This window comes from Mesocricetus auratus, unplaced genomic scaffold, assembly GCF_017639785.1.
Source record: "Mesocricetus auratus isolate SY011 unplaced genomic scaffold, BCM_Maur_2.0 Super-Scaffold_100676, whole genome shotgun sequence".
Classification (NCBI taxonomy): Eukaryota; Metazoa; Chordata; class Mammalia; order Rodentia; family Cricetidae; genus Mesocricetus; species Mesocricetus auratus.
In genome coordinates, this window is record NW_024429266.1 from 177,677,004 (window position 1) to 177,749,092 (window position 72,089).

General features: G+C 43.0%; 1 long non-coding RNA gene across 1 annotated transcript; it reads left to right on the top strand.

Annotated features, from left to right (window-relative positions):
• Positions 1 to 33,627: 33,627 nt before the first annotated feature.
• LOC121137087 lies at positions 33,628 to 49,741 on the top strand. The gene is made up of 2 exons (XR_005874309.1): positions 33,628 to 33,918; positions 47,323 to 49,741. It is a non-coding gene; the product is annotated as an uncharacterized LOC121137087 (long non-coding RNA).
• The last annotated feature ends 22,348 nt before the right edge of the window (positions 49,742 to 72,089 follow it).

Below are 72,089 nucleotides of genomic sequence, written 5' to 3' on the forward strand. Positions count from 1 at the left end.
GTGCCTTTCTTTATCTCTCCTGACTAATGTTAGTTTGGAGTCTACCCTGTGAGTTATCAGGATAACTCCACTGGCTTGTTTCAGCCACCAACCACCAAAACCATAGAAATTGGCAAATGTGCTTGGATAACAAATTATGGATCCAGTCACCCGTGTTCTCAAAAACAAAAAAAACAAAACTACTTTACCACCAAGGATATCCACAATCAAAAGATGACAAAATAAACAGACTAAACACATAAAAGACCTTTTTAACATTGTGCATTGAAAATACTAGTAAAAATGTAGTTCTGAGAAAACAGAGGGGAGCAGGAGAGGGGCAAAAGAAAAGATGAATTCCTGAAACAGCAGCTCCTTTCTGGTACCCAGACGCTGGAGGCTGCCAGACATGTGCACAACCTGGAGAGCAGCTGTGGACCACATCCTCCAAGTGAAACAATCTTACCATTCTCAATCCCAATTATAGACAAAGTAATGACTCCACTGAACCCAAGCCCAGTGAAGACTCAACAAGCTTTCCAGGGTTGCTTACAGGAGCATGGTGAGAGGATTCTTACAGGACAGTGGTAACCCCAAAACATCCACACCATCAAAAAAAATCTCACCCCATCATGGATAATAACATCCCATATAGCTGCAACATAAGAGTCTCCTCTTCAGTAATCTTTCACCCTCTGTATATTCTAATATATTCTTATATATTCTAATATATTCTTTTTGTCTTGGTGTTTTGGTTTGGTTTGGTTTGGTTTGGTTTGGTTTGGTTTGGTTTTTTCAAGACAGACTTTCTCTGTGTAGCCCCAGCTGTCCAGGAAGTCCTGTAGACCAGGCTGGACTCAAACTCAGAAATCCACTGGCCTCTGCCTCCCAAATACTGGGATTAAAGGCATGAGCCACCACTGCCTGACTCATATATATTCTTATATTCCTAGAAGAAACCCCTGGCTCTTGCTCCTGTAAACATAAACCTGAGAAATTCCTTGGTTCACCAAGCCAGACTTGGATAGAATCATGACTTTGATCTGTACTGGTACCCTACCTGGGAAGAGTAGGTGTTTGTGTCTCCCTAGGAAAAGTTCACACAGCAGGAGGATGAGTTAAACTTTTGGGTTTGTATCTTTCCCGTTGCTTTTGCTATTGTGGGGACCTGTACTGGACAAGCATTTGTTGTCCACGAGAGATGTCACTGTTTGATATGCATATCTTCACATCAGGGTGTGTGTGTGTGTGTGTGTGTGTGTGTGTGTGTGTGTGTGTGTGTGTGTGTGTGTGTGTAGGACCTCTGCTGACCACGCTTAGTCTGGTCACCTTCTCCCGCTCTCTCACATTACCCAGATGGTATCCCTTGGGGTGGTAATGGTCTAGCTGGGGGAGGAGTGGGCATGTCTCTTGAGTGTGTTGGTAGTAGATGAAGTAACCACAGCAGTGAGATTTGGACAAGTGACACTGTCTTCATACTTCCCAAGCCCCTACACATGGATCCGCCACTGGGGGATGCAGCTGTGGATGTCAGGCACTCCACTATAGCTTCAGAGGTCTCAGATTCTACGTCAGTGAATACACTTGCATGGCTCCAGAGACTGGGCCTCTTGCTGACCTCAGTCTCTGGGCTATCAAATTCTACTGCTATTCACATCTGATTAGGCCTGATCCAGACGGCAGGCCTACCATTCTGTAAGTATGTCACTTCCTGAGCCAAGCCTCCAGAGATGCGTACTTCAATGCATCTTGTGTCTGGACTTTCCACTCTCCTGAACAGCATCCCAGGGCTGTCTTTCATGCTAGGGTTGTGGACGTTTAATTCCAGGCACCTGACTTGTAATTGTTCCCTGTTCTCCCCTGTCCCCCAGCACCAGTTTTAAAGAGATTTTCCTAAGAAGATGGTGCCTAGTTGCTGTCCTCTGAGTCCTATAGAGTAGCAAAAAAAAAAAAAAAAAAAAAAAAAAAAAGGACTCCTCTCAACTGCTGACCTGCCTGTGGGAGAACTCACTGTCACACCAAAATCTGTAACTAAGTTTAAGGCTCGTGATGGCTTTGGGATTGCCCTGGGGGAGAGACTGCCAGTGTTCACCACCAGGGATTCCTGGCTTCTCTTTGGATGAAGTTTCTGCTCCCCTTGCTCCAGGCCATGGAGCCTCCAAGCTGGAGCTGTGCTGGCTTCGCTCACTTCATTTTGGTGCCTCATCCATCTTTTTCTCAACACTTTCAGCTCCTCTGTTATTGCCTTTGTGATCCTGGACACTCTTCCTTGTTTAGCATTGGCACAGAGTCTATTCTTTCTGAAACCGATTCTTCTCAACCGGGTCACACCGAGGTGGTTTGCAATGTGTTGTCTTAGCTGGTCGCTAGGCTTTGAGTTCAGAAGCCCTTCTTTCACAGAGAATATAATTGGGAGCAGTGCCTGGGAACTGCTACAGAGTCTCCCCTCCCAGTGGGAGCCTATGCACCCCAGATTCCTGGTTTTCTTTTCCACCAATGGGACGATGTAAACCAGGCCCTGTATCCTGGCCTGCTTTCCAGTGCCTAGGTACTGCCTGAGGACTGCCACAGAGACTCCCCTCTGGGCGGGAGCCTATGCACCCCAGTTTTCTGGTCTTCTTCTCCACCCAGGTGACCAAAACTGGGACCAGAAAGAGGAAAACTACCAGGGTACTGGACTTGCTTGCACCCACCAAAAGGGAACTCTGGTCCCCTAACCACCAGGCCAGTAAGAGGCTCTTTCTGTACCTACTAGAAGAAAGGATGGGAAAAAGACAATATAAAAACACACTCAGCAACAGAAAAACATATGACACCGCCAGATTCTAGAGACTCCACACCAGCAAGACTTCAAGATTCCCATGCAAATGAAGCAGAAGAGAATGACCTTAAAAACAACTTCATGAAAATGATAGCTGCCCTCAAAGAAGATATAGGAAAATCCCTGAAAGAAATAGAAGAAAAACAAAACAAGAAATGCAAGAGATGAGAGAAAAAAACAAACAAAAAAATTCAAAAAATGCAACAAATGGAAGAAAAGACAAAGCAAAAATTGCAAGAAACAATTCAAACAGTGCAAGGGTTGAAAACTGAAATAGAGACAATTAAAAAAAAACACAATCTGAAGGAAGGCTGGAAATGGAAAAGCTGGGCAAATGGTCAGGTACTACAGATGCAAGCATAACCAACAGAATACAAGGAAGAGAGAATCTCAGGTGTTGAAGATACACTAGGAGAAATTGATTCATCGACCAAAGAAAATCTTAAGTCCAACAAATCCCTAACACAAAACATCCAGGAAATATGGGACACCATGAAAAGACCAAACCTATGAATAATAGGTATAGAAGAAGGTGAAGAAACCCACCTCAAAGTGGCAGAAAATATATTCAACAAAATCATAGAAGAAAACTTTCCCAACCTAAAAAAGACATGCCAATGAAGGTACAAGAAGCTTACAGAACACCAAATAGAGTGAACCACAAAAAAGTCCCCTCACCACATAATAATCAAGACCCAAAGCATACAGAATAAAGAAAAAATATTTAGAGCAGCTAAAGAAAAAGGTCAAAAGCAAAACTATAAGAATTACACCTGACTTCTCCATGGAAACTCTGAAAGCCAAAAGGTCCTGGATAGATATTCTACCAACACTAAGAGACCATGGATGCCAGCCCAGATTACTATACCCAGAAAAGCTTTCAGTCACTATAGATAGAGAAAACAAGACAGCCATGACAAAACTAAATTCAAGCAATACAAATCCACTAACCCAGCCCTACAGAAAGTTCTGGAAGGAAAACTCCAACCCAAGAAAGTTAAATACAACCAGAAAAACATAGGCATTAGATAATCCCACCTTACCAACAGCCAAAAGAAAAAAGGGGTGGAATTCCACACATAATTCCAACAACAGCAACCATTCCAAATCAAGGAAGAAAGAGCAATCAATGGTCATTAATATCCCTCAATATTAATGGTCTTACCTCACCCATAAAAAGACACAGGCTAGCAGAATGGATTCGAATACAGAACCCATCTTCTGCTGCATACAAGAAACACATCTTAGCCTCAAAGACAAGTATTATCTCAAAGTTAAAGGCTGGGAAAAGATTTTCCAATCAAATGGACCCAAGAAACAAGTGGAGGTAGCAATCCTAATATCTAACAAATTAGACTTTAAAATAAAATCAATCAAAAGAGATGAAGGCGGTCATTACATACTCATCACAGGAGAAATCCACCAAAATGAAGTTTCAATTCTGAACATCTATGCCCGAAACACAAAGGCAACTGTGTTCATAAAAGAAACATTACTAAAACTCAAATCACATATAAAACCCCACACACTTATAGTGGGAGACTTCAACACCCCACTTTCACCACCAGACAAGAATACCAGACAGAAACTTAACAAAGAAGCAAAGTTATGACCCAATTGGGATTAACAGCCATCTATAGAACATTCAATTCAAATAAAAAAGAATATACCTTCTTCTCAGCATCACATGGAACCTTCTCAAAAATTGACTGCATATTGGGCAACATATCAAACCTTAACATGTACAAAAATTGGAATAACTCCATGCATCTTATCAGACCACCATGTGAAAAATTAGAATTCAACAACAACACAAATTGCAGAAACCTTAAAAACTTATGGAAATTGAGTAATGCATAATTGTATCATTCCTGGGTCAAAGAAGAAATAAAAAAAGAAATTAAAGACTTCCTAGAATTCAATGAGAATGAAGAAACAACATACCCAAACCTATGGGACACTTTGAAAGCAGTGCTACGGGGGAAGTTCATAGCACTAAATGCCCACATGAAGAAACTGGAGAATAGTTACACTAGATAATTAACAGCACAGCTGAAAGCTCTAGAACACTAAGAAGCAAACTCACCCAGGAGGAGTAGATGCGAGGAAATAATCAAACTGAGGGCTGAAATCAATAAAGTAGAAACTAGGAAAACAATACAAAGAATCAATGCAACAAACAGTTGGTTCTTTGAGAAAATCAACAAGATAGACAAACCTTTGTCCAAACTTACCAAACAGCAGAGTATGAACATGCAAATTAACAAAATCAGAAACAGAAAGGGAGACATAACAACAGACACTGAGGAAATCGAGAGAATCTTCAGGTCATACTTTGAAAACCTCTACTCCACAAAAATCGAAAATTTAAAGGAAATGGACAATTTTCTGGATAGCTATAACTTGCCAAAATTAAATCAAGAACAGATAAGCAATTTAAATAGACCTATAACCCCTATGGAAGTAGAAGCAATCATCAAAAGCCTCCCAACCAAAAAAAAAAAAAACCCAGGACCAGATGGCCTCAGTGCAGAATTGTACCAGAAATTCAAAGAACAGCTTATACCAATTCTTCTCAAAGTATTCCATGCAATAGAAGCAGAAGGGTCTTTGCCAAACTCTTTCTACGAAGCTTCAATAACCTTGACACCCAAGCCACGCAAAGACACAACTAAGAAAGAGAACTTAGACCAATATCCCTCATGAACATTGATGCGAAAAATACTCAATAAAATACTGGATCCAAGAACACATCAAAACGATCATTCACCACAATCAAATAGGCTTTATCCCAGGGATGCAGGGATGCTTCAACATAAGAAAATCCATCAATGTAATCCACCATATAAACAAGCTAAGAAACAAAAACCACATGATCATCTCATTAGATGCAGAAAAAGCCTTTGACAAAATCCAACACCCCTTCATAATAAAGGTCTTGGAGAGATCCAGGATAACAGAAACATACCTAAACATACTAAAAGCTATATACAACAAACCAACAGCAAACATCAAACTAAATGGACAGAAACTCAACGCGATTCCACTAAAATCAGGAATAAGACAAGGCTGTCCACTCTCTCCATACCTTTTCAATATTGTACTTGAAGTTCTAGCTGGAACAATATGACAACAGAGATCAAGGTGATACGAATAGGAGAGGAAGAGGTCAAACTTTTATTATTTGCAGATGATATGATAGTTTACATAAGTGATCCAAAAAACTCTACCAGGGAACTCCTACAGCGGATAAATATTTTCAGCAATGTGGCAGGATACAAGATCAACTCACGAAAATCAGTAGCCTTACTATATACAGACAATAAAAGGGCTGAGAAAGAAATCACCCTTTACAATTGGCACAAACAATATAAAATACCTTGGGGTAGCACTAACCAAACAGATGAAAGACCAGTATCACAAGAACTTTGAGCCTTTAAAGAAATTAAAGAAGACATCAGAAAATGGAAAGATCTCCCATGCTCTTGGATAGGTAGGATCAACATAGTAAAAATGGCAATCCTGCCAAAAGCAACCTACAGATTCAATGCAATCCCCATTAAAATACCAGCACAATTCTTCACAGACCTTGAAAGAACAATAATCAACTTTGTATGGAAAAACAAAAGACCCAGGATAGCCAAAACAACCTTATTCAACAAAGCAACATTTGGAGGCATCACCATCCCTGACTTCAAGCTCTATTATAGAGCTGTAGTCCTGAAAACAGCTTGTTACTGGCACAAAAATAGACAGGTAGACCAATGGATATTAACCCATACATGTATGAACATCTAATCTTCGACAGAGAAGCTAAAAATATACAGTGGAAAAAATAAAGCATCTTTAACAAATGGTGCTGGCATAACTGGACGCTGGCATATAGAAGAATGCTGATAGATCCATGTCTATCGCCATGCACAAAACTTAAGTCCAAATAGATCAAAGACCTCAACATAAATCAAGCCACACTGAACCTCTTAGGGGAGAAAGTGGGTGGTACCCTTGAACGAATTGTTTACAGGAGACAGCTTCCTGAACATAACACCAGTAGGAAAGACACTGAAATCGACAATTAATACATGGGACCTCCTGAAACTGAGAAGCTTCTGTAAGGCAAAGGACATAGTCAATAATACAAAAAGGCAGCCCATAGAATGGGAAAAGATATTCGCTAACCCCACATCTGACAGAGGGCTGATCTCCAAAATTTACAAAGAACTCAAGAAGCAAGTGTCCAAAACACCAAAAGATCCAATTAAAAAGTGGGCTACAGAACTACATAGAGAATTCTCAATAGAGGAGTCTAAAATGGCTGAGAGGCACTTGAGAAAGTGGTTAACATCCTTAGCCATCTGGGAAATGCAAATCAAAACAACTCTTAGATACCATCTTATTCCTGTCAGAATGGTTAAAATTAAAAGCACCAATGACAGTTTATGCTGGAGAGGATGTGGAGAAAGGGGAACACTCCTCCATGACTGGTGGGAGGGCCAACTCATATAGCCACTATGGAAATCAGTATGGAGATTCCACAGGAAAATGGGAATAAACCTACCACAAGACCCAGCAACTCCACTCTTAGGCATATATCCAAAAGATGCACATCCATACAACAAGTCCACTATGTTCATAGCAACATTATTTGTGATAGCCAAAACCTGGAAGCAAACTACATGCCCCTCAACTGAAGAGTGGATACAGAAAATGTGGTACATTTACACAATGGAGTACTATTCAGCAGAAAAAAACAATGGAATCCTGAAATTTGCAGGCAAATGGATAGCACTAGAAGAAAACATCCTGAATGAGGTAACCCAGTCACAAACAGACAAACATGGTATTACTCATTCATATATGGATTTTAGACATAGATCTGGGGAGTGCCAGCCTACAATCCCATGGACAGAGAGTCTGGGAAACAGAACCTTCATCCAATGGCTGATGGCTAAACACTGAGCTGAACTCAAGGAATCCAGTGATAGAGAGGGAGGACTGATGAACAAAAGGGTTAAGATTGGGCTGGTTTAATCCCCAGAAACAGCTGATTTGACAAGGGGTAGCTCTTGAATCCCCGACTGATGGCTGGGAATCCGGAATGGGGCTGATCAAGACCCCCTACATGTGGGTGTCAGTGAGGAGGCCTAGGCAATCTATGGGGCCTTGGGTAGTAGATCAGTATTTATCCCTGGCATACAAATGGACTTTGGGTGCCCATCCCACAATGAGAAATGAACTCTCACCCTAGACTCTTGGCGGAGGGTCTAGGGCCTGCCCTGGATGAAATGACAGACTATGGACACCCCCATGGAGGGTCTCACCCTCCCTGGGGAAATGAGGTGTTATTGGGGGGGTTGGTGGGAGGGTGTGGGAGGAGGGAGGGAAAGGGAAAGGGACCCGAAGTTGACATATGAAGCAACCTTGTTTCTAATTTAAATCTAAATTTAAAATTTAAAAATTTAAAAATAAAATAAAAAGAATATAATTGGGATTTTAACATCTATTTTTTGTTTACTAATCAGGAATATCTTCAAAGGAAATGCACAGAATTTTGCCAGTCTCATGCAGTGACCTTTCCTAACTCTCTCTCTCTCTCTCTCTCTCTCTCTCTCTTTCTCTCTCTCGTGTGTGTATGTGTGTGTGTGTGTGTGTCCCTCCCCTGCCCCTCTCTCTCATTCCATTGAAAGTTGGACTCATAGAATTCCAAGGTTAATCCAAACACAAATGTGCAATCAGCCTGTAAGTCTTTAATGGTGGCTGACCAGCCGATGGAGTGCAGAAGCGTATCTATCTCTAAGGTGCCTTCTAGCCTACACTAAACAACTCCCATCACATGAGGTAAGCAGGAACTACACTGCAGTGAAATGGGAGTAACAGCACAGCTGGCATCAACAGCCTAAAGAAAGGGAATATCCTTTAATAACCATATAGGCAGTTCAAATAAAGGGACTAATAAAAAAACAACAAAAACAAGGGATTGTCTGTTATCACTTTTAAGGCACTTACAGTTAATGGGATAAAACTAAAGGACTCTAAATAATGCATTGTCAGTACAATTTTATTGAAAAGCTTGACTGCTAAGAGACAACTAGAGTTCCTGAAGGGAGACAGTGAAATGAACTGTGAAGAGGCAGGACAGAATAAAATGGGTAAATAAAATTTTACAACCAAATTGTACTTTTTATTTTTTCCATTTAAAAACTCCATTAATTCTTTAAAATTTTTTATCTTGATCATAGCCACCCCTCCCCAACTTCTCCCAAATCAATCCCACCCCTTCCCTACCCATTCAACTTCGTGTCTTCTTCTTTTCCCACACAGCAGGTCCAATTTGTGCTCCCCATATATTCTTGAACATGTGGCTTTTCATTGGCTTTGAATCTTCAGGTATAGTTTTATTTGGAATAAAACCTGACTCATAGAGGTCAGGAAATTAGTAAGTGGACATGTGACAAGGGGATCTTCCAAGGGTAGGTAGAATTCAGTAGTATAAAGGCTTAAGGGGAATAATGGGATAGGAACTGTTAGATTGTAGTGGGAGACAGAAGATGAGGTAGAGGAGTAAATAGAGTTATAAATAACACTAAAGGCCCTTCAAAAAGGTCATATGGAAACCTATCTATCACTATAGAAGCACGTGAGGGCATGCACATACACACCTGAGACAGACAGACAGACAGACAGACAGACAGACAGACAGACAGACAGACAGAGAGAGCATTAAAATGGAGATACCTTACAACAGGTTGACAATTATCATACTAGATACCACAGGGTAACAAATAAAAAGCCCAGTGCCAGGAATGGATTACCTCTTTTAGCATTGTTGACCAATGAAATACCATAGATCCCCCAAACATTACAGGTATTGCCAATTCTATTGGTTGTCCTCCAGAACATGGTGGTAAGATCTTATTGCTGATGACAGCATGTATGTGAGTCGTAGAACATGGACATACTTACTGGTTATGTAAGCTTCATCTCTACTGGTTAGCCTTCATAGTGCTAGATTGCTGTGCACACAACTGGAGGAGAAAAGAAATAATCAATTGTACCCAACTATGAACCCTGTGAGTTATAATGTTGAACAGCCTGGCAAGACACGCCCACTGGTGCAGTAGTGGCACCAACACAACAGGAGTAACAAATCGCTTCCTGATTGTATTTTAAGTCCTGATTCAAAATATGAATTCCATACCTAGCACCATTGTCTAGCCAAAAACTAGACTAGACAGAGATTAGAGGCATCATAGACCCTGGGGGAAAACTGACTACAATTATTCTGCTAAATGGACATAATATTAAACTGCCACCTAATGGCTTACCCTTTTACATATGGACCAATGTGTCTTTCAACCCTTATCTGAGTAGCTTCTATTTGTAGTCCATGGTGCTAACACAGACTCCTATAACCGATTAAGGTACCAAGAATAAGAAACTCTAGAATAGTCATCCCTAAAACATCTATAGCATAGTTTCATTGGTAATACCCCTGGAGGTCAGGAAATTGATAAGGAACCATGGGAGGAGGTATTTTTCCAAGGGAATATACATAGAAGTTAGTAGTATAAAGGCTTAAAGAGGAATAATAGAATAGGGAATGATCAAATTGGAGTGGAGTATAGAAGAGCCAGGTAGAAGAGAAAATAGAGGGATCATTGCAGAAGAGGGACCTGAAAGAATTTCAGAGCCAAAGGCAGTGAGTAGATGAATCCAAGAAACAGTACCTCCTATACACAACAGGAAAGCTGCACATATGAACTCACAGCGGTTATGACACCATGCACATGATCTGTGAGAGCTAAATTCAGACCAAATCCCCACGTGAAGACAGAAGGTGAATACACAGTTCCACTCCTAGCCAAGGAGTCAGTGGCAATTGGTAACTCCTGGGAGAGGGAGAGTCAATTTTCTTTAAGAGTGTAACCGCAAATTATACTTTTTAAAAAAGCACTCCTCCAAGAGACCTACAAATAACAAAATCTAACCCGAAAAAAGCAGTATCCCATAGCTTTCCATTGAGATGCTGTCCAGCCTGGAGCACAAAAGCCCACATGATTCCTCAGTAGGATTTTTATAAGAAGGATTCAGACAGCACAGGAAGAGCTTCACCTGCTCTCAGCATCTGGGGCAGAACTGGGATGTGATCCTTGAGTGTAGCGATATCACGTGTGGTTTTTTCAGTGTCCTGACAAGTGGAAGAGTCAAGACCATGGAACAGAATTTAGACATGTCTTCCAGCCAACTCTCTGGAGGAGCAGCATCCATAAAAATTATCCTCAATCACTTTACTTCCTTCCTGCCATTGAACCAGAAATGCCAATGCAGCAAGCACGAACTTCCATGGTTAGTGCTGCTTCCTCTACACACAGGTGTGCAGTCCCAGAGGAAAAGATACTGGGCAATTTTGGATTCTACTGTTGGTGACTCAGTAGTGGCTTGACTGATATGAAAGGCCATCAAAATTCACTCGTCTAGATTCTGTCATGGCTTTTCTTTTATTTATTTATTTATTTAAATTAGAAACAAGCTTGCTTCATATGTCAATCCCCAATCCGTCTCCCTCTCCTCCTCCCCTAACCCCACTAGTCCCCCATCCCATCTTCCCTCTGCTCACCAGGAAGGGTGAGGCACTCCATCGGGGATCCCCAAAGTCTCCCAATCATCCAGGACATGGCCCAGGCCCTCCCCCATGTATTCAGGCCAAGAGCACATCCTCCTGGTGGAATGGGCTCTCAAAGTCCATTCTTAGGCCAGGGACAAATGCTGATCCCATAGATTGCCAAGGCCTCCTCACTGCCATCCATATTCCGGGGTCTGGATTAGTCCCATGCTGGTCTCTCAGCCATCAGTCTGGGGTCCATGAGCTCCCCCTTGTTCAGGTCAGCTGCTTCTGTGGGCTTCATCAGCCTGTCTTGACCCCTGTGCCCATCACTCCTCCCTCTCTGCAACTGGGTTCCAGGAGTTCAGTTCAGTGTTTAGCTGTGGATGTCTGCCTCTTCCATCAGCCACTGGATGAAGGCTCTAGTATGGCATATAAGGTAGTCATCCATCTCATTATAGGGGGAGAGCATTTAAGGTAGCCTGTCTACTATTGCTTAGATTGCCAGTTGGTGTCATTCTTGTAGATCTCTGGAAATCTCCATAGTGCCATATCTCTCCTCAAACCTATAGTGGCTCCCTCTATTATGGTATCCGTTGTCCTGCTCTCCTCTATTCTTCCCCTGACTCAAAGTTCCCGCTCCCCCATTTCCTCCTTTCCCCTCCTCCCTCTCTCCTTCTTCCAGTTCCCTCTCCCCTCCCCCATACTCTGCTCGGGATATCCTGTCCTTCCCCTTCTCTGGGGTGCCATGTATGTCTCTCTTAGGGACCTCACTGTTTCCCAGCCTATCTGGAGGTGTGGATTGTAGGCTGGCAATCCGTCAGGGCTTTTCTTATCTTCTTGGCTTTCACCATGAACCTCTTCATCCTAAAGGCAGACCTCTAGCTGGGATTGGCTTCTGCTAGAGAGATAAAAGATCTCCTCTTCCCTTCTAGGTGGATTTGAATTCATTCATGTCTACAACCAAATTGATGTGGAATATTAATTTAAGATGTGCTACATTTGTTTATGCTGTGGAACATTTGTTTAATGATGCAAAGATGTGTTACATTTGTTTGATTAAATAAAATTGACCTGGGGTCAGGAGGCTGTCAGCAGCTAGCTAATAGGAGGTGGTAGGGAGGAAACATGTGGGGCTAGGGTTCTTAAGTGGGGGTTAAGCAAAGGATGCCCTGTTTGGGGGGAGATGTGAGCTAGGAGAGATTAGCTACTTGCTATTCAGCCTCTCTGAGTGAGCAGAATTTCACCTCGACCTTTGAATCCAGGGTTCTATAGATGGATAGAAATTAGGTAATGTTCCCTTTAGCGGCCATGGAACCTGGGGGAATAGAATTCCAGCCTGGCTACGGACAGTGCAGCAGAACTTCTACAGGTAGCTGCAGAGTTGTAATTGCCAATTAGGACAGCAGTTGCTTAAGGGACTGTAACATGAATAATAAAAAACCCAGGGTCTCTGATATTGGGATTCAAGCTTCAAAATGAAGATCAGAGAAGCAACGCAGTCAAGCCAGTAGATCTTACCTCTACCCAGCTGAAATAGCAATCCTGTCTCCATTAATCCTCAGAGGCAAACGCTCTTGAGTTCCTGTCTCCCCCTCCTAATATTCCTTTCTCTGCCCAGCCATATCACTCCTGTCTCCACCTCCCTAGTGCTGGGATTAAAGACGTGTGATCCCTGTTACTCTTTACTCTTGTGTAGGACTGAGTGGCCCTGAACTCAGAGAGATCCATCTGCCTATCTCCTGTGTCCTTGGATTAAAGATGTGTGTCACCACTGCCTGAATCTATGGTTTGCTAGTATGGCTGCTGGGGTTAAAGGTGTGTATCACCATTGCCTGACCTCTATGGCTTGTGGCTACCTTTGCTTTCTGTACTCTCAGGAAAGCTTTAATAAATCATAAATAATATATCACCAAATGGGGCAGCTACTGAATGAAAAGCAACACAAATCTGAACTGATATCATCCAATTCATTCTAATTCTTTGAAGACCAGTGGAGAAGTGTTTCACACGACCATCAGATCGTCTGTTAAGAGAGACAAAAACACTCAAGAGTGTAGAAGTGGCTTCATACCTCTAGTTCCAGACCATACGTGTCTTCCTGTGGATGGGCTGTTGATTTGCTATAGTTCTGAGGACCAAGTAATGACACTATTTATAGTGCCAATACTGCCTGCCTTGGTCATCACTGCTCATTATATAACAAATATCTCCAGGAGACTGACCCATCATGACATCATGCATTCACTAAGTCTGTAGTCTACTAGTTGTTGTTTTTCAGGGACCCAGGACACAGATAAAATGTTCCTGAATGGTGAGTTTGCTTCCTGCCAACTGAGCCTTGGAGAGCACAGCATGATAACTACTCTCACAGTCACCATTGCCTGGGGGCTCACAGCCTTCTTTTCCTGTAACTTTTCTTGCTTCTAGAGAACAACCTCCAAAGATATATAATAGTCTTTCCCTAATATACCACCTGACACCAGGCTACCTTTTCCTAATGGAACAGTAGCTCCTCCCAATAGACATGCTTAAGCATGGAAACTTGTCTCTCCACAAGGAACTGTGTTTCTAAATGCATCAACTCCTTTGTCCCCAGTGCCTCTGGGCAGCGATGGCTGGTGACAGACAGCAAACCAAGGAAACCTGGTGTCTGAGAAGGGAACAAGTTGGTGTACCATGTGAAGGTAGAACTGGTCTTTTGGGACTCTCCAGAGCTGCAGGTAGTCGAAGTTTCTGCAATGCTGACAGGACTTAAAGCTCTTGCTACTGCAGTAACATAAAAGAACACACAGAGAAACCAAAAGTGTGAAAGTCATCCATTCAAAACAATGGCCAAAAGAAACACCACACATGGTAATGTCCTTGGCTTCAGTGGGACATATGCTGAGACCAAGTATTCCAACGGGGTTGGAAATGGAGGACAGGACATGTCCAGGTCAGGGGCTGCTTTCCTGGTGCATATGTCTGCTCCACTCTTCAGCATGTTCCAAGCTTTCGATCAAACCTCCAAGCTGCAGCACAGACTTTGCACCTCAGACTACTCCAAGCGGCCAGTGCAGAGAGGCAGATGGGGCCATCCACCAGCACACACTTTCCATTACTGCTGAGCAAGTGCATGCTGAAAGCTGTGACCTTGTCAGGGCTCACCTAGCATTGTTTCCTGTCCCATTTTCATCCAGTTCTCACAAACAGGGGAAGCTGTCCACCTCTGAAAGGGAGATAATTGGCTGTGAGAAACACTCCCAGCCCGTCTCTAGAAATGAATGTGAGGCTGCTGTCATTAACCTTGGGATCCTGATACTGTTTTGCCATCTCCAATAGACCATTAGAGAAACAGATCATTCTGGGAGCAGGGCAGGACTAGCCAAGTAAGCATAGGTCATAGGATGATTTCCACAGGTCATCATTGCCTAAGATTTCAATGCACATGTTTGTCGTGGGCTGGTGGGTACCGGCAGCATTAAAGGAAATGTCAGTGTCAGTTTCTCAGATACTCAGTTGGTCATCGCTGTCTTGCTGCACCCTGGACCAGGCAACTTGGACAAGCTGGTAACAGTATGCCTGATGGAGCTTCCTTTTACTTTGCTGGCTACAGAGGGGAATAAGCCAGTGGGACAATTATAAATTCTGGTGTGGTTAGAGCAATCTTTCCATTGTATTTTTAATTTACTGTATTTCTTTCTTTCTCTTTGCTGTTCTAATTCTCTCTCTTCCTATCCTTGCCCTCTCTCTTTTAAACCCAGAAGTAGGTGTAGGGTGGAGGGGTGGACCAGGCTTCACACACAGTCAAGTACACTCTGCCCTTCCCTTTCTGCTTTTCTGATTGTCAGTGTAAGTACCCGAGCATCATTCACTTTCTTCCTTGCTTGGGACTAGTTCGGAATTATCTTCTCTTTTCTCTTGTTTTTATTAGCTACCATTACATTTTAATGTGCACACTAGATTCTACCAAGTTACAAAGTTAATATTGTAACTTCCTTCCAAACAATAAAAGAACTTCAGAATGCTTTTCATCCCGGCATATCTCCTCCTCTCATCGGCCAATTTAGAGGGCTGACTTGGATTTCAGTTTTACCTTATTTTGGCTTTTTTTCCCATTCTTTAATCTTTGTCATTAATAAAATGACTGGAAGATTTGCTCTCTCCTCCCACAAAAAAGAAAAGAAAAAGAATTACAGTCTTGCTTTCTTATGCAACTGATAAGTGCTATGAAGAAGTCACACAAGTGGACAACAGACACACAGAGCCCCAGCTCCAGCCAGGACCAGGAAAGGGTGCCTCGCACCATTAGATGAGGGCTATTAAAACCAGCATGCCAAGTGCAGCAAGATGCAGGCCAACTGCAACCCCAGGGCAGTTTTAAAATGTAAAGCACTGGAGCTGTGCGGGCACTTCAATAAAACTAAAAGAGATTCCTATGCTCTCTCTCAGCCCTGCTTCTTTTATTTTACCTTGGTGCCCATGCTGCATCTCTATTCACAACAGGAAGCCGTGGAGCCAGCCTGGGCGCTCTCCCACTGGTGAGCACATAAAGGAGACAGAATTGTGCCACACACTGGAAAATGGACAGTAACTCCACATCTACATTATACCCGGAGAAACCAAAATCGGGGAGCTCAAGAGATGCTTGTATATTCATGCTTGTAGAATAATTACTCACCGCAGCCAACCTGAGGGCACTGTAAGTCCCAGCAACAAATGAACAGATAAAGAAAATGTTCCATGTCCATGCAATCGTGTCCAACCTCAGAGGAAATGGAATTCTGACACAGGAGTCTAGAGGATATACACTCACAAAATAAGACTAGTATTCTGTCTCCACACTTCTCTAAACAAACTGGTGAAAATCCACAGGTATGAAGTAGAATGGTGATCCCACAGGCCAGGAGGAAAGATACAGAATTTCTTTTTTTTTTATTCAAAGAGTTCCGGTGATTAATGGTAGTTCCAGTTGGACATCTGTGGAATTGGGGTTCATGCCATTCAGCTGCATTCCTTAAAATGAGTGAGATGGTGGAGCCCAGAATGATGCACATGTCTGTAACCCTGGCCCTTGAGAGGTGGAGGCAGGGGAACCACCTGTTTAAGGCCAGTCTTGGATACCCAGCAAGAGCCCATCTCAAAAAAAAAAAAAAAACCTAAACTGAAAAATCAATGATAAAGATGGTAAATTTCATGTTTTATATGCATTACCACCAAAAAGAATGTATGGAGGTAAAGTCAAGGCCCTGTGACCTGAGCAATGTCTATCTGAGTCAGTCAGCATCCCGACTCCACTCTCTGCGCTGATGCTGAAGTCTGTGGCCAGGCAGGCTGTAATCTCAAAGGAATGCTAGCATCCTTTGTACTCTTGTGTGCTACCATTCCGAGAAGCTTTGTCTGTCCTGGACCCTGGTTGTTACTCAGGGGGAAATGGCTGTCTCTTTAGGCCCCTCTGAGAAATGTGAGCCCTGGACAGGAAGGCTAATCATTGGAGCCACTAAATTGGGTGCCAGATCCTCTTCAAGCCTGAGTCACCTTTGCCTGGAAATATCTAAAATTGTTAAGTATGTATTTATTTATCCAAGGAATATTTACTCAATGACTGCTGCTCATTGTCTATCTTTCCAACCGTAAGTGCTATGATCCAGGATATTAAGCTTTGTCTGTGCTGGTTGCCATGTTACTTGACAATCTGAGGAAATCCGTGTGGTAAGGATACTTCTGTGTACAGGGACATTTGGATAGGTGGGCTTGGTTTCCAGAAAACATTGAGATCCATCTACACATCTGAAGCAATTAGGCACAGACAACAAGAGGTGGCTGGGGTTATCTGCCGACATTTCAGACAGTACAATGGAGGCGCACAAAGAAGCTTGGGCAGTGGTTAGGAACTATGCCTCTCCTATGCCACCTACCCATAGAAAGCTGTGTCCATGGGTGCTCACAGGCTCTGCTCTCCCTCCATGGCTCACACACTCCTGGACAACAGACTCAGCAGCATTCACCCTCTGCTGATCGTGCCTATACTTTAGCCATTGTCTCTGGGTCTCTGTTGAATATTTTACGGTACACAGACCCATACGTTCCTGGTTCTGTATCAGCATCAAATATCGGCAGCGTCCCATGCTGCTATTTTTCAAACTCTTCATGCAATTATAAAGGGCTCCCAAATATTTGGAAACTGAGGCCAACCAAAGTCTAAGCTTCTCCATGCCTTGTGTAACACTCAGGGCTGAAATGGGAGCTGGACCTGACCTCCCAGGGCTGCACTGTGGCCTTTAGATGGAGCAGGTGTCCCCTTAGCATTCTGCAATGTTACTTCAGCAAGAACAAGGGACAAGTCTTCCTGGCTGCCCCACCCTCTCAGGATGGAGCAGGATGAAGCTCCCAGAAGTTCCCACCTGATTGTCACAGCTTCTAGACCAAGAATGCCTTACCATCAAGTCATCTGTTGGCCCTTCAGAGAACATCCACCTGGGGCACCTCCAGAGATACTGATAGGTCTCAGATGAGGACAATACGGGATTGGCTACATTATGTGCAGGGCCCTGCACAAAATTAAAATAAGTTCCTTGTTCAAAACAGTATTAAGACCCTAGGAGAGATAGGCATGGTATCCCAGAGACAAGGAATGGTACAGGATGTCCTGAGCGGATTGGGAGCATGTGGCGGAGGAGAGAGGAAGCTGGGAAAAAGAGAGGGGGAAGAGAGGAGGGGAGAGGAGAACATGGGGGAACAGGAGAGTTGAGTCGGGGGAAGAATAGAGGAGAGCAGGATGAGAGATACCATAATAGAGGGAGTCATTATAAGTTTGAGGAGAGATCTGGCACTAGGGAGATTTCTAGAGATTTACAAAGATTACACCAACTGGCAAACTAAGCAATGGTGGAGAGGCTGCCTTAAATTCCCTTCCCGGATAATGAGATTGACAACTACCTTGTGTGCCATCCTAGAGCCTTCATCCAGTGGCTGATGGAAGCAGAGGCAGACACCCACAGTTAAACACTGAACTGAACTCCTGGAACCTGGTTGCAGAGAGGGAGGAATGATGAGCAAAGGGGTCAAGACCAGGCTGGTGAAAACAACAGAAATAGCTGACCTGAACAAGGGGGAGCTCATGGACCCCAGACTGATGGCTGAAAGGACAGCATGAGACTGATCCAGATCCCCTAAATTTGGGTGTCAGTGAGGAGGCCTTGGCAATCTATAGGGCCTGGGATAGTAGATCTGTATTCATCCCTGGTTTACAAATGGACTTGGGGAGCCCATTTCACATAGAGGGATGCTCTCTCAGCCTGGACACATGGGGGAGGGCCTAGGCCCTGCCTCTGATGATATGACAGACTTTGGAGATCCCCTATGGAAGACCTCACCCTCCCGGGAGTGTGGAGTGGGGTTTGGGTAGGCGGTGGGGAGGGGGATTTGGTGGGGGGCAGGGGAGGAGGGAGGGTGAGGGATCTGGGACTGACATGTGAAGCAAGCTTATTTCTAATTTAAAATTTAAAAAATGACACAGTAAAACCGGGGCTGGATTCAGTGGTATTGCTATACCCCAGGTTGAGTCCCTAGCATCATATAAAAGATAATAATAAAGAATATTTTAACTGAAAAAAAAACTATTAAAACTCCCAAGATGACAGAATTTTAAACCAATCTCACGCCCCTGAGTACAAACCCAGAAAGCTGGCCTCAGGTTGTCTTATCCATAGTGGAAGGTGTGGCCCCAGAAACACAAATACTAAACGCGGATGCTCAAAACCGTGGACGAATGGCATGAATCTCCTGCACAGCCAGGAGTGTGGAGCCCCGAGAGCAAGGGTCCACATTCCCAGTGCCGCTGTGTCACTATACTGCTTGGACCAGATGTCAAAGAGGTTTTTGAGGTTGGGGACATAACTCAGTAATTAGCACTTACCAAGCATGCACAGGGCCCTAATTCAATCCCAATAGCAACCCAAAAGCAAACAATTTTAAAACTAGTTTTTTTCCTTTAAAAAAAGTATTAATTCCTTGAGCATTTCACGTGTTTTGATTACATCCATTCCCCATCCCCTAACTCTTCCCATGTCCCCCTCCTCTTCCCTCCCCACCCATTGTTGTTTCTTTAAAAAAAATAACCCTTTCAAGACCAATGTGTGCTGCCCAGATTGCTCAGATTTGTGGAGCATGGCTGACTTGCCAGGGGCTAAACTCTGAGAGAAAACTGTTATACCTGCTCCCAGCAGCCGACAACTGCCAAGAGTTCAGAGATTCCTGACATGAATTCCTTCTAGAACTGCGTTTTAGGTGCTTTTCGGCACTGCGACCAAGGTCCCTGACAGAAGCAAGCTGAGGAAGGAAAGGTTGGCTTAGGGTTTCAGAGAGTTTTAGTTTATCAGAGCAGAGAAGGTGTGGTGACATGTGGTCTGTGGTGCTGAGTGTGCGGTGGTGGCCATTCATCTGATTGGACCAAGAAGCAAAAAGCAGCTACAAGAACCAAGCTACATCATTCAAGGTCCAGCCCAGTGACCCAGCTGCCACCAGCCAGGTCACAGCTCCCAAAGGATCCACAGAACCTCCACCCTGAAGCCTGTCAGGAACATGTCAAATTTAAGCCATAAGAAGCTGTTTCCAAGCCCCCAATAATTGTGACCATTTCATGATGCCCTATTGCAGCAGGAATTCTAGTTGGTATTAATAATAAAAACCCAGAGGCATCTATTGGGGTTAAAGATGAAGATCAGAGAAGCAAAACAGCTGATCACTTGAGAATTCTGACCTGTCAGTGCTCAGACGAAGGGGTGATCCTGTCCTCAGACTGCATCTCCAGATCACACTGCTCTCCACCAAACAGACTGCACTGAGCTCCCGTCTCCTCCTGCCTTCTGTTCCTTGCTTGTGCTGGAATTAAAGGCATGGGAAGCCAACTGCTGAGATTACCTTTGTGTGAGTTCTGTTTTTCTTTTAGACTGGATCAATTTTGTGTATCCCAGGGCGGCCTTTAGCTAATAGAGATCCATCTACCTCTGTCTTCCAAGTGCTGGGATTAACGTTGTGTACCACCCCTGCATGGTCTCCATGGCTGACTAGTGTGGCTAGATTTGCACTCTGATATTCAGGAAGGCTTTATTTGTTAGATCATAAACAAAGTATCATCACATTTCCCCTTTCTGTCTAAAATAAAAAGGTTATAACTAATATAAGAAAAACTATATGTACCCGGGCGGTGGTGGCGCACGCCTTTAATCCCAGCACTCGGGAGGCAGAGGCAGGCGGATCTCTGTGAGTTCGAGGCTGGGCTGGACCGATAGCCTCCAAAACAATACAGAGAAACCCTGTCTCGAAAAACCAAAAAAATAAAAAATAAAAAAATAAAGAAAAACTATATGTAAGTACAATAACTATATACAATGTGTACAGGTAATAAATATATCAACAATGTCTAGTCCATTTGCATTTTACAAATTCAGAGAAAATACTCCATATGCTATCTTGGTGAGTCCAAAGTCTTATAGCTAATTTACTTTCTTTCATAATTTGCATTACCATCTAAAACTATCTTTTGATATCTCTCAACCCCATATACTTTACTCCTCTTTAGTTATCTGGTAAACAAAGAAAACTGTAACTATCTAGTCTTCAACTCCCTCAGGGACACAAGGAGGAAAAAATATTAACTGAGTAAGAGGGAATTGTGTGAGCAAGCAATTTCCAAAAAATGTGAGAAATGACAGAAACAGTTGGCTGCCTGGAGGGTAACTCAAGGTTCCTCTGCAATGTTGGGTCATCCATCTTAGGTCTATAGAACTAGCATATCTGTGAAGCATAAATTTTTTTGCAATAAAAGAGTCAATGAAATTTTTAATAGTCACCTTCATAAGTATGTTTCAAATGTAAAATTTTCCATTTAACAATTCGTTCTGTTACCAATGATATGTTAACATTAAAACCCAAGTAAGTACAATATAAGGATTGAGAGCCTCATATAAAACACAGCATGGAAGTTATTTTCTATTGAAACAGAAGCTCTGTTGTCATTCTTGTTGATGTCTTATTACTTTCCACTATTACACTGCCCTGTTAAATATTACCTCATTTCTATCTTTACTCACCTGGCTGGTCCATCTCTTTCCATGTCCCACTCAAGGAAGTACTTAATTTTTTTCCTGCTAGCTCATTTACGGTGAAGCAGGATTTTTGAAGGATTGATCCCCCTTGTCTTGGCAAGGTTTGGTAGTCACTCTCTTCTGTGTCCTGTTTGTCTGATTTGGACATCATGCTGTCAGCAGTTGAGGCAAAGGCACTTTCTTGCCTAGTGTCTTACTTTTCCCACAGAGAAAGTAAACTCCATTTGTAGTTTCTTTGATGCCCATTTTCTCTGAAGTAGATTGGTGCTGCCAGGAGCAAACATGTCTCATTGTCATAAAAAAAGAACTTATGTTATTAAAACATCTTAAATGTCATATTCTGCAGATTTTTGAAGTGTTTAAAGATGACCTGTCTATTTAAAATATACCTCTGTTTGACCTTTGTAAACATACCTATTATTACTACAAGTTTAATTGTAATAGGTGACTAATTACTAACTGCATTTCCTTATTATTATTCTGTATAGCTAGTTGGTATAACATCTTTCAGGGACTAGAAATTTGCATTACAGTGTTAAAAGAGCTGTACAATACATTGAACAAGATTTTTTAACAAATTAATCTCAAATTTGCATCAATTTACAAAATTCAAATACAATGTAAAACATTTAAAACTTTTTAGAAGTAGATTCAATAATCTACCCTTTAACTTCTCATATCTATATCCTCCCTTTTTTCTTTTCAGAGTAGATATAATAATCTACCTTTTTATGCTATCATGTCTGTATTCCCCTTTTTTCTTTTCAAAACAAGAACCCTGAATTTAATATCCTTTGTTTAGCTTTTTTCCTGATCATTACCAATAACAACTTGTAACCAGTCCCCCTAAACAATGACAAATATTCATAACATATTGAATGACCAAAAACTACCCACACCACCTCTGGGGAATGGGGGTGTTATGTTCTTAAATTTACTTCCTGCTGTCTGGGGGAAATGGCATCTTTAGGAGATCCTGAAAAGAAAATTTGGGGTTAATTGTCAAGTCCTGGGAGAGGTAGCCATATCATTTGGGAAAGTGCAAGGCTTGTCTGAAGTCTTGGTTAAAGTAGTCTGTGAAGCTGTATCATCTCAGTTAGCCACCTCAGGATTTTTCTGAGCAATTTGTTGTCCAAAGCCAATCTTGAGTTGGCATTTTTCAGTTTAGTAGTGTTATCATGGTCCTGGTGGAATTGTCATTATGGGATTCCATCTTCTTTTTGGAGACTTCAGAGATGGCATTAGGTCAGATTATTTCTTTCTTGGTAATTTTTCCAGGTTGTTCTCCCTTTGCCTTTGGATGCTTATTTGTCCAAAAATCTTTAAGTTCCTCAAGAAGGTTGTTTTATTTTCCTGAAAAGACAAAAACAAAACCCTGCTTCATCCCTAACTTTCGGGAGGTTCCCAATCTAATCTTTATCAATTTTGATTTATGGTTTCTCCTAAAAATTGTGTTTTATCTTCTAAAGTCCTTCTATCATCCAGAGCAGTATGGTTTCTTACAATAGGCTTTAGGTTCTTTAACTGCTCTGGGAAGGAATTTCCTCCATGATGACAGGAAACAACTGAACTGAATTTGGCATGGGGGCCTTTGAGAGCCCCTCAAGGAGTTTCCTGATGGCAAAGGCTTACCTTGAATGACCCTTGTTGTCTACATTCAATAGTCCAATGCCTGCCTTTGCCATACCTTCTTCATAATCCAGAAAGGAGTGGTATTCTGTTTGGATTATGCTCAGAAAAAAAAAACATTGTTTTGAGGAATTCCCTGTTTATAATCCCTTTTAAAGTGACCTTGTTTGCCACAATTGAAACACTTGACATTCTGATTTTTCTTCAAACTTCTTGAAATCACCTCTCCTATACATACATCATGGTCAAGAGATTCAGTATTGATTGTATCTTGGGTCCATTCCTCCAAGAGTACCAATCTTGCCTTTAAAGGCCTAATTATAATTTTGCATTGAGAATAAGCATTTTTAAATACAGAGATCCAATTATTATTTTTCTAACTTCTGAATTTGGTATCATTCTATTTACTGCTGATGTCAGTCTTTGAAAGAAATTCATGAAGGCTTCCTTTGGGCCCTGTATAACTTTAGTAAATGATTTGATTTTCTTTCCTACTTCTCCAATTCTGCCCCAAGAATTCAAAGCTGTCACACGGCATAAAGCAAAGGTGTGTTCATCACATAGAGATTGCCTTTCTATAGTAGTATAATCTCCTTCTCCAAGAAGATGATCATGGGAGATTTCCATACCTCTAGCTTTACTCCTTTGTTCAATAGTCTTAGCCTCTTCTCTGAACCAGGTATTCCTTTGAAATTGTGTACCAGGCTCTAAAAAGTTTTAACCAAGTTTCTGCAGTCATTAGGGATAAGTGTATTACAAATTGTCAATGAGTTTATCATCTGCTTCACAAATGGTGAATGCATGCCATATGAGACTTCCTTGAATCTCCTTAAATATAGCAATGTCACAGGAGTCCAATTAGCCCTTACAGAGCCTCTATCATTTGGCAATTCCTATAAGACTACTGTATATAGTAAGACTGGTTGTTTGAAAACCTTAGGCTGTTCCTCTCTAACTTTATAATGCAATGTTGAAATTGGTTTCCCTTTAAATTCCTCTGTCTAGTTCTGAATATCTCTATGATCTGCTTTAATAAGTTTTTCTAAGGTCTGTATTTGGTATTCACATCAACCAACTTTTTTAGAGATAAACCAAGAACTATCAAACTGACACCAAAGATTATCAAAAGGATAATTAACAGTATGTCAATCCCAGCTGATTATTCCTTCATTTAATTGTTCCAATTTTAAACCATCCATTGTGTAATCATACAGAGACCTAACTCTCTCCATTGTAATAGTGTTTCCCATTTTTTAATGTGGGAAAATCTCTCTTTTTCAACGAATTCCTTCCTTTAAGAATTCCCAATTGTCTTATGGCATCTGCCGCCAGTGTCAGTGAATTGTGAGGCATAGCATGTCTGATCGGAGAAGTAGTATGTGGACCTGAGCACTGAGAGTGGCAGCCCAAGGAGAGGGGTTGTAGGGAAAGCCCATGGGGAAGGAGAGAGGGAGAGAGGGAGGGAGAGAGAGACAGAGAGGGAGGGAGAGAGAGAGAGAGAGAGAGAGAGAGAGAGAGAGAGAGAGAGAGAGAGAGAGAGAGAGAGAGAGAGAGAGGTTTGAAACACTGCACATGGGATTGTATGGAAAACACAGGTGGTGGGAGTGGCCGGAAGGCAAAGCCAGTCAGTCTGGGGTGGGTAAGTCCTGTGGTGTTTGGAGCCCAGGTACTTCTGGAATTTGGGTAGCAGCTGGAAACTGTTTTAGAGAGGCTACAACAGGAAAATCCCAAACTCTCTCAGAGGCTTGGGAAAAAAAAGAAAGGAAAACCTAGCCTGCTTGACAGGGACTCCAGTGGGAGCCTTCTGTGTGCTCTGACCTGGGCCAGCAGCTGCAAAGTCACAGGCAAGCAGCTTTTTCACGAATTCCTACCTTTACATTGGGTGCCAGTGTATAGCACAAATAATAAGAATGTAGAGAAGGATATTGGGGTTCAAGCTGAAGATCAGAGAAGCAAAACAGTCAACCACTAGAGAGTTGTACCAAGGCTGGGCGACCCTCAGTGTGACTGCAGACTGACTGGCTCCTGTCTCCTTCAGTCTTATATTCTAGTGCTGGGATTAAAGGCGTGCACCACCACCACCTGGTATCTGTGGCTAACCAGTGTGGCTTCTGGGATTAAGGGTATCTGCCACCACTGTCTGAACTGTATAGCAGATTAGTATGGCTAGCTTTGCACTCCTATCTTCAGGCAAATTACCACAACCCTGGGAAATACAGGACATATAAAAGTTCACCAAAAGGCAGGGGCATGATCCTGCGACCTAGAAAAGTATGTTCACAGCGGAGTTTCTAACATCTATACCTAGTGCTGTGTTTAGCCTAACTCCCTACTGCCATCAATGAGAAGCAAGCAGAAGTGATGGGAAGGGGTCTGTGGTAGACTACACAGCTCTGCCAAGTCTCCCCAGAAGTACTGACACCAGTTCTCTTGCTACCCCCAAAGAACTATAGCAGGGGCCTCCCAGTCTGGAGCTGAGACCGCACATCCCAAGGCTGATGCTCTGGGCATGGACCCTGGATGCTGCACGCCTGCTCAGGTGTCAGGTCCCCAGAGGATGACATCAGCAGGAAGACAGAAGGAGTCAGACTGGGCCCAGAACCTGCCCTCATTTCAGTCCCAGGAAGACTCCTAGGCTGAGGTTGAAACTTTCCCACTTAGGGAAACATGCTCAGACACTAACGGTCATGTCAAGATTCAGAGGAAGCAGTTGTTTTGGTTTCTGAAAGAGAACTAAACAGATGAGACCCTTCCCTGAGTCATGTGAGAGGGTTTTGTCCTCTTGCCACTCATGGTGCCAGAAATACCTGAGCAATGGCCCGGGCTGATCTCCAAATGGCCCAGAGCTGGTCTAACAAGGGCATGGTGCTTACCACCCTGGATGGAGGGATCCAGATCAATTTCTGCCAGTGCTACTCCAAGAGCCCGTCCTGGTCCCTCGTGGCTGCCAATCACTCTGCTGCCGCCACCATGTTTCCTGCATGCTGTCTTACCAGACACAGGTCTCCCATACACATCATTCTCATGGAATGTGCGTATAGAATCGAATTTTTAAATTTTCCACTTACTCTTGGAAACAGTACCTTTTTTTGTCTTAGCAGTTTACATTTTCAAGTTTATGTCCACTCATGACTCTGATTGCCATTTCATACGTGGCTTCATAGTTTAAGAGACCCTTCAAGTGCAGGACCTTTTGCCCCCATGCTTCCTGGCTGACGTTGATCTGGGACGAATAAACAATGCCAGTGGTTCCACTCAACCTTTGGGTGAACATATTAAAGACTCTGCGGAGATCCACTAGACACTGCCTTAGCTGAGAAAGCCCACATTTGCACCCTTACATCAGTTGTCTTCTCACCAGCCGCAGGTAAACGAAAAACCCAGTAAGGAGGACGGAGCATTTCACTGTTTCAGAGCACCAGATCCATAGGTCTCTGCCTCCTTTCTGGTGTTTCCATCCATGGTACAGAGTTCCTGCTTTCCCATCCTTAGGCTTGCAACTCACTGCCCAAGCCAGCCCTCACCCTGCTGATCTGAAGCTGGGCACCAACTCTCAGCACAGCCTGTAAGCCCAGATCCCTAGGCCTTGATGGTGCCTCAACAGTCACCGCTTCCTGAAGCAGCCATCGTTGTTACTGCTATTGTTATTCATCTTGCTATAAGGTACACACAAGGTCTTGCAGGTTACACCTGGAAAACTCTTTGGGGAAAATCAATCTATGATGTTTACTGAAAACAATTCAGTGCTAAAGCTCTTGATACTCTGTATCTGTCTCTGTCTCTCTGTCTCTGTGAGTGTTTCTTCTCTCTCTCTCATTCCTTTGTGCCTGTCTCTTTCATGTTCCCCCATTCTCTCTTGTTCTCCTTTTCTCTCTGTCTCTCTGTCTCTGTCTCTATCTGTTTCTCCGTCTCTCTCTCTCTCTCCTGTGTGTGTTTGTGTGTGTGTGTGTGTGTGTGTGCGTGCGTGCATGTGAGTACACACACATGGGAGAGTGCTTGCACACGCACAAGCCCATGCTGTGCATGTGTGGCTAAAATGTGTGAAGCCAGAGAGAGGCTTGAATTCTCTCACCGACCTGGGCCGCTCCCATCCTTCTTTTCAGAGCTAATTTAGTTAATCGTTTAAACAATGTAAACCTGGCAGTTCCCTTCTATTGAAGCTGAGATTGAGGACAGCTGCCGCCAGCCCCAACCCACAGTGCAGCCTGGGCTGCAGCGTCCATTGGCTTTCCTGAAATAGCTCAGCTTGCTTCCTTCCAGGCTTCCCCTGGAAGAACCCCGGGAGGGGCCTGCATTTCCTATGCCCAGGCCACTTGACTCATGACCACCCAGTGAGTCCATATTTGGAGAGAAAAATTTCACTGCTGTGTGGAATGAAATCATATGTTTGCAAATAGCTGAGACAGATTTAAATTAAAAGGAGACAACAATGAGATTGTGGCATATGTAAACAGATATGTTACTCTCCAGTGGAGAGACGTTATTGAGCTCACTCTCTACCACAGGTGACAAGCGGAGCTCAGACAACCACAGGGACCTTTCACCCCCATTCTTCCTGGTCAGTCCAGTTTGTAAAGTAGGCTCTCTTTAAATTATCCACTTATCAAAAGAAGTTAGTGGTCCTGTCATTTTTTTTAGTACACCTCATGCCTCAAGTTTTGTCAACTTACACTCAGCTTGCTGCTGAGTTTATTTTTTTTCCTCATAATTGTGTACCCACTACCCTGAATTTTTTTTAAAAAATGCATTCTAGCAAAGCAATGTAAAAACTAAATCCATGTTTGGTCTTTAAGTTCCTTTGGGCTCATTTGTGCCATCAGAGATTTCTTTACAAACTGCTCGCTGCCAGCAGTGTCTCTCAAAGCAAAGTGTGCCCACCTAGATTACAGGTGTGTGTTTGCAGGCCATTGAGGACAATCCATTTGTGCCATTTAGATCCCTTCATCTAAACATGGACCTGTGAGAGTAGCACTCCCCTCCATGGCGGCAGCATTCAGAAGCATACCGGCAGGCCTGAAACCCAAGAGGGAGTGAGAGTCTACGGAAGTCACCGTTCTGCTCAAAATGGAGAACGTACCTACATTTTGGTTGCATCAGTGCCGGGACAGAGGATAGCCACCAGCTGCCGAAGAACCGGTGAGGGGAAGGGGGGGGTTGAGTTAGACCCATGAGAGAGCCGACTTCTCTGCTTCTCTTCTGAGTTCATGCTGATGGCCTTCCTAATCTCATGTGACAAGCTCATCACAGACTCTATTAATATCCTGTGACAACAGCCCTCACCCTTAGGACCAACAGCACTGGATATTCTATGTGACCCAAAGCTAGGCACTGGCGAGAGTGTAATTGGAGGATTCAAGATGACCTGAAGACATGGTTCTGAAAATACTTGGAAAAGCTTTGCATTCTCCATCTGGGCTACACAGGCGGATGATGCTGTTGGAGCCCACTGTTTCTCTCCAGGTGATCTTCCACTCTCACCCAGTAACACTCCTCTGTTTCCTTCTCACCCTTCTAAAACTCTGATAACTAAGCTGGATACCTTATACTCACCATGTGAGAGTGAGAAGTTGTTACAGTTTCTTTGGGGCTCTTTTTGTTTAGCTAAATAAATTAACACAGTTACCATACTGACTGTGTCAGTCATGGGTCCCATCTTGCTCCCCTTTCAGGTTCCCATGGTTGCTCTCCTAGTGTTTGAATTCACTCACTATGTCGTCTCCTATTGCCTTCTTTTAATATTATTAATTGACTGGGTAAAATAATGCAATATTTAGATTTCTAACCTAACATAAAATCTCTTATTCAAGATGAAAGTTCATCATAATCATTTTCTTAATGAGATTCATATAATTGATTTCATTTCTGCTATTTTATTTTTCTTCTTAATAAAACTTTTCATATGCAGACTATTTTTGTTTTGATCTTTCCTTCCTGATTTTGGGAATCATATCTACTTTGTAATTCTTTTATTAATTGTGCTTAATCAATATGCACTCAAATCCATTTCACCTAATTTTTATTGTCAAAATGAAGTGATGTCAATAGACTCTTTTCTCTAAACTATGAGGGATAGTCTTGTCTTCTGACCACTCATTTCTCAGCTTTTGCTGGTGGTAGTCATTTGAAGTATAATATTATCATTAGCTGGACGACTTTTAAGCATGTGACTCTCTCTCAAAAATTGCTTTTGGCATTTTATTATGTTTTAGTATAATATTGAGAATTAATTTTGTTTTATGAGTTTTTGTTTCCTTTAGAGGAAAGGAGTTGTTTATTTTTCATTAGACTCTTATACCATGAATCCTCCACTCAAGTTTGATATTTTGATTCCTCACTCAATTGGCTTATCTGACTCAACTAAGGTTATTTTTTCCAGGCCCTCATGTAGGGTACATGGATTTGAGTTTATGTATTCAAAGACTACTGCCTACTGCAATAGGACCAACAGGAATCTAGGCAGGTGCAGGAGCGGGACACATTTTCATTTTGAACATCAGCTTTTATAGAATAACACACCCCCAAGATTGCCTGGGCACCTCCTCTTTAACCTGACCCAGGCGCCTCCCCCTTTAACCTGAACTTGGCCCGGGCACCTCCCCTTTGTCCTGGCCTGGGCGCTTCTCCTTTATCCTGGCAGCCTCACTTGGCTTACAGGCCTTTGCTTCATCTTGATTCTGCAGAGACTGGTCAATGTCATCTTCTTGTTCCAAAGGCAAAGTTGGAGCCCAGGGTACTGCTTTGCTTCTCAGTGAATTTGTTTATTTGGTCTTGAAATCAAAGCAACTTAGAGTATAAGCCTAGATATTAAAATCTCTCATTAATTCTGTTATTCAGAAAACTCAAGTCTTTCGTTAGCTTAAGAAAGTTCTCCCTAAATGGCTATTTGATAATAACTGTATTGCTGGCTCTCTTCCTGAAAGTCTTTATATGTGTAATATATACAAATTAAACATTTATGTCCTGGATGCCGTTCACTGGTTGACTATCATTTGTCTCCTCTGAGCTCTGGGATGTCAGAGTTGACTCTGCTCCATCAAGTCTAGTTTCTGAATGTCCTTTTGCCCTCTTCTGTTTCAGTTTTGAAGTAAACATTAGTTTTCATTTCCTTCTGCTGTCCCTAAACTGCTTGCTTGACTCTACTCAACTTTCCTGAAGCCAAGCTCATTTGAAGCAGACCAGAAACGACCATCAGGGTGTTCTCCAGATTCTGGGTCTCCTGCAGAAACTTGATTTCTTAGGGAAATATCTGCTCCAACTCATCAGTGGCTTTCCTTGAGTCACACGTCCTCTTATTTGGTGGTCCTCTCTATGGCCATCACCATGGAGAAGGTATGATGTTCCCAGAACTCAGTGTTTTCCAGCCTGACCCAATCTTCTCCAGAGTCAGGGAAGGAAGAGAGAGTATGGTTCTATGAGAGAGGTCTCCTAAGGGGAGCAGTCTGAGGGGAACAGCCTGGGAGGAGCAGCCTAAAGGGAGCAGTCTGAGGGGAGCAGCCTGGGAGACACTTAGATCCCAGCAGCCTGACTCTGACAGGCATGTGTGGGCATGGTGGGGCTGCTCTGGCTTCTTTTCACAGCCCCAACAATGTCTTTGCTCTTTGTAGAGCCCATCTTAGGACAATTACCGTTTCTGAACTGGCCTCATAGTTATGATAAGTGTCAGCAAGGATACAGCATCACTGTGAGCCTGTGCAGGGCAGCAGGTCTGTTCCTTCTGCAAGGCACATGTGCCAAACAAAACCAGAGGGTTCTCAAAGGTTAGCTCCCCATACTTCCCAAGGACCTATACACCACCCCAAGCGGGCTAATTTGAAGGAAGGCCTGGTGTTTTGGTCATGTTCATGTCACCCCTCCGCACACCTTCCACCCACACATCTTTCTCTGTATAATGAACGTATCAGCAGGAAAGTCATTGGGCACTGTTTCTCATGTGTCACAGTAAAAATATTTTGTTGAATTTTTTTCCTCCGACTGGAGTCCATTTTTCTCCTGACTTTGGAACAAATGTTGTATAAACTCCTTTTGCATTTGGGAACTGTTCTGTTGAATATATAGTCCAATTTAACAATAGGGTCCATTGTCAACTTTATTCTCAATACAAAGTCCAGTCATAAATTATCAAAGCCCACAGGCTGCTCAGCCTTCTATAGGTTTCTGGCAAGATGTTGTATGGATAACATTTTGTATAGGAAGCAATTGTGGCTTCATTCTGTGATAGGCAAGGTGCCAGGAAACACTAAATCAAGTGGCAATAGAGTTGCTTAAGAAAGTTGTTCCTGACCTGCAATGATAGTTCGAACAATGCTGCTGACCTTGGTTGTGCAGGGGAATGATCATTTAGTTATGTCTTATTCTGTCAAGTACCAGCCAGGCTGCCAAGCCCAGCATCACAGCTGAGACACAGAACAGCTCCATCATGCCAGCTCCCAATGTCTGGGAAACGCAATTCATTATTATCACAATATAGCTATGCGTTTCTTTCTCTCAGCATGCCTCACCTCACACACCCAAGCCTCTGAGGTCACTGGACAAAGTGGGAAAACAGCATGCTGTGGGTTTGAGGAGAGGACAAGAATGGAGGGTGAGAACACAGGGGGAAATGGGTGCCGGTCATTAGCGCAAAAAAGGCCATGGTCTGGGGGCAAAAGCAGGGTGGGCATCTGTTGTTCTATGTCAGAATATCAAGAGAAAAGTTCATCAGGGTTAGTGTCCAACTGTGGAAGTATCTGGAATGCTGGGGAGATGGGGGAGGGAGAGAAGGACAGCGGGAGAGAGATCGAGATCAATTGTGTTCTCATATCTTAGTTCTAGAAATTTAACAACAATGTAGACCAGCAGTGCCCTGCAGAAGTGTGACACACACCACATGTGTGATTTCAAATTTTCTCATAGCCACATTAAAAGAGCACAGAGAAACCACTGAAATCATCAGCAACAATTTATTTGATCTAAAATATTTGAAATATTCCCATTGTAGCATGTACCATGCATCAACCTGATCCACGGAATAGGTAATGTTCTTCTCTTTACCCCAGGCCTTAGAAACCCAAGTGAGTCTGGGATACATTTGGTACCCCCAGCCACCTCTGGCAATCCACAGCCTCCATCCCAGTAACCTTGTAAACTAACAGGAGGGACAAACAACTTCTATGAAGAGCAGCACCCTTCCTGGATCCAGTGTTCCCAGCCCTGCTGGCCTCTTCCTATTTCCCTGAAGCCTCCCTCCCCTCAAGACCCAGTCCATGACTCTCAGTGGCACCACCCTACCAGCCCTGCGAATAAACATGCATGGTCCCTTCTGGATGCATCACTCTTCATGCAGACAAGTTATTGGACCAGTAGAGGTGTCTGATGACAGATGAGTGAGTAATGTACAATGGGGTATCATTCAACAGAAAGAAGAATGAAATCTTGTCAGTGGGGCAACATGGATGGAACACGATGACATGTCAAATCAAATAAGTTAGGACAGAAAGACATAATGTCCTCATACATGTGTGGGTCTGTTTCTTTTTCTCTCAACCTAACATGAACTAGAGTTGTCTGTAAAGAGGGAACCATAATTAAGAGACTGCCTTCATCAGATGGCCTGTAGACAAATCTCTGGCGTATTTTCTTGATAAAGGATAGGTGTGGGAGGTCCCAGTCCATTATGGGTGGTTCCATCCCCTGGGCAGGTGGCTGCTTCAGTTCCTGCCCTGAGTTCCCATCTTAATAGACTATCAGTTGTAAGGTGAAATAAACCATTTCCTCCACAGGTTGTTTTTGGTCCTGTCTCTTAGCACAACGGAAAGCAAACTGGAGCACACATGAAAGCTAACATGTCAATTTCATAGAAGCAGAAAGCAGAAGACTGCTTGGTCCAGGATGGAACTGGAGGGAAGCTGGGCAACAGAGACCAAAACACAACCAATCAGAGTCTGGTGTCTTCCCATGTTCCACAGAGCAGCGGGGACTGCAGCTCCTACTTTACCACGGAATGTATAAAGAACCAATGGAGGAGTTTAAAGTCTCCCAACATGAACACATGGCAAATGTTTAAGACAGAGATGCTGCTGATCATGATAGTGCATTCCCGTAATCCCAACTGCTGGAAGACTGAGGCAGGAGAATTGCTATAAGTTCCAGGCCAGCCTAGACTATGTAACTGAAAAGCAAACAAAGAGAAAGAAATGCTATAGTCCTTGTCATTTGCTCTTTCATAGCAGCAGATATGACATTTTCACACGGAACTGTGGAAGTACACACAGTTATGTGTTGATAAAATGAAAACTTGAAGAATGCTGAAGTAGCCATTGCTCCCATTCTCTGCCAGGCTTATTCAATAAGCTCTGCCCAATGGTACAGCTAGCAGCATGAAACTAGGAAGCCTGTGCAAGAGCTGCCAGGCCGTGATGGCTAATCTTGATTATCAATGTGACCTGATCTAGAGTCAACTAAAACCCAAGCTGCTGGGCATCCTGTGAGGGACTTTCTTGATCAGATTAGGGCAGGAAGGCCCACCCTAAACTTGGCCAGCACATTCTGGTGGCAGCCCACATAAAAGGACGTGGAAGAGGGAAACTTTCACTTTTTGCCTGCTGCCCTCACTCTTACTGGTAAGTTCTGTCCCGATATTAGAGCTAAATTCTTCAGGCTTCCAAAGTAGCCTGAAGACCAGCAGCTCTCCAAGAATCCTCCAGGCCCTTAGAACCAAATTGGAGCTTGCAAAACATCCAGCCTTATGGACTGAGCGACTGCTGATTCTCAGCCTCTCCAGTGTAGACACCATCGTTGGACTACAAGAGCCACAGTATGTAAGGCAATCTAATAAATCCCCCTTAATATAGATCCACTCTATCAGCTCTTGTCTCCTTACAGCACCCCGACTAATATGCTGCCCACTGAGCCACAGTGGAATTCCATCTGGCTTAGTCTTTGCTGTGCAAGTCAGCCTTCATCTTGTTCCTTCTTCCTACTGGAGCTCCCTTCCCTTATCATGCAGGGCTCCCTGGCCTCAGAGAGGTTGCAGCAGGGTGAGGGGAAGGGTGCCATTTGGTCCAGTGCATGAATACAAGGGTGAGGCTGATGGATACCTCAAGATGTACGTACAGATCAACAGCAAGTTGGGAATGCTCACATCCCAGGCAGGTCATACACAGAAGCTGGGCTGTCCAGCTGTGAGATGCCAGGGACCTGGAGAACACATGCCCCGTGCAGGCATTTTAGGTCTATGTCTCCCATACAAACTAGGCAGGGTCTAGAGCTGTCTGTGGATCATAACAGATTCATTCCACAGCACGGCAGAGTGTCTGATGAAAGCTTCTCGGTCTCTAACTTCACATTCCTTGGGGTCTATCACCTGCCTGACTCAAACGCCTGCTCATCACTTCATCTTCATGCGAGCCACAAACTGACCTGGTCAGCAAACATCTGGTCAACAGATCCTCCATCCTCACCTCTGACATTTGAATGGGTAAACTGAATACGGAACTCCTCATCAGTTTGTGTCCTCTGACTTGGTATCACCAACTTTCTCTGTAGCCCTAAGCGGTGGGCACAGGGCAGCCCCCGTAGTCCATGCAGACTCAGGCTAGTGCCCCCGAGCTGCAAGAGTACAGTCCTCTATGCCTGTTGGCACCCAGGACTCATGGTCTCAAGGCTGTCACTGTGTCGACAAGCTCTGTAGAATCTCTCCATGTTCCAAATGATTGGCAAGTGGCTCATCTGCAGAAGCATTGTCCTTTCTCCTGTCTTTGCAGACCTTTCTCATGAGTAGCCACCCTGTCCTATCCCTCGGGCAAGGTGCCTTCCAGCTCAGATGAAGCGAGTATGACCTTGCCTTCCTATTCACCTTCATTCAGTAGAAATGTCTGCTATTGCCCAACCACAAGAATAGACTCCCCACTCCCGCAAAGAATAGACCCCCCCACCCCCATACGTGCTCCCAGGAAACTGACATTGGCTTGGATCCAGCCTGCTATGGCCACACCTATTTCCACCGCTCTTCCTCCCTGCCTGTTTTCCAAGCTTGAAGTTCTGTCTTGACACATTGTGTAGGTGGTGATCATGGAGACTTCTTAATCTTTTTGCCACATTTTCCTGAGTAAATGTAAGGTGCCTCAGGAACTTAGTTTAGCATCTTGGCTTCAAGGTTTAATAATTCTATGATAGCTGGGCAAATTGCTTAATATCACTGAGCCTTGCTTTTTCATCACAGAAATATAATAAGCTGTGGGGAGCAGATAAAGTCCTGAGTGAATATGATGTGAACACAGCCATGTCAAGAATTCCAATGCCTCACACTCATGGGAATGGCAAAGCCTTCCCCTTGTCCAAGTACAGATGTTAGGCATGATTAACCTTGAGCTAAAACCAGTGTGTGCAGAAACTATCAGCTGCAGCTCCTTTTCCCAGGAAGACTGCTCGCCTACGGAGATTTCCTACCTAGATTAGCTAACCCACCTCTTCCTGGCTCAGCTCTATGCAGTGAAGATGCCTCCTCACCCAGTGGTGTATAATAAATGCACTGAGCTTCCAGGCTCCTGGTACATCTCCATCAGAATGCACAGCCCACCAGATCCCAGCTTTTCTGCACATGTGTCTATGTGTCTGTCCTTTCTTCATCACCCTAATCAGGTTCCCAGGACCCAGGTTTGTGGCAATAATTCCTATTGATAAGGTTGCCAAAGTGACCGGGAATGTCAAGAAAGACGGCATAGTTCGAGATATTTAGCACAAAATAGACATTGTTGAAGATAAAATGTGCTATAGGCTTGCAAAAAGAAAGCTGAGACAAAATAACCCTTCCAAATGGAGCCTTATTAAGAGAGTTAGCTATCATCTGGGCGTTGGTGGCACAAACCTTAATCCCAGCACTCAGGAGGCAGAGGCAGGTGTATCTCTGTGAGGCCAGCCTGGTCTACAGAGCGAGTTCCAGGACAACCTCCAAAACAATACAGAGAAACCCTGTCTTAAAAAAAGAGAGAGAGTGTGTGTGTTAGCTGTTGTGAATATCGTTGCAGGGGTCCTTATGCGTGAAAGCTTCAATTCACTTCAGTTCCCAAGGATCAAGAAGTTTACATAGACAGACCCATAGGGTCCTCAAGGGAGACAGACCCTTCAGTTCCAAAGAAGAAAGGGGGTATCTATCTTTTTGGAGGGAAATAAGTTGTGTTAAGGGAAGCTTTTTCCTTTGCTAGCCGCTTTGGTTTATCCCCCGCCAGTCACCTGGGCTCTGCCGCGCCAGCCTGGTTCTAGATCCGCTTGAGTCCCAAATAAACACACAGGAGGCTATATTAATTATGAAGCTGTTGGCCTTGCTTGTCCCTTACTGGCTAGCTCTGCCTTAAGTAATTACCCCATAATTGTTAATCTAAATATGTTTCTTACCGGAGAATAGTTCCCGGCTTCTTACCCCTATGGCGTCACATGTCGACTCTCCTGTGTTTCTCCTACCCAGAATCCTCCTCGACTCCTAGTCCCTCCTATCTAGGTTTTCTATTGGCCAGACAGTACTTTATTGACAAATGCACAGGCAAATAACAGGACTTCCCCAACAAAGTTGCATACCATATGACTTAACCACATATGTACAATGAGGGTCTGATAAAGACTAGCTTTAATTTAGGTTGCCTTGGCTCTTGGCTGTAAAGATGGGATCAGGCTCTGCCTGCAGCCTCAAGGAGGAGGGAAAGAACTCAGCTCTGTGACTGCTACAAGACCACAGCATTTTTTGCCATCAACTCTGTCCAGGAGAGAGACTGCAGGAGTGTAGCATGATTGCAGGGGTGTGGCCTGATTTCTGGGTGAGCGAGTAGGTGGAGGATCCATTCTATTGTTTGTTGGAGAGGACTGTATTTTTAGTAATCTTCACCCATGGCATAACCACACCCTCCCAACTTGGCCCTACTCTTAATAACTGTTATCAGTCTTAATCCACTTCTTACTGTCACACCTGCATCCCAGGGATAGTTTCTATTGGATGGCCTCGTATAGTCTATCTAACAATTTTCTACCAAGGCCAGTCAACCCAGACTCTCTTGTTATGCCCTTGACTTACTGTGACCAGGCTGCCCTACATCTCTGGTCTTTGTCCAAGAAGCCACATCCAGTGTTCTGGAATAGGTAGAGTATCTTGGTCCATTTTCTATTGTTATAACAAGGTATCTTTATAAAAAAAAAAAAGAGAGAGAGAAGTCTACTTAGTTCACAATTCTGGTGACAAGAGATTCCAAATAGAACAAACCTTGACCCCTAGCAAGAGGCTTCCCCTGCTCAAAACATAAAAAGGAAACAGAAAGGGAGCTGACCACTTGCGGAATAGCTCAAGTGTGTAGTGTGTCCTTGCTTTATAATAACTCACCATCACAAGAACTGCCCAAGATGGCTGAGCACTTCTGGCTCGCAGGCCTATGGATTCAGACTGAATTCTTGTCCCATTCTCCAGTTTTGCAAACAGTAGACCATAGAAATCTCAGCCTCGTTGTCACAGAATTCTATTCTCATGACAGACTCCATGTATGAGGGGGCTGAGTAAAGTGTGTGTGTGTTTCTCTGTCTGTCTGTGCCTGTGTGTCTGTTGTGTCTGTTCTCTCTCTCTCTCTCTCTCTCTCTCTCTCTCTCTGTGTGTGTGTGTGTGTGTGTGTGTGTGTGTGTGTGTGTGTGTGTGTGTATGTGTGTTTCGTATGATGGTTCTGTTTCTCTGGAAAAGTCTGACCATGATAAGACAAATCACCCATCCCTGATGCTATCTCTTAGTGCCTGCAATGCCCCACCAGATGTCCCCTCTTCCCCAAACCCTGTCATCATTCTGGGTAAGTTGTCAGTTCTTTGATCAGCTCATTTCTAGGGACCTTGGCCTCCTTGCCACTTGTCCATAGCCTCTCCAAAAGGCTGTCATCAATGATTACCACTGTGTTCCTAAATCCAAGCTCTAGACACCCACTCTCTCTTCACCTTCTCTTCTCGGTTCCTTTCAGTCAGTTACTCCCTCTGCACCAATGTTTTAACACCATCAAACTCACTGGCTCAAGAACCATCCACTTTCTCGTTATCTAGCAACTCCTTATATCTTCGTTTGTTTGTGTTTCTAATCCACTTACGATTGCACAGAACAGTATTTCTGCCACACTTGCCAATCTCCGTGGTTTCCTTGTTCCTCCATCTCCCAATTTAACACAATCCCAATCCGACTTAATACAACTGCCAACTGTCTTGTGCTTATATCCCAGATGTTAATCACTGTTCAAGAAAAACAATTCCACAGGGTCAAACAATTTGGTACCATTACAATAGCTGGCAACATTTATTGGGAGTTTAATCTTGCCAGGCAGCATTCAAAGCATAGTACATAGATTATCCCATCCTGCCTCCTACATCATGCTGGCAAGGTGCCCAGAATTCCTCTCCTCAAATCTCTGAAGATCATTTGCATCAGACAACTTTCTGCTGCTCAGAGAAGCTAGAAATCACCTAGTAAGAGCACGGTACACTTCTTCCTTCCCACTTCAGCAATGTCCAACCAAGATTCCCCCCTTTATGTGGTCCTGTGGCGCAATGGATAGCGCATTGGACTTCTAGTGACAAAATGGCCCCCTTTAATGCACACCCTCTCTTCCTCCCTCTCCCTACATTTCACCAGATTTCTGTCAACTTCTTTATCCCCTCTCAGCTTTCTCTCACATTCTTCTTGGGTTTTCATTTACATTTTGATAATTCTTAAGATAGTTTCTCCTCTCCCAATCACTTTTTTCTGGAGCTCATGTCCAATTGCAGAGATTCCATTAGCATCTTCTTTGAGAATGATTCCCCAATCATTTAATCAAGTCATCCAGAGTAAGAAGACAGAACTGAACTTCCCACACAAGGCCGCTTTTCCATCTCTGTCACCATCTACCAAGATCACCAAATCAGGGATACAAGCTGTATTCCTATTTTTCCTCACCCACACACCTCCCAACCATCTACTCTTCCAATCTCTATTTCATGTGTCTCTTGGAAGACATTAACTTCTGTTTATGCTCAACACCACTACCATAGCCTGGATTTCCCACTACACAATAGCATGATGTCCCTAGTGTCTTCACTCTCCATTATAATAACATCAGCTTAATTTCCTTCCAGCTCATGCTCCAAAATCTTTCCTCAAGTCATCAACACATCTGATAGGGTTCAGAATTGACTTCCACCCCAAGTTTCCTCAGTGCCAGCACCACATTTTACTCCTGTCATTGTCTCCTCTAAATCATAACCTACTGAGAAATTGTTCTTAATAAAGTTTTATTGAGTACCATGTGGTGGTGGCACACCCCTTTAATCACAGTACTCAGAAGGCAGAGACAGGTAGATCTCTGTGAATTCAAGGCCAGTCTGGTCTATAGAGCAAGTTCTAGGACAGCCAGGGTTGATATATGGACAAACCCTGTCTTAATAAACCAAAATAAAAGTTTTATTGAAAGAATAAATTGTCACTGAATCAGTTTAGTTTAAACTGCTTGAGAATGACTAAAGTTCCTTATTTTGTTTACTTCCCTTGACACTAAGATTAATCAATTGTACTGATTAATTTGTATTGACTGGATATTTTGCAATTGTAGTGTGTGTGTGTATGTGTGTGTGTGTGTGCATACCTAAGATGGATGAGTAGGTCTGGAAGTCAAAAGGTCTGTTTTGACTCACAGTTTTGGAAGTTTTAGTCCATGGTCAGTTAGCCCCATTGCTCTCCAGCCTGTAATGAAGCAGAATGCTATGGATAGACTGTGTGGTGAGACAAGCTGCTCACCTCATTGAGAAGGAGAAAGATCAGGGAAGACAAAGAGTATGGTTTACAACTTCATAATCCCCTTCAAAGCCACACCCAATAACATAGGACTTCCCACTTTGGAAGTCCCAGCTTCCAAAGGCTCAGCCATCACTAATCCAGCAGGAACATGGGACCAAGTCTTTACATAGGGACCCTAACATGATTAACCATTGTTAAGTGTTGAGATGAATGCATACAACTCAGGTCAGAGCTGTAATTCCAAAGTCTCCACACATTTTTAACTCATTGACACAAGAAGATCTATGTTTAATTTGTTGAACTTCAAAATGCCAAATGCCCCACATACTTCTGTCTGCATTTTTATTTCATAAGCTGAGTTTTGTGACCCTCTCAATGGGTCCTGAGCACCCTGAAACAGCGGGTTTAGAGTCCTAGATTCTGTGGGTAGTTGGTGGAATTGTGTTGCAGGTGTCTGTGGGAACAAATGCCTCACACCAGGGGTCAGGGTTGGCGATCATTAGATGCTGAAGCCCAGAGGCCCAGATATAAAGAGTAGGACTAAGAGAATGTAAGACCTTGAGAGAGTCCGAAGCCAGTAATGTGAGTCTAGGCTTCTGTTCTGGGATCCCATGTTTCCATCTCCACCAATGCCAACAGTCCTAAGAAGGGAATGTAACCTGCTGAGTAGGGATTAGCTTTCTCTGCCTAGAATCAGTCGGCCATGGCCGGAGGCAAGGTGACTGACCATGCTGGCACCTTGCAAGAACAGTGGGCTGGAGAGCATCCCACCTTCTATATCCTAAACTATCCAGAAGGGTTTTTCATTTTGTTAAGTCTAACTGAGGCTCCCAGTCAATTTGAATGTAAATCTAGCATCTATTCCATGTTTACACGTAGGCCATTTATGAGCCATTCTCTCTTGATCCACTTAGTCTTTAAAAACACAAGATTATGGGCTAGATCAAGCAGTGGCAAGAGAACATTAAGAACAGAAGTTCAATTAATGTCTGAGGGGCAATAAGAGATATAGGATGGTGGCCAACACTGCTCTGAAGGCAGCCAATGAAAGAAATGGGCTTTTTGTCCATCATCCAGTGAACAAAATGTCAGGTAGAGAAAGCAGTTGGGAGACTGAACTGTCTCTCACATGTGTATATCTGTAGCAATAAAGAACCTCAGATATTAGCAAATGACACCACATCAGCCTGTCACCATTTAGCTCTGACAGGCATGAGTGTGAACTCCTCATAAAATGTCACAGTGCCAAGGGAACAAGAGTGATTGGGGACCCGCTAACCTCCTCAAATCGCTTTCTGCCTCTAGGGCCACCGAGAGTCCCAGGCCTCCCTGAATTGCATATATTTAATGTATCTCGTGGGAGCTCAGCCCCCACAGCAGGGCAGGAAATGTTTGGGAAAGGAAAACTTTGAACTAGACGTCTGCACAGATATGTTTCATCAATGGCAGCATTGCCTGGGGACCTTCCTCCCCAGTCTGCTCCTTGAAGCATAGATGTCTGTCTGGGGCCTTAGAGTCACCCTTCTGGGAATTTGGTTGTAAGCATGGATTTTTAATTTATAATAACTGTCATTATTCTGAAGTCATTCAAGAGAGCCTAAGTGCCCTAGTATTAAAACACTTGTGATAACTCAGGCAAAGTGCAATGCTTGACTCCCCCCCGAAAGAAAAGCATTGCCCTACAAATATCAGCTTGGTCAGTTCTGAAACCTTCAGCCTAAGATCTACAGGCCAATGGTAACTTTGTATTTATGTGTAATACGGTCCAGGCAGGCACCTAGTAGAGCAGCATTTCGTTAGTATCTTCTTATGGACTTCATGGGATCATACCAGAACCAGGGTTCTGATGTCAGTTTACTTCACTGGGCTCTTGGACTCTAAGCCAAATCTAAAGTCTAGTGCATTCTTTCAGCTTCTGTCCTAAAGAGGACACTGAGAAAAAAAAAAAGAAAAGAAAATTTTACCCACATCATCTTATTATCAATTCAAATAGAACTGATACTGCTCAAAGACAGTATCATTGTCTTTAAAAGTCACGCAGTCCAATATTAATCAAAGCTTTAAGCAATGTTTCAGCAATAGATGAAGAACAGGGGGAGGAAGAGGAGGTATAGAATGTATAGGGGAAAGGAGAAAGGGAAAGGAAAAAAATGACCATAGCATGCAGAAAGCTAAGCAGTTGATGACCTGTGTAGGATTTACTACATCCAAGAAAGGATTAAGAGTGATAAGAAGCCGGGCGGTGGTGGCGCACGCCTTTAATCCCAGCACTCGGGAGGCAGAGGCAGGCGGATCTCTGTGAGTTCGAGGCTGGGCTGGACCGATAGCCTCCAAAACAATACAGAGAAACCCTGTCTCGAAAAAACAAACAAACAAACAAACAAAAAAAGAGTGATAAGAAATTCAGGGAAAAATTGGACTTTGTGGACATATCAGTCTCTAAACTGCTGGCCCACAGCATGAGGACCTGAATTTGAACACTAGAGTCCGCATTTTAAAAGTCAGGTTTGGGGGTATGCACTTGTCTTTCCAGTGCTAAGGAGGTAAAGACAGGCTACCTGGGTCTCACAAGCTAGCCAGCCTAGCATACCAGGTGGGGTTCAGGCCATCAAAAGACTCTGCCCATAAAATAAAGTAGGTGAATCCTGAGGAATGACACCAGAGGTTGACCCCTGGCCTCCATATACATGCATACTTACATATGTGCATACCTGCATATGTGTATACATACCTGCATACACACACAAAAGTAAAAAGCTAGATAGAAATAAATACAGAATTAAAAGCAGGGTAAAATGAGTTTTTAAGAGTGGGAAAGAAAATAGAATCTAATGTTAACAGGAAAAATCTAGCATTCCTCCAGAAGAAACTAGAGAAAAATTGTGTGACAAGGGACACATTTGGTTCAGTGTCATACAGTGAAAGAAAACTAAATATGATGTAGTCTTAATATGTCCAAATAAAAGGATTATAGATTAAGAAACCCCGGGATAGATGCCTCTGGAAGTAAAAGCTTGTATCCTAAAAAGGAAACTATGCACTATTTACAATACTGCCCTTGACATCTTTTCCCAGCAGGGCACAATGCAGCAGGAGTAGGGTGCCAGATGAGCTCTGTGACTTCCCAATTGCCATGTGTTGACAGCAAGGGATACACATTCTAAGACAGATCCCTTAGCCTGATGTAGATTATCTATTAATCGTCCTTCAAAACATAACCCAGCAAAATCAAATTTAAACAACAGAAATTTTAAATGGCCTTGTGTTTGCACATAGACGATACACCTCTGGTGTGCTAACATTGAAATAACCTCAATTACACCCATTCCTGCTACAATGTAAATCATTGTGGGAATGTATTCCTCAGTAAATCACAAGGAAAGAACTGTACAGTGTCCGTTGAGATGCGAGTATTTTTCAAATTTTTTGCCTAGGGTTGTTCAATCTGTAGATGCCAAACCCACGGATGCAGATGCCTGTCTACACTATAAACTAAGCAACCACGGGGTGGGGGGTGGGAAGGCACAGCAAAGAGTTAAGGATAGAAGTCAAAGGGAAATCAAGTTAATCAATTAAGCGAGTAATTACTCTCCTCCCAAAAAGAGTGAAGGAAACCAAGAAAAAAAAAATGAGACAAGTAGAACACAAATAGCAAGACAACTGGCTTCAACTTACCACACCCTCCAGTAAGCAGTCTAGAGCCTGGGAAGGTGTAAGACGGGACCGAGGGCAAGCCATGAGTATATTCCAACATGAGTAATACCTTCTTGGGAAAAAAAAGGTGCACAAGAACTATAGACTTCTGCATAAGTAACATGGAAATGGACTTTGAGCAATGAGGCCTAGCAACGGTAAAGATCACCTCTCTGCAGTGCTAGGATGACATGGTCCACAGCTCAGGTGACAGCTCACAATACCCAAGGAAACACTGGCAGGCTTGAGAAGGAACAGACAAATCGATAACTGAACCAAATTCATAGCTCAGTGATTACTAGACCAGATGGAGAAAGCAGTAAAAAAAAATACAGATTTGAAATAAGCTACCGATCAATTTCAATCTAATTGATAGGCACAGAATGTACAGACTTTTCGAAGTCCATGAGTAAGGACCCCCAGATGCAAATGCACACAGAAAAAGTTCTCTGACTGCCTGGGACTACTTCAGATACAGTAAGGGCATCTCCAAAATCCCTGTTCTTTAAGAGAAGTAACACACTTATCAATGACTCCTGGAGCAAGGAAGAAATCAAAATAGCCTTTGGAAGATTCTGAGGTGATTGAAAGAGAAGATGCAGGGGTTGGGGTTACCTCAGTTGAAGAGCACGTGCCTTGCATGTGCAGGGCCCTGCTGTGTTTCCCAGAACAAAGGAGGGGGAGATGGGTGGGGGAAGGATGGGAGAGGCGTGGAAAGGAGGGGAGGAAAGAGGGGAGAGAGAGAGAAGGAAAGACAACTTGATGAAATCTGTGGTGTTTGGCTAAAGCAGAATTTGTGAACATTTTATCACAATAAAATCCTGCATCAGAAAAGAGAATAAAGGGGAAAAAAGCCTCAAGTCAACAACCTCAGCTCTCCCTTCAAGAAAAGTGGGGGAAAGTATTTCAAAACATCAGGGTGTACTCACTATTGAGTATATAGAATTTTGCCAGTTTAAAATAAATAACTAGATTAGACATAGAGAATATTATGGACTCACCCGACACTGAAAAAGGAAGGGAGGGGGAGGAAAGCAAGAGAAACTTAAACTAGGTAGAAGGAAATAATAATGAAGTACAGCATGAAAGCCAGGCAGGAGCAGGGGAAGAGGGGAGACTGAAACAACCCACTAGCACAGACAGCTTGCTGGACCTCCATCCCGACAGAGAAGGGAAGGGACGCAGACCTGAGCAACCCCAGACAGTGCAGCTCCCTCGCCACACTGCATGAAATGAAGAGTGGGCAAAGGGCCATTCACTTGCAAAGGTGAGGCTCGGAGGTGACATGTGCTTCCCGAGACGGGATGAGGGGGTAACGTGTGTCCCCCGGAAAGTGATAACTCTGTTTGTTACCCTCAAAGAGGCCAGAGAGCCAGTACTGAGTACTTCCCAGCCTCATATTGACATCTGTGTCGAGAGACATAAGAAATGCTGCATTATGACCTGAGTGTTCACAATGAGTGTCTCGGGCTACTGGGACTCTGAGGATGTTTGGCAATGAGCTTATTTCATTTTATAGTAAAACAATAAAGCTATTTTTGCAGCATTTATCTTCATATTAGAACGCCATTCTATTGAGGGTGTGGGCAGTGAGTTGCACACATTGTTGTAGTAGAGCTTTTTCTGGAATATAATTTGACAGAAGCTATTACAATTTAATGTGTGTGTATATATACACTGACTGGGAATCTGATCTTGTATAAATACTGATATTACTATGTAAGGATGTGTTGTGTAAAGTTGTGCAGCTGTGAACCCTAGAAGACGTCACTTCCCTGCTGGTCACTGCAGATCTGTGTGCTTTACAACAGCTTCTGACAGTAAGTGTCCCCAGAGATGTCTCTTCCCAGTTGCAGCCCCCAGTGGAGGCAGCAGCAGTGCCTGAAAGATAAAGGGATTCTAGTAGAATATTTGTGAGGCCTGGGGGAAATGTGAGGAAAAAAGAAGGAAAGCAGGAAAAAAAATAGAAAACAGGAGAAAAAAGACAAAAGGAAGAAGAGAGAAAAGGAGAAGGGATGGAAAGAAGAGATTAAAATGTAAATTACAGTAAAGTCTATGTAATACTATGAGACCATCTACAAAGAATGGGCTAGAATCGTTTGAGTTGACCTTGAGAAGGTCAGAGTTAAGCAGCAGAGCAAATGACACAAGTAAACGTTGTCTCCTTTTCTGTTTAAGGAAAAAAAACATCCTGTACATTTGTACATATAGTTCATGGCCACAGAGAAAACTAGGATGCATGCCATCTGGCTGATGATGGTGTGGTGTGAACAGCATTGCTGTAGCCCTCAAATCCAGTGACCTAGGGATGATGCTGGGGTCATGCGCTCAAGGGATGCAGCAGTGGCTGGGGTACCTTCTAGATGTCCAGAGGCCGTGAGATCCAGGATGCCAGTGATCTCATTGAAGGGGTGCAGCTGAGCTGAGGAGGGACCCCAGCATGCATTCTGGGTAACTCTGGGAGCAGATGCTCTATCAGGTGTGATGGGAGTAGACGAATAAAGAAGGGTGTGGTTGCACCTGAGTGTGAAGAACTGACTGACTCATCGCTTACATCATACACTCATTAACACTTGTCACACGTAAGCAACAATATCAGTTGTAACAGTAAACAGTCTTCCTATTGCTCAACACATGTAAGCAACAATATCAGGTCCATTTAACCAAGCTGCTGAAAACAGTCTTCCTATTGCTCAACACCCAGATATTCAAGGCACCTTCCCAAGTGCCAATGTTTAGGGAAATGTCACATCTCAAGTTCCTATGGAAAAAAATCAGTTTTCTGCTAATGGTGTTTTAAATTTCTTGCCACCTTTTGCAGGTGGGGCAGGAAAGGCCAGAGTGAGTTCTTGGCCAGAAAAAATTTCAAAGTGAATCCCCCAGAGAACATGCAGCTGAAAAGTAAGGAAAGAAAACGTGAAATGTGTTCGCAGCAGCCTGAAGCAATTTAAGAGAGAAGGGGAGGGAGGGGGCTTCCCAGAGATCTAGGCATGGAAATTATTTCCCCTTTTAATGCAGATGAAAATGAGAAAACTATAGTCCCAAGAGGAATTCTAACCAAATGGAAAGGTCTCCTAGCATTCCCAGTAAGTAGACATTATTCCTCCAGCAAATAAATGTGTCTGTATATGTGTACAAATGACTCAGAAAGGACTGAAGAAATACAGAGTAACAATGGTGTTTTCTCCTCTGCCTTACAGTTTCTCTGCTTACCAGTCGCCACTATGTGCAGAAATCCTCTGTGTACATCTAAGTCAACACACACATAAGTATAACTCAGTGCAAATGACACACACTGTTCTCTGCACCTGGTTTTCTAAAAAATTAGGATCTTCTTTCCTGGGAGGAACTCTAATTTATTAAGGTTCCTACTGGGGATGACTGGAATGTTTCCAGTGACCTACTATAGTGTGCAAGCCATGCTAAAGTCAATGCTAATGTCAGTATCTGGGATGTATTTCCAAGGCCCCTTTACATCAGTGAGTTGAGGCTAGAATATAAGACATGTTTGTAACAGTCAGTTTTCTAGGTTTCGGCAACTCCTGGAAGAAATAGGTAATGTGTTCAAGATCCCCCAAAGCAGAATTTTGGCCTTTCCAATTCTGAGCACAGGACTGTGGGGGATCTGGTGTTCCCTAAGCCTCCACCTGGAGAGGTGACCTTCAAAGATGCCTCCACTCAGTCATGAAGGAATGATTGATTCATCTTTACAAAACAAAAACAAAGACCATTCTTTCTTCTCCAGATGATTTAGGAACATAAAATTGAAGACTTGGAAAGCATCCACCACAGAGAGACTAAAACCAGAATGACTGCAGAACCCAGAGTGGGAATCCCAGGGGGACATGCCGAGGGCTGGACCACCACTGTGGCTGGAAATCTGAGTGGGTGTCAGAGAGGAGATGTGAACTTCTGTAACACGCCGAACTGCTAAAAATTCCTGGGACATTTCCTTCCCCAATAAACTGTCACATAGCAAAGCTGTTTCTGATGGGGTTGAAGTCCTGTGAAAACAATATGGAGACCTTCACGCTGCAGGTGCACGTGGTACCCAAGATGAGCCCCTGAGGATGGTCTCCTGCAGCAGTTATCTGTGGCTCAGGCTGGCATGGTTAGAAGACAAGAAAAGAAGAAAGACGAGCATGCCTTGCTGCGGGAGAAGGGAATCAGCCCAGACCCACTCCGTAAGTCCTCAGAACAAGGTCATAAGGAGACAATGAGGTAACAGAAAAGGTAGAAACAAAGGGAAAGCCACCTTATGGTCATTACCTCATGTAATTCCTGAAGGAGGGGAGGGGAAGAGCATTGTTCCCATTCTATTAACCACATTCCAGAGAAATCAGAGAATAGTGGAAGAAGAAAATCACTCTAATCCCATAATTGAAATGAAACTATTGTTTCTATGTTGGCACTTACCCCACCCTGACATGATTTGTTATTATTTTTATGAAATTACAGAGTAAGTGGTACAATTTAATGGCCTCTGTTTTAATTTTCATTAATCATTATAGCAGATTCCGTTCCCAAGTTGCTGAAGTCTTCCAAATCATCACCTCCAGCATCACAGGACAGCCCTTTCTGGCGAACGCTTACGCTGCCCTCTGAATTCTACTTCTGCTTTGTTTTAAGGAAAATTACAATTTCAGATTGTTTTATTAAGATAAATAGCCCCAGTGGTTACGAGGCAAAGGACTGAGAGGAAGTGAGACCTTAGCCATCGTGAGGTGCCTCGGGAACTTGGGAATGAGAACCCATTGAGAGTTTGCTATAATAACAGACCCGTAATTGGTGACTGCAGCAATTTGAGATTTTGTTGCTGGAGGGGTCAGGGTAAAAGAATGAAGCAGTATTTAGGGGTCTACGTAGATAGAGAGGTAACAACCAAAACTTGGGGGCTAGTGCTGGTCTACTTCTATTAATGCGCCTTCACCATCACACTCTCAGAACTGCCAGCAGACTCAGGTGAAAGAGGAATTTTATTACAAAAACTTGGGCTGAACTTGATTCCATGTCAAGAGCAGGCTATCAAAAGTTTGAAGGATTCCTTAAGTAAGACTGGATGTGGAACCCATTTTGATGCAGCTGCTTCCACGGGGCCGGGTCCCAGAAGACACACTTGGGCTAGACGATGCAGGCCCGGGTTCCCCAGCTAGGGCCAGCAGAGGCAAGAACACCCAAAGCCTTCCCTTGCAGGCCAGACACCCTCAAGCTGAAGGCCCAGAGCTCCCCACCTGGGGAAGTGGAGGCTCGCCAAACTATTTCCTGGATTTTCAGATAGCCTTGGGCTTACAGAAACGCCATCAACTGTCACCAGTGACTGATGTCAAGGACAGCAAAGGAATGCGGTGTGCAATGGAGGGGGCAGCAACTGGTCACTGCCAGGTGAATGCAGACACCAGCAGAGCTGGGGACAGCAGGAGCCAGCTCTCCTTGCTGTTCCTGACTAGTGTTAGCTTCCAGGAGACTTTCCATGCAGATCCATGTCTCAAATTAGCCCTCATGGCACCCAGACAGTCCAGAGCAGCTTTGTTTGTCCGTTTGTTTTTATTGCATGGAAATCAAACCCAGGAGTTTGGAGGGGATTTTTTCAGGAGTAGCTAAGTTACAATGCTCTGCAATATCGTGTTACAATGGAGGCAAATTCACTGAAACAAAATGAGAGGTTTCCTGTGCCATACAGAAAAGCCATCTCCAGGCTGCCAGGGCTGCTCTGGAGTCACCGTCTTCCTTCGGCTAGTGCGGAGAACCGTGCGCTGGCCTTCCTAGATTGAACAGAGGCCTGGCCTTCTCACCTCCTCCCAGCCTCGGCTTATTACCCACCTCCAGCCGCTTCGCCCTCAGAGAAGACCCAGTCACTTAGTTCTCAGCAATGGGAGAAGACACTTTGACATCTTCAGAATAAAGGACTCTATAAATACAGATGATAGGAAATCCTCAGCTCTGACAAAGACGCTTTGCAAAGACCAGAACAAACAACCAAAGCGCCAGTCCTGTGGCTCCACGCATTATTTTTAGACCATCTCTCCTCGTTTAGAGCACACGTGCAAGATGGGAGAGCTGGTGTTGGCTGCCAGTCATATTCCATTTTAGTCCCCCCAGCCCCGGAAAGTGCTAGATCCTTGATTGTTTTTGCTAAAAACATCCCAGAATGGATTTTACCGTCAGCTGCTCTTGGTCTTGTATAATTTCCTGCATTTGCTGTTGACTGGCATTCCTGACCTTGCTAGAAATATCTAGACAAAATGACTAGTCCGTGAGCTGTGACTTTGTCATCACCCTGGCAGCAGCCCCTTCATTTTGCACCCATAGCTACAGGAAGTCAGTCCACACAGCCACCCTGCTGTGACTGAGCAGTGCCTGGGACATCCTTGCTCTGGGTCTCTGTGCTCTGGTTAAGCTTTGGGTGGTGACTAGTGTTCTGAGCTCTGGAGAGGACTCCTGACACAAGCACAAGCATCACTTGAGCAGTTTAAAATACTACAGCCAAGATCTGGAGCGTTCAGGGTGGTAGCGCACACCTTTAATCCCTGCACTCCGGAGACAGAGGCAGATGGATCCCTGAGTTAGAGGCCAGCCTAGTCTACAGAGTTCTGGGACAGCCTGGGCTATCCATAGAGATACAAAAAAAAAATACAAAATTCCACTAGGGCTGGAGAGATGGCTCAGCCGTTAAAGGCTAGGCTCACAACCAAAAATACAAAATGCCACTAAATGTGTTGTGTGTGCAAGTTCAACTTGGAGTAGAGGGATCTATTAAAACAAATTCTCCATACTGAAATTCCCTGAAATGCAGCATGTTCATTGCAGATGGCTCAGAGGACAGTAACGGGACTTCATGATTTATGACATCCTCTGAAGCACCCCAGCTGTCCCCCTGACACTCTTCAAACTGTCCCACTGTAAGTGGTGTTACACAGCACTACCCTCCCAGCAGAACACCCATCTTCCTAAGACCAGCTGTGTCTGTGTGGGAAAGGTCCTCGCAGCTGGCCTTGTAGACTGCTGACACTCCCTCCTAGAAGAAGTAAGGATAGAGGGTCACTGGAACCCTACCTGAGTGTCTAGACACTCCTCTAAGCCATGTATATGCAATCCTGCCCTATCTGCATGGGGTCTTAGGGAGGGGCTAGAGTATATAGACTCAGAGAGACTAAGGAAAAGAGGCTCATCTACATGGAAACCATCATCCCTGGGTGAAGATTCCCCAGTATGTCTGCTTTGGAGTCACCCATGCTCCCATTAGTAATCCCTCACTCATGTGCCTAAGGATAGACAAAACCTTATTGGTTCCCTGGAGAGAACAGTGGTAGAACTATACTTTGGTTTCCCATTGGAACCTTGAAAGGGAGAAAATTCTCTCAATGGTGTTGCTCTTGAGAGAAGACCAGGTTACCTTAGCATCCTCAGCATCCAATCAGGAACCCTCTATCCTAATTCAGAGGTCACCATTATCAAGAGCCCAGTGCATACCTGGAGCCACAGATCCAAGTCTACAGTTTCTGCTTATACCTGTAGAAAGCTTCATTTACAAATTAGGCACCAGAAGAGTTTAACAACAAAAGCCAGTAATAAAATACAACATATAACAAAGTACTGTAATGATGTGAACACGGTCTCTCCAGCTCTTTCCCAAATACCTCTTGTACTGTAGATCTTGGCCTTTAATTTGTCTCTTGACTTACTAAGAGGTGAAGTTTAACCTTTGCAGATGGCCCCACACAGTACTAGCCTGAGGAAAAGCATAAGGAATGGCTTCTACTAAGTGCATATGGGTTTCTCACCATGGGAAGTAGGAAGTGTGCATCATGCTGTCCTAAACCGGGGATTTTCTGTACTTACAACAGGAGGAGCAGGACTTAGCACTGACCTAGAAACCATCCCCCACAGCACTCCAACCCTGACCGTGCATGCCGTGTGAAACCCTGGCCGTGTATGCCAGGTGTGGTCTTTACATGTGGACTCTCATTGCCCACAACTGGGACCAAATGACAAACTGAAATGAAGGGTGGTAGAGCATTCCCATTTCTGATTCTGATCCTTTACCATTTGCTGAGTCCCAGAGTCTTATATGCTCTACTCTATTAAGTTAACAATGTATGGGGCACTAGAAGAGAAAGGTCTAATTGTTCCTTGTTCTCCATTTCTACTTGGTGGAGGCTGCTAGTGGGAGGGGAGGCAGATCTGTAGCAAACTATATACACTTACTTCATCATGCTTTAGCTTGACAGTAATTATTGAAACAAAACACAGGAATACCCATTTCCATTAAAGCAGACATAAACACGCCCATCCCAGTTCATAACTTCTGCTAACTTCAAATGCACATGGGATAGACACCTTTGAAAGGCCACAACATAATATCTCTAACAACTACTTGTGCAATTATCCCTGAGACAAGAGGAGCATGGGATATGATCTTTAACCAGGACACTGAACAGGGACCTCAGCTTGATGGGACCAGAATCTGTGATTCTAACCTTTAGCTGAAAGAGAAGCAATCTAATTGCAATGCCCTCAGACAACATCATTTTTTTAGTCTATTTTATGTTAGCTGAATCTCTCAGTAACTGTAACAGCTAAGATAAACCTCAGAAGTACTCATTTTCATTACTGTGTCTGGAAACACAATTTCAAAGCTTGTTTTAGTTAACATATCAAACCATTTATGACTCTGAAATTTCCCCCCAGTCACTGAGGAGTTTTAAAGGAGTGAGGGTGTTTGTCTTTTCTTCCCCAGGGGTAAACAAAGTCTCAGAACATGGGTATTTAGCAGATTCATTCAGCACCCATTTCAAAGAATCAAGATGACACAGTAATCTCCAAGGAGCCAACCTGGTCAATATAAGAATATCAGGAACTCCGAATGTCTACTTTTCCAAAAATTAAAGAGGTGGACATGCCCTGGCTAGGATTGTGACTCCACTAGTGACACGCAGGCTCTGTGCTCCATGTCAGATGCAAAAGTCAGAGTTTGGGAGACTTATTTCAGAAACTAAAAACAAGTCCCAGAAGCATTACAAGCCAGTGCCATCCCCACGTGAAGTACCAGTATTATGCTGAAGAAGTGGTTTGAAATATTTTCAATCTCTTGTAAGTGAAATTTGGTACAAGCTTGTCCATATTCTTGTTGATAAGACTCTGTTTGCATTAACATCAGATTTCTTGGAAGTTCATCTATGATAGACCCATGAGAGCCCAGGCTTCCTTTTAAGCAGGTCCCTTGGCCCTGACTCTAGAATATCAGATACCAGGTGTGATGTAATTTCTACAGAATTTCCAAATGTGTCTCTTTTTAACATATATCCAGAAAATGAAGTTTCTCTTTCCAAATAATTGGACTTTTTTCTCCTCCTGCCAGCAACTGTCTAAACTGAGGGTGTCCTATGCTGAGAACTGGGATGACATAGCAGTCACCCAGCCAGTTTAATTAACTGCCACCAGCTTACCTAGTTATCCCTGTCTTACAACAGCTCTTGAATCACAGTAAATGTTGACCAAATTTTACTTCCCTTGTCTCCAAAGGCCACTTTCTCTTACAAACAAAACATAAACTAGTAACTGATTAAAAGCACAGAGGCATTTGTGTGTCAGGCATCTTGGATAATTTAATAAAATTCGGCACATGGAAAGAGCTGGCCACCACACGTGACCAGCAGATCAGTTTGCAGTTCCCACAGTACTGCCGACACGTGCTGCCCTGGTGTTGGTCAGCTGCTGTGTGGAAGCTCCATTTGCATGGGACAGGCTTCAAGAAAGCAAAATTTAACTCTTCCTTTTCCCAAGGCTACCAGTGGCTAAACATAACTGTAATGGATGTACTGAATCATGCCACATCACAATGAACAAGGGGGCTCTAAAATTATTAGTCCAAACTCCTTCCTAGACTGGAGCCTCCCTGACACTCTCTGCATGGATGTTCCCCGGCACTGATGCACTGGGGAGACAGCTCTGTTCCAAGCAGCCCATGAGCAACATCTGGGCAGGCAGTACTGTTACTGTGGCTTCTGTTCACATCCATTCATGTAGGTCTCAGGATCTGGTCCTGTTTCATGCAGCCTTTAAGTGGAGGTGTATGTCACAAATACTGAACACCATGCGCTCCACCATACTGCTTCTCAGTGTAATTGTGGAAACATGAGGTATACATTCCATTTGGGCTCTACCACAGGCTCCCATTTGATTTCTGAGTCTAATCAATGTTGTGCATAGTTCTATCTAAATGAATAAATACATACTTATCTGCCCATCCCCAAGTCAAAACAATGCTTTCCAACTCTTCAATTGACTCCTGTGTTCTCCCTGTTCACAACCTTGCCCTGTGTCCTCCTACATAAGTCATTCTTCATAAACAAAAATACAGTTCTACAATCACCTTTTAACACTCTGCATTGAGCAAATAATTCCAAACTTTCCAATAAGACCACAGAACCCTGGTCCACAGGCACCATCCTACTCCCACTTTGCATCTGATGGTTCTGACTTAAGGGGTCTTGGGAATCATCAAATATCCAGACACTTGTCCTGTTTGGTATTCTTTCATGGACAAGTTTTTTACTCCAGCCAGCTCTCATCTAACATGTCAGCACAGAGGCACTGATGGCCTGGAAGCCCCAGACCTGTAATCTTCTATTTCATCATCTTTCCATCCTGTGCTGCACCACAACTCTGATGTCATCATGTCTTCCCTTTATTGCTGCATACTCGATCCGAATCTGAACTGTGTCTGGGCAAAGCAGGTACAAAATTCATCTATTGAGTCTTGGTCCTTTGCATGATAGTCCTTGACCCTCAGATCATCTCAACTTCAGGTAAAATGCATATAGTCCTCCATGTGGCTCCACTCTATTCTGAAAAAAGGCCAGACTTGAACTCAGGTCTGCACCTGCCATGGAACTTTCTGATTTGTCTATAAAGCAAGCTTTGAACCAAGATTAGCAAAAGAGTACCAGTGATACCAAAAGTAGCTTCAATATAGTTTGCCTTTGCCATTTATGCTTTACTCTAGCTATCCCTGCAGGTCAGGATGGGTGAAGATCCTAGACTATAGAAGCCCTTTCTGTCCCAGTCACTCAACTCAGATGCTCCTTTCTAGCCTTTACCATATAGTGTCTGAGTCTCCCCATATGGCCTTAGAGAGAAATACAAAGCTCAAGATAAAGAACAGAGAAAAGAATCTTTGTTACCTGCAATGAACCCCAAAAAATTAAACAGCAAAACAATAGAATTAACTTCTCAAAGGATGAAGCAGAAATAATCAACAATAATATAGAAGTTGTTCAACATCCTTAGCCACCAGGGACATTCAAATTGAAACTGCTTTGGGATTCCATCTCATCCCCGTCAGAAACATTATCATCAAGAAAACAATGCTAGTGAAGATGGGGGTGGCTGGCACTTATAGACTGCTGACATGAAGGGAAACTGGTGACATCACTACGGAAATCAGTATGGAGGTTTCGCAGGAAACTAAAACTAGAACTATTATATGATCCAGTTATGCCACTTCTGAGTATATACAGCAAGGATTCTTAGGCCAACATACCACCATATTTAATTGCTGTATTATTCACAATATCAAGATACAGAACCAGCAGATTCTAGTTAAAGCAATGGATAGAGAAAATGTGGTACATGTAAACAATGAGGTTTTATTCAGTCATAAAGAAGAATGAGACATAGCATACTTGGGAAAATGAATGGAACAGACACTGTTATATGAAGCAAAATAAGCCAGACACAGAAAGACAAATGTCATGTTTTCTTTCATATAAAGAATCTAAATTTGAATTTATATACACAGACACACAAACACACATGTGCTGATATCTTGCTTGTACAAATAAAGCCAGAATGGAGCTTGCCACTGGCTAACCATAGAGGTCTGGAGGTCTGTACAGACAGACAGGAAGTGAGGTAAATGGGCAGAAACAGGATATAATCAGGGAAAAACAGGAAATCACTCTCTTGTCTGCTGAGACACTAAGGAGGTAAGGAGTGCTATGGCTTGCCCCTTCTCTCTGATCTCTCAGCATTTCCCTCTTTATCTGACTCCAATTTTTTATTATCTAGACCAATTAAGAATTCCATTCACACACACACACACACACACGCGCTGTGAAAGAGGAAGAAGAAATCCAAAGGGAGAGAGTTGTGAAAGAAAATACAAGGCAAGGGAATACATGTGTCATGAAGGCAGAGTAGGGACCATTTGTGGGAATGAACAAGACCAACATTGACTGTGGTGCAGACATTGAAGAAGACTGAGGGAGGTGATAAGAACCCAGAATAATTGTAATCATGTGTGTATGCACATACACATATGTGCACATGTATGCTACATGTATGTGTATGAAATTCCATAATGAAACCCATTACTTTTTATGCTAAGTTTAAAAAATTAGAAAATGGAAAAGACGCAAATGGAAGCATCCATTTCTGATGGCAGGAAACCCAGCGTGATGGGTTGACTCTAGTACTCTCTTCAGTACAAGGACGGAGGAAGCCTAGGGTGCAGAGGTCACTGTGGTAGCCCACCTATTGAGGCTATGACAAAATATCTGGGAAAATCAACTTAAAGGATTAACGGTTTGCTTGGGCTCCTGGTTTCAGCATTATCAGTCCATGGTTCCTTGTTTGTTAGGCAGGTAGTAAAGTAGAAATTCAAGGCAGAAGAATACATGGAAGAAAGCTGCTCACATGAGGCATCCAGGGAGCAGAGAACAAGAATAAAGAAGTATCTGAGAACAAAGACAAAGACCTCAGAAATCACATCTCCAGTGGCCTACTTCCTCAAATAAGCCACCCTTATTAACAGCCTATGTCCTCATCAGCTATGACCTCATAGCCAGATTAGCACATTGATGTAGATAGCATCCTCCTCATCCAATCACCTCTCAGTGGTAACGTTATCTGGAGATCAAGTCTTTCACAGTTAAACCATAGCACTGCTAGCAAAGCCACCTGTTCCTAAAAAGATTTTTTAAGCCTCATTCTGAATCAACCACTTAACTTCTCATCTTTCAAGTGAGGAGGTGAGCTAATTCCTTGGCTGAGTCAGTCCAATCCGAAGCCAAAATGGCTTGATAACCATCTAATTAGAAACCAATGTAATATGCCAATGCAGAAAATTTGGCCCCCAGTGGAATTCATGACTTGAAATTTGTTTCCACTGAATCAGAAACCAGGTGTGCAGAACACCTCATGCTGGTGGTGGAGTCTTCTGTGTAATAACGGAGTGAACCCTTACGCCCTTAGAATCTGACTTGTGTGACAGATAAGTTCCAGGGTTTCCAGCTCACTAGATCCTAGCCATGACTTTATTCCTGACCCCAGCATGGTACATTCTTTTCACATCTCTACACATCTGTGACCAGTGTGTATGTGCACCCTAGTCACTTCCAATATTGGTTTAAGCCCAGGATTTCACAACCACAATTTGCAGTTATGATCAGTTCCATGGCCACCTCCTCAGTGAGGCCTTTTGACAACCATGTCTAAACTAATCCTCAGCATACCTTCTATCCCTGTACTCTGTCTCCTCTGGGTACTTTGTCCCAACCTATGACTCATTTGCTTCTTGTTGACACCCTGTTGACACCCTCTGCTCCCCCTCAGCACCCTCACTGCCAATTTCCAGGGACCCAGCACTGTGTCCCTGGCACAAAGCAGATTCTCAGCTTGGGTGATGTAATGCTAGTTCCGCCCTCCAGATGAAGGTCTGTGGATAGGGAAGTGTACTCCTCACAAATACCATCATTCACCACTCCGGTCCTTAGACTCCAGTGGAACTCACAACTGTTCCCCTGCAGCTTAGCTCTGGCTCCAAGTTTTAGTGTCTTGTTCTGTTTGACAGTTCTCCAAATAGAAAAGGCATAATAATTCTTTAGAATGCAATTTTAATGCCCTTCCCATTTAACTTGAAAAGCAGATGCCCAGCAGAGTTGGCTGGTAGGAAACAAAGGTATCCAAGGGCAAGAACCTTTCAGAGGTAACATTGCTGATGTTTCTACTAAATGGGAAAAGGGGATGCCTTTGTGTTCTTTACCTGGCGGAGGACATAAATATTTGGGCAATATTTGTCTTTAGGTAACAAAAGGTAACAGTCCATGAAACTAGCCTTATATTTGTGTCAGATATAACTTAATAAAACTCCAATTGCATTTTAACTTGTTTACCAGCATGAAGCCTGTCCTTTGTTTGTTTGGTCCTCATGGGATAGTCCTGAGCAATAATGTACATGGGTTTAAAGGAGTATAAACTGTGTGTAAAAAAAAGTGAATTCTATATCATAAATGAAAATATTCCTATTGGAGGATTGTGAGGAATCTCGGTGGTAAGTCACTGTGACATTGGCTGCTTTGCTAAAGAAAATATGGTATCCCTATTTTTTTCACATTTCTATTTTTGTATGTATCTGCTAGTGCAGAAGCCAGGGGACAACTAGGAGGGGTCAGTTCTCTCTTCTTCTGCAATATGGGCTCTAGAAATGAAGGTCCCATCATCAGACTTGCATGGTATCAAGCCCTCAAGGCTCTGTACCCACTAAGCCATCTTGCCAGCCCAGCACCACCAAGTTTTAAATCCTCATAGTAATCTGGGATACAGTAAACTGGCATGGCACAGACAGGAATGGTTTCCCAATCAGTACCACACAGCACTGAAGCCCACACTGCAGCCCTCCATCTTCTTCCCTCCTCCTGGCCTGTCACTATGGAAACCATGATGATTCCACCAATGAAAAGACAGAGCCACATGAGTAGAACATTAACTATGAATAACACGGGCCTTGGTGTTCACATTGCTCTGCGGCATAGTCCTCAAAGTGACCATGGATGCTCTCCTCTGGCTCTTAGTCAACCTTCAATTCTGCTCTCAACTCCAAAGCCAGTACACAAAGGAAGTCTACTTGAGTCAGAAGAATAAGGGCGTGACTTCTGGAAGGTCAGCAAGTCAATGAGCCTCCAGGGCCCACTCTGCCATTGACAGGCCCCATGCTGCACTGGCCAAGGCACTGCCCTGTGGTTTTGGAGCACGTCTGCCTTACATAGAAGCATCACTTCCGCTGCTCTTGGACTTTCCCCTAGCCTCAGCCCCTGGGAATGCAAATGCACAATAACAGGTGGAAACTGAATGCTGCTTACGAAAACAGCTCTCCACAAGAGCCAGGGGCCACAAACACTTTTAAACACAAGGGTGTTACCTCACAGTCATGTGGACCTGTCATCCTGGGTAAGAGGGCTTTGAACTCAAGTGAGTCATACTGAAGCTGTGTTGCTACACACAGCCTCTCTGAAGGCAGGCTGTTGCTGGACCTTGGGTAGATCTTGTGGAAGTTTGTCCGTTCATTGAAGTTGGCCTCCTCTGCCTGTCTGTGTGTGGCAATATAATATCTGTGCATGCTGCATATATGTGAAAATGAAACCTAACTGGTAGGGAATACCTTCTATCTACATAATGGAATCTTCCTCAGAACAACCATGGGTGGCAGGCACGATTAGCACTCCCAGTACTTTTGGCTCAGTCTCAAAGTATAGGGTTAAGAATAGAGTCTTTCCAAAAAACATCTGTCAGAAAAGGTGACATCAAAACCAGAGCACTTGCTTAGAATTCAGGAAACCTAGAGTTCAATTCCCTAGTAATACACACACACACACACACACACACACACACACACACACACACACACACACACAATAAGAGAACAAATTAACAGAAAAAAATCCAAGTATCTAGGTGGGTTGGGTGTTCTCATGAGCCTACACCCTGCCCACATGCCCTAAAGATCCAGAGAGCTCTAACAGTAAGAAGCCAGCATTCTCCCAAGACCAGTGAAGTAAAATGGAGGGAGATTGGTTTTGAATGCTTCACATGGTCTTTGCACACAGCTTGGGCTGATACTCTGAACTGGGCCTAAAAAGACATTGGCGCTGAAAAATTGATGCTCTAAGCATCTGGTTGCAGTTCTATGTGCATAGGTGACCATCCTGTTCCCACAGACACATTAGCAATGAATACCTGGTCACGCTTGATAAATCTCTTTCACCTGGAAGATCATAAAGGCCACAGAGACCCAGGCTCCTCCACATCAGCCAGGTCCTAGATGTGGGGCTTTATAATATTTCTGTAGTTATTATGATGCCCCCAAGTATTTGACAGCGAGTGCCCTACTCCATAAAAAGCATAGGGTGATTAAGTAGACTAATAAAACTATTCTCATGCAGATCTGTCAAGTCAATGAGTTTTTAAAAGACATGAAAAAATAGCTCAATGAATGTAAAGAGGATTGATTGGTGAAAGAGGGAGAACCAGTCTTCTCCAGGTACAAGACCCCAAGTCACAATCCCTAAACACATATGACCAATGCTGAATGAACTCAATGGGTTAAGTTTGTATGTGTGCATGCATGTGTTTAAAGAATAAGAGTCCATGAATTTGAGAGTAAAGATGACACAGGTGAACTTGAAGGGAAGATAGGAAAGCGGGAAGTGATGTAAATTCTCATATGAAATTCTTAAAATATAAGTAAATAGAATCACTTGTTCCTCCTGTGTCTAGACTAGGCATCTCCCAAAAAAAGTGTGTCCTTCCACCCTGCCATACAAAAAAAGAAAATCCACCATTCCAAATCCCTCCCTATTACTTCTAGTGTGTCTGTCTCTTCCAGATGCCCTCTCATGCTCTATGATTGCTTTCTGTCAACTAGTTGCTAACTCAGCCGCCTGATGCAAGGTTAATTTTATTTAATTAATGCAAATGCAAACTCAGGGTTCACAGTGTGATCAAACATCCCCCAACAGGACAGTCTTCATTCTTTTGTGGAATGAGGACCCTGCTTCACCGGGGCAGAAACTTGTACTGGAAAATAATAAAAGCTGTCTCCCATGCCAGTAGTCTCATAAGAGACACTCTAACCACATACAGGCCACATTCGTGACCCTATCCTCTGGGTTCCCTCCCAATAGGGCTACCATGCAGTTTCTGGGGCCCACAAGGGGGAGAGTTTGTGGATAGACTAGAAGTCCAAGCTCACTCCAAAGTCTGCCAAGGCCCCCGTGACTGACAATATCCATGGAGGGACAAAGAAATGGCTGATGAGGGCCAGGTGTTGGACCAGCTGCCAGCCTATGGTCTCCTCTTCTGCAGCTCCCTACAGGATAAACCAAACAGCAGGGAGGCTGTGCTAGGAAACCACCCTCCCACTCAGCCTGCCTGACACCCAGCTGGACAGTCCTTCCTAGGACCTGAAAGGTGGTTATGTTTAACTCTGGCCTGAATCCCAGGAGAGTTCAGCATAGGTATGCATACTGACTATGCCCAGGGGCACTGTAAGTAGTAGTTGGGAACCCCAAATCTCATCTCTCTGAGAATAACCTCCCCTGAAAGCTTCAGTATAACTCTGGTACAACACTTGAAATATGATCTGGTTGTAGGGAACCTGGGGGCCTATGAAATCTTCCTCCTTCAAAATAGTCTCCTAATTTATAGAGTTGACATCTACTCAAGAGAGAAGGGTTGGATTTATTGCTGGCAAAATATTAAGTATGTAACACAATACCTCTCTAAACCTCTGTATATATTTTTATAGGCCAGTCAGTAATTGTCTCCAGCAATGCAGCTATGACAGGTCAGGGGGAGGACTCCCTAGCTGCCTGTGAAAGGGGAGAATCCAAGCCAGCCTGGGTGCAGGAAGACTGCAGGACACAGAAGGACCAGGAAGAAGCCATGGACTATTCCACACAAGGCCCAAGACCAAGTGAATCAGGAAGCCATGGAGACAGACAGAGGTGGTGGACAGAGCAGAAGGGAGCCAGGAGCATGTTCACAACAAACTCAGGAACCCTATTCTTACTCCATCCAGGCAATGACTGTCCCTTCAGGGCTTCCTCCTGGTAAATCGGGCACAATGAAGAGCCCAAGGGTGAGTCATTCTGTCCCCAGCCTGGCCTCTTTGCCTCATGAGTTTTGTCCAGACAGAAAATGGTAGCCAAATTAGGAATCTGCAGGGCGTTAAAGGCAACAGATCCTTGGACTATCACCTTCAACCTTTATATTTTTGCCTGATTCATGCTGAGAGTCTGACCCCCCACATTCCTCATCAATGATGGGTATTTATCAAAGCCCCAGTGGCTTCTAAAGAAAACAACCTAGTCATGTCCATGTGATGCTAGAGCTGATTTAGAGAAGTTGAGGAGAAATAGGCACAAGGAAGACTGCCATTGACCTAGTCATCATGCAAGTTAGCATACATTGACAGTTCCAGAAGATCAGCAGTTATCCTCCTGGATGCAGAAAATGCTCACCTCTGGAGCTCGCCCTTGGGCTGGTATCTGGAGGACAAGACTAAGTTAATGGTCAAAAGGGAACAGATGTTAATGGAAGCTTCTAGAAGGCACTGAGTTTCTGAAGCTGAGAATAGAGCTGCAGAAGGATTTTAATTATTTTTGTCTTTACTATGTTTGCTCTTTTAGCCAACTTATAAAAATTATAACTATGAATGGGTACAACATGATGTTTGGATCCATAAATGCATTGTGTAATAATAGCCACCACTTTAAAAACTATTTCTGTTTTGGCATATATTCATTGTATATTGTGATGGGTTTCATAGACAATTATTTCAAGTAAATCATGTCCCCTGATCATATTCATCACTCTGCACCTTCCCATTTGTGGACCCTCCCTCTCCCCCCCACCCCTGATAGTTTCCTTCCTCATCCACTCTACTTACATATCAAATGTGTGCATGGGTGAGTGTGTATGTGTTTGTGTGAGTGTGAGCATGTGTGTGTGTGAGAGAGAGAGGGGTGTGTGTATGTGTGTGTGTGAAAGAGAGAGTTTGTGTGTGTGTGTGTGTGTGTGTGTGCGTGTGTGTGGTTTAATGAACCTGTATAATCTTTAGGATCCACAAATAAGAAAAAATGTAGCATTTATTTCTCTAAGTGTGATTTATTTAATATGATTATCTCCAGTTGCATCCATTTCCTAGTATATGACATAACCACCTTCTTTTAGGGCTTATCCATCTGTTGATAGACACTTTTTAAGGTGTTTATTGGCCATTTGCTCTTTGTCTTTTGAGAATTATCTTTTCATTTCATTAGCCTACTTGTTCAATGTGTTGTTTGGTTTTGAGGTTGGGTTTTTCAGTATTTGGTTTTGGGGGTTCTTTATATATTCTGGGTATCATTCCTTAGCAAATATTATTCTCTTAACTTAGTTGACTTTTCCCTTTGTTGTGCAATTTTGAATTTCAAGTAATCCCACTTGTCAGTGTTTGATGTCATTTCCTGAGCTATGTAAGTCCTTTTCGAAATGTCCTCGCCTATACCTGGATTTATTTTTAACTTTTTGACTGATGTGTGAATATGCACAACCATGCACAAGTATGTACCCATGAATGCATGAACATGAATGCATGAACATGAATGTGTACAGATGCATGAATGCATGAACATGAATGTGTACAGATGCATGAATACCATGACATTCACGTGGATGGCACAGGGCAACTCTCAAGAGGAAATTCTTTCTGATCACTTTGGGATCCAGGAATCAAATTCAGGATCAGGTTCTGTCCACTTGCATTCAAACTCCTCTACCCATTGAGAAATCTCACAAGCCCTCACATTGATTTTATTCCTACACATGTGGATATCAAGATTTCCCAGTATAATTTGATAAGGAGTCTGTCTTTTTTCCAATGCATGTTTTTGACATCTTTGTCAAATATCAGGTGGCTGTAACTGTGGGTTTTATTCTGAACCATTTATTGATTGATCTCCATGTCTATTCTATATAGATACCATGCTGTTACTGTGACTTTGTAGTATAACTTGAAAACAAGCATTGTGATACTTTCAGCATTGTTTAGTACTCTAAAACGTTTAATAGTTCCATGTAAATTTTACTACTGTTTATTCTAGTTCTGTGAAAAATGACATCAGAATTTTGATGGGGATTATATTGAATCTGTAGATTAGTAACATATTTGTTTCCAGTACATTAATTTTTCCAATCACAAATGTGGGCATCTTTTCCACCTTCTAGTATCCTTTTGTATCTCTTTTACTTGTTTCAATTTTGTCATATAGGTTTTCTACTTCTTCAGTTGAGTTTCTTCCATGTATTTTGTGTTTTTTAAACCTGTTAAAGTAGGATTGCTTGCCTGCTGTCTTTCTTAGCATGTTCATTATTGGCATATAGATAAGCTACTGATTTTTATGCTGGTTTTGTATCCTGCCACTTTGCTGAAAGCATTTTTCAGATCTAAGACTTTTCTGGGGATGTCTTTTGAGTCTCATACAGAAATATATATAATCTGCAAACAGAAGTACTTGAATATCCTCCTTCTTATTTGTATCTATTTTTTCTCTTGTGTCATTGTTACATCAATGGGACTATATTTAATAAGAACAAATAAAATAGCAATTTTAGTGGAAATGCTTTGCATTTTCTCCATTTAGTATAATGTTAACTGTAAGTTTGTCATATATGGCCTTTATTGAGTTGAAATATGACCTGTCTGTTCTATTGGTTCTAATGCTTTTATCATCAAGATATATTGGGCTTTGTCAAAGGCTTTTCCTGCATTTTTGAGATGATCATATGACTCTATTAATTTGATATACTACTTTCATTGATTTGTAGATGTTAAATCACCCTTGTTCCCGGGAATGAAGACCAGGTGATGGTGAACGATCTTTTGATGAGTTGTGGAATTTAACTTACAAGTGTTTTGTTGGGTATTTTAGAATCTATATTCATCATTAAGACTGATCCATAATTTCCTGCTTTGTTTTGCTTTAATCTGATTATGTTATCAGAGTAATTAATTTTGGTTTCATAAAATGAATCTGGTAGTGGTTCTTGCCTTTCTAGTTGATAGGATATTTGAAGGATGCTAATGTTCCTTTCTTAAAGGTTTGGTATAGTTCTGCAGTAAATCCATCTGGCCTGGAGTTGTGTGTGTATGTGTGTCTGTGTGTCTGTGTGTCTGTGTGTCTGTGTGTGTGTGTGTCTGTGTGTCTGTGTGTGTGTCTGTGTGTCTGTGTGTGTGTGTGTGTGTCTGTGTGTGTGATAAGGAAACTTCATTACTGCTTCATTCTCACCCATTATATATCTATTTAAGTTGTTTACATGATCTTGGTTTAATTTTGGTCAGCCATCTGTGTGTCTAGCAATTTATCCATTTCTTGTATGTTTCCCAATATGTTGGAATATATATTTTCAAAGTATATCTTAATAATCCTTTGAATTTCATTAGTATCTCTTGTAATATCTCCTTTTTCATCTCTAATTGTATTAATTTCTGTCTTTATTTTGGTTGGTTTAGCTCAATTTTTCAATCTTGCTTATCTTTTCAAAAACTCAACTTATTATTTTCATTGTAATTTTTGTTTCAATTTAATTAATTTCTTTGTTGATTTTATTATTTCTTTCTATCAACTGGTTTTGGGTTTGGCTTGTTTTTGTTTTTCTAAGACTTAAGGCATATTATTAGGTTATTTATTTGAAATTTCTTTAATTTTTTAGTATAGGAACTTAGAGCTAGAACCCCTCTCTCTAACTGCATACCATAAGTTCTGATCTGCTATATTTTTTTTCAGAGAAGTTTTATGACTTCTAAGAAAAATGTGTATCCTACAGTGTTGGATGGGATATTCTGATGATATATGTAAATTTGATTTGATCGATGTCATTTAACTCTTATGTTTGTGATTTTTTTTTACAGAAGACCTATGTGCTGGTATTTTCTCAAGTAAGAGTTCCTCTGCTCAGACATGTCTAGATTTGTGCCAATTTGACAAAAAACAACCATCATAAAGTCTTCCCTTACATTTAAAATTCTCCTTCTATGGTTGTATTAAGTATATTATCTATGCCTTTACTTAAAATTCTTTCCCTCTGTGCTCATTATTCCCATATTTTATATTTTATTTATTATGTTTATTTTTATTATATAGAGCTACTATATAAGGCTGTTTTATATAAGAATATAATATACTTTGATCATATTTTCCCCAAACCCTTCTAGTCTCCACTTTCTCCCTCTTTCTGTTATTAGCCTTCTTTGTTCCCCATGTAATTTCCCTATGACTTTCATAATATGTATATGTAATACCTAGGACCCACAAATAAGAAAAAACATGTGCTGTTTGTCCTTCTGGAGCTGACTTGATTTGCTTAATATGATTGTCATCAGTTTCTTCCATTTTCTTACAAATAAATAACATAATGGCTCCTCTTTATGACTAAAGAAATAAATCGAATAAGATGTGACCAAGTCTAGGGCATTTGTGGTCCCCAGTTCATGTCAGGCTTAGGAGATGTGGCCTTACTGGAGCAAGTGTATCCCTGGGAACAAGCTTTGAGGTTTCAAAACCCCCACCATTGCCAATTGATTCTCTGCCTCGTGCTTGCAATTTAAGACGTGAGCTCTCAGCTTGCTGTTCCAATGGCCATGCCTCCCTGCTGTCATGCTCCCCCACTATTGACAAACTGTTAGCCCTCTGGAACCACAAGGCAAATAATCCTCCCCTTCTTTAAATTGCTTTGGTCATGATATTTTTATTACAGCAATTGAAAAGTGACTAAACTATATGTAAATTACATTTTCTTTATCTCCTCATATGTTGTCAGATACCAAGATCTGTTCGATAACTTAGCAACTTTGAATAGTGTAAAGTGTCACTTTGTGACATCAAAGTGTAAGTGTCTTTGTGATAAATTGACCTGGAGTCTTTGGGTTAAATTACAAAAAGTGGAATCGCTTAGTTATATAGAAAGGTTTTTGTTTTGTTTTGGTTTTGTCTGGAAAAACTACATACTGATGTCTATTATAGAGGTTGAACTCACAGTATTTTAAGAGTTCCTTTTGGTCCACATACAATTTTCAATTTTTTTACAATCTCTTATGTGTATGTCATGTATTCCCCTCTCTTGGTGTCTCTCCCACTCTTGCTGACTTTTTTACCATCCCAACCAGCCTCTGCTCTTACTGCATGCTTTTATTCTGTGCAGATCCTATGTGGGTAGCCACAGCTGCTGTGTGTTCTTGGTTGTAATGACCATGTCAGAAACAGGAGACAGCTTTGCCTTGAACCCCTCCCCATTATCTGGTTCGTACAGTCTCTATTCATCCTCTTCTAGGCAGTTGACTAGACATTGGAGAGGATTACATACATGTCTCTTTCAAAGCTGATCACTCAACAATCACTCCTTCTCCTTCTCCTTCTCCTTTTCCTTCCCCTTCTCCTTCTCCTTTCTTCTTCTCCTTCCCAATAACCATCCATGAGACTCTGCACTAACCATTGCCCACTGTGAAAAGCAGCAGCAGCAAAAGTCTCTGGCTGGGAGCAGCAAAAGTCTCTGGGTACAAGGCAGTTTGACAACATGTATACTCACAAAATATCAGTAATATGTTCCCCCCTAAAGCCTGTAAACCTCCCAAGCCATAAGCTCTTGACCACTTTTACAGTAACAGCTGCATATTCCCTTCCATGCAGACTTCAAATTCAATCAGAAATCTGTTTGTCATCCCCCAGATACTCATGCACTATTGCACCAGTAGAGAAATCTTTCTTTGCAGATGGGTACTATAACATACAATGGTCACAGAGAAGTGGGGCCATCGATGCCTTTTCTTCCCCAGCAGCCTTCAACACCTCCCAGCACTATGGAAGCTAGCCAGAAGGAAGGAAGTCTCTTGCTCTGTTCCAGCTTCAAGCCTGAATCAAGGTGTACAGTGTTACGGTGGTTTGAATGGTTCCCAAAGGCTCATATATTTGAGCACTTAGTCACCAGGGAGTGAACTGTTTTAAAGGATTAGGAGGTGAGGCCTTGTTGGAGTAGGTGTGGCCTTGCTGGTGGAAGTTCATCATTGGGGAGTGGGCTTTGACGTTTCAAAAGCCCACACCAGGCTCAGTGTCTCTCTCTCTGCCTGCTTGCCTGTGGATCAGGATATAAAGCTCTCAACTTCTACTCCAGTGCTATGCATGCTACCATGCTCCCCACCATGATAATAATGGACTAAACTTCTGAAACCATAACCAAGCCCCAATTAAAGGTTTTTCTTTATGAGAGTTGTCCTAGTCATGGTGTCTCTTCACAGCAGTAGAACAGTGACTAGGACAAGCGTCTTCAGAAATAGTTCTGGTGGGAAACCAAAAACAATGCAAACAGCTCACAGGGAAGCGTTCTGCATTTGTCACCAAGATTTTTACTTTAAAAAGTGTGGCTTCTGGAGAGAGCTTTATCCACCTGTGCAAAGTACATCAATTCAAATCTTTTTCTTTTCTTTTTAAATTATGTTAGTTAGTAAAATACTAAGTTTCTGTATGATTTTTTTCACATCTCCTTTGTTTTGATTGACCTTCCCACAACCTCAAATATTTCCCTATGCCCCCATCTGCCATTTAAACCTTTCCACCCCTGGTATTCCCTCTCTCTACTTTCGTATCTTGTGTGTTTTACTGTCTAACCACAAAGACTCCCTTCCACCCCCACCCCCCCCAACCCCCCGCCACCTTGTGGCTCTTTCTTGCTCTCTAGCCTTTACGGCAGTCACTCTAATATAAACAGAGACATCTGACATTTCAAAGATAGGATCTACATATGACTGAGCATTTGTCTTCCTGGGCCTTTATTAATACAGTATAGCATTTTCCGGCTCCATCAGTTTTCATTATGTATATGTACCACATCTCATTAGTCTTTCATCCGTTGATAGGCATATGATGATTATATTTCCTAACTGTTGTGAGTAGAGCAGCAGTGAATATGGCTGTGCAGGTCTCTGTCCCTTGTGTATCAGAGCAGAAGTGATGTAACTGGGTCATAGGGAGTACTATTTTTACCTTTCTGAGAAACTGCATTGATTTCTACACTGTCTGAACTCCTAGCAACAGTGAATAAGGTTTCCCATCACCAATGTTTGTTGTCACATGTTTTCTTGATTGTAGGCATTCTGAGGTTAGAATCTCAAAATACTTTTCGTTTGCATTTCCATGACAACTAATGATGTAGAACATACTGTTTTAAAATATTTATTGGTTATTTGTATTTCTTCTTTTTAGAGGTCTGGTTTCAGATCCAGGTCCATTTATTAATTAAATTGCTTTTTTTATGTTTTTGGGTTCTGTTGTTGTTCTTTCTATATCCTAGATATTAGTCCTCTATCAGAAATATGACTGGCAAAATTTTTCTTCCTCTTAAAATTGCTGCCTCTTCACACTATTGGTGATTTCACAATACTTGCACCTCTGCACTAGGACTTACACACCTGGGTCTAGGCTATTGGTTGATTTTTTTAGACACCTATATTCTTTGTTGGATATTTGCAATGTTCAAGTAGAACAGGTTGTAATAGAACTGTGCTCAATGTGTAGCCCCATCCTGAGAATAAAGGAGTAACTGCAGAAGCAGCAACAACTTGTGGATGAAAAACCAGTAACAGCTGATTTAAAACCATCACCTCTTAAACTCCTGTCATTTTGGAGGAATAAAGGGTGAAGACAGCATGATGAATAGTGAGACATAGGCTACTAAAGGTAAGATGGGAAGGAAATAAACAGATCAAGGCTTGCAATTAATACTGGAGAAACAAAAAACAGGAGAGGGAAGAGTCAGGGAGCAATAAAGACAAGAGAAGGGATTAGGCACCTCCAGTTAAATGTAGAATGAAAAGAGAAAAGGGTAAAGAAATTCGATCAGAAAGCCTAAAACAATCCCAGCTCTCCAGGGGTTGAGGCAAGGAGATGCCCAACTCCAAGACTCCTGTGTTCTTTGGGAAAGCCTAAGAAAAGCTAAAACATAAGTAGAAGCCAGGGAGAAAGGACAGGGCAGCACAGAGCAGTTTAGCAAATTGAAAGTCAGTATTAAGATATTAAATGAGGCAGCTTAGAAGCAAAAGAAAGATAACTGGGTGGGTAAAGCGCCTGTGGTCCCTCACCTGGACACACAAGAACCAAGAACCATCAGCATTCTCTGCAAGGACAAATGGCTTATCCACATTTTTTTTAATTGTTAATTTCTCAAGACTAACAAAAATAGGAACACTATGGACCACAGAAAAAGAAACTCTAATAGGAATTTACAACTATAAAATCCTACATCAAAAAAAAAAAAAGATTCAAGCCCTTAGGAGAAAGAGGCAGACAGGCAGATGTGAGTTCAAGGTCAGCCTGCTCTACATAGTGAGTTCCAACAGACAGAGGTACACAGAGAAACATGTCTTGAAAAAAACCTATTAAAACAAAGAATAACAACTCCAGCCAAGAACCTGATGCTGTACCTTAAAGAACTGGAAAAACAAACGTTAACTAACCCTAAAATTAAGAAAGGAACAATAAAAATCGGAACATAAATATTTCTGTGTGTTTCTTTGCATGGGTGCATGCACCAGACCTGCCTCTATGCGGCCCCTGGCATGAGCATGTGTGCAGGGCTTGCCTGCCTGCCTGCTGTTCCTGGCATGGTATAGGTGCAGGACCTGCCTCCCTGTGGCACCTGGACATGTCTCTATGCAGCTCACTCCAGTGCCTGGCTCAGACCAGATTTCTGCCTTGCATAGTAATGTGCAGTTCTGATCCCTCTAATATAAGACCATGACATCTGCTCTGGGTTCCCTGCTGTGAGCCTTACAGAGAGGGGCTTGGAGCTGCCTAGCTACTGACTCAGCAGGGATCTTCTGAAAAGTTTTTGTGACTACTCATGTCAAGTGTCAAGAAGGGGGTCTTCCTGGCACTGGCCCTCCCCTCTCTCTGTGCCCCTGTTGACAGTGGCTTCTCTCCCTCCCTCCCTCCCTCCCTCCCTCCCTCCCTCCCTCCCTCCCTCTCTCTCTCCCTCCCTATCTCCCTCTCTCCCCTTTCCTCCCCTCCTCTTAAAATTACATTCCTGGATATGCAGTACAAACTACGAGGCTCTTTTTATCTGAAGCTAAGGTCCTGACCCTCTGCTGCTATTCTCACACAGTGAAAACATTCCCCAGTGGGGACTGAGTCCTCTGGAATAGGATCTAGACTGTGTTCTGTTCTGTTTTTTTCTTTTCTTTTTTTTAAGTTTCCATTCTTTCTTCATTACTGCAACTAGTGTGACTACACTGTCACCTACTTCATTAGACAGCTGCTCTTCAATTATCCCTGATTCAGTCCTAAGAGACTTCGGTGTCCTGTGATGGCTGTCACACACCATCTTCACTCTTGTATCATAGGAGCTTCAACATCCATGTCAATCACACTCAGGAGCCCCCACCCACCCACCACACCCCCACCCCCTCATGCCCCCACCCCCAACCCCCAACCCCAAAGCCAGGGTCCTGAGAGAGGAAATCAAAAGAAACTAATTAACATACCTGTCACCTCACTCTCCTGTGTGGTAAGAACCATGAAGAATGGCTTCCAGCAGAATGCAAGGATATGACCAGCAGTTCTACGGTCCCACCATAGACATTAGGTCACCAGAGTTTATTCATCTAGAATGTTTCCTGTGGGAAGCTTTGACTTAGCCATGAGGAATAGAGGAAAGGAAAAGATGAATTGCAGTAGTTACACAGCACACTAAGACACTAAGCTATTTCCCCCTCTCAACATGCACAAGGCAATCCGTTTCTCTAGACCAGCCATTTGTGATTAAAAATAGGATCCCTTCTCATGAGTAGTTTTTCCTCTGTTTCACTCTGCCACTCCACAGTGTTAGGTCTCCTGGTCTTCAGTGCCCCTGCCTGGAGGCATTGTCTAGTTTTCTTGATCTCCATGGCTCCATTTACTCTGACTGGTAAAGTTTGAGCTACTTGCAAGGACTCATGAGCACTGAAGGTTTCCAGGTTGCTAAGGTTTCAGGAAGCTCTTCGGGGTGTGCTTATATGTAAGGCAGAAGGACAAGCCTCATGGTCCCTGATGTCCTAGAGACTGTATCTAAGAATGAGGGGTGGGGACCCAAGGAGCCATATTCAAGGTCACAAAAAAAGCATGTACAGGAATGAAACACATGGAGTCATGAGACAACATCACACAATCCGCTGAGGCAGAACCAGATTCCACACAGGATGCCAGCTTTCAATCCAGGACCCTACTTGCAACACTCCTCTGCCTCTCTGAGTCTACCAATGTTGTACTGGGAGCACTTCCTGCCCCAACACCTGCTGGGAGGTGATGGGAGGAAGCCAGCTGAATACCAGCTCCATCCATACCACCAAGACACAGCTCTAGCCATGTGGCATCAGCACACATGTCATCTGTGTACCAGTATGCCCCCAGAGCAAACAATAGTGTACCATTAGCATCTGGTCTTCAAAGCAAGGATGGAAGGACAAGATCACACAGCAGACTCTGAAGGGTAGACACAGTAAGTAGCATTATGGACCAGTTTGTACCTGCACCAGGTTCCTGACCTCCATTTGTTCCTAGGAGTTGAGGGAAGGCATAAGAGAGATCTATGGTCCTCCCTGGCTCTGCAGGCCCTAAAGCTGAGTGACTCCAAGTTGCAGCTAGAACACCGATACTATTATCATAGTTC